General features: G+C 43.1%; 4 protein-coding genes across 11 annotated transcripts in view; 3 read left to right on the top strand and 1 right to left on the bottom strand.

Annotated features, from left to right (window-relative positions):
• The first annotated feature begins 1,040 nt into the window (after window positions 1-1,040).
• On the top strand, window positions 1,041-10,453 carry mpp4a (MAGUK p55 scaffold protein 4a). Its single transcript, XM_030786673.1, has 20 exons — window positions 1,041-1,095; window positions 1,773-1,894; window positions 2,119-2,196; window positions 2,362-2,445; window positions 2,799-2,930; window positions 5,581-5,662; window positions 5,903-5,988; window positions 6,089-6,160; window positions 6,683-6,879; window positions 7,130-7,188; window positions 7,454-7,471; window positions 7,683-7,727; window positions 7,926-7,946; window positions 8,345-8,386; window positions 8,621-8,788; window positions 8,894-8,974; window positions 9,066-9,159; window positions 9,652-9,760; window positions 10,014-10,148; window positions 10,265-10,453. Exons 1-20 carry the CDS (start codon window positions 1,041-1,043, stop codon window positions 10,451-10,453), a joined length of 1,869 nt encoding a protein of 622 aa, XP_030642533.1.
• Window positions 10,454-11,737: 1,284 nt separating this feature from the next.
• On the top strand, window positions 11,738-17,842 carry tmem237a (transmembrane protein 237a). The gene is made up of 13 exons (XM_030787090.1): window positions 11,738-11,755; window positions 13,131-13,153; window positions 13,735-13,748; window positions 14,297-14,368; window positions 14,655-14,789; window positions 15,025-15,118; window positions 15,281-15,438; window positions 15,803-15,926; window positions 16,190-16,381; window positions 16,781-16,854; window positions 17,100-17,187; window positions 17,440-17,561; window positions 17,775-17,842. Exons 1-13 carry the CDS (start codon window positions 11,738-11,740, stop codon window positions 17,840-17,842), a joined length of 1,182 nt encoding a protein of 393 aa, XP_030642950.1.
• Window positions 17,843-20,667: 2,825 nt separating this feature from the next.
• abi2a (abl-interactor 2a) lies at window positions 20,668-41,572 on the top strand. Of its 7 annotated transcripts, XM_030785955.1 has the most exons (11): window positions 20,668-20,784; window positions 29,439-29,606; window positions 31,397-31,573; window positions 33,063-33,160; window positions 34,504-34,647; window positions 34,821-34,823; window positions 36,791-36,912; window positions 39,208-39,369; window positions 40,135-40,218; window positions 40,705-40,884; window positions 41,397-41,572. In XM_030785955.1, exons 1-11 carry the CDS (start codon window positions 20,668-20,670, stop codon window positions 41,570-41,572), a joined length of 1,431 nt encoding a protein of 476 aa, XP_030641815.1. The 7 variants fall into 7 exon arrangements, with proteins under 7 accessions (XP_030641815.1, XP_030641814.1, XP_030641816.1 ...); XM_030785954.1 differs by lacking the exon at window positions 34,821-34,823 and having other exon boundaries at window positions 36,794-36,912; XM_030785956.1 differs by lacking the exon at window positions 40,135-40,218.
• Window positions 41,573-49,166: 7,594 nt separating this feature from the next.
• raph1a (Ras association (RalGDS/AF-6) and pleckstrin homology domains 1a) overlaps window positions 49,167-54,006 on the bottom strand; it is a 21,905-nt gene continuing 17,065 nt past the window's right edge. For both annotated transcript variants that reach the window (XM_030787054.1, XM_030787055.1), the window contains 4 exons: window positions 53,446-53,544; window positions 53,242-53,362; window positions 52,869-53,011; window positions 49,167-51,344 (listed from right to left, as the gene is read on the bottom strand). In XM_030787054.1, coding sequence (XP_030642914.1) covers window positions 49,167-51,344; window positions 52,869-53,011; window positions 53,242-53,362; window positions 53,446-53,544 — 2,541 coding nt within the window. The remainder of the gene's footprint in view (window positions 51,345-52,868; window positions 53,012-53,241; window positions 53,363-53,445; window positions 53,545-54,006) is intronic.

Genomic DNA, 54,006 nt, shown 5'->3' with positions numbered 1-54,006 from the left:
TGTGTGTGTGTGTCCTGTGGGGGTGTGTGTTCTCTAAAAGAAGAGAGTTAAGAAGCTTTGGGATGCAGGCCAGCAGGGGGAAGCGCTGGCAACGAGTGGCCGCCCGCGGGATTAAGTGGGATAAAGAGGGATTACGTTCTGATTTTTCTGGCCACACGTTATAGTAAAATCACGTAAATGTTGGGGAAGCGAAACGGTTTCGAATGTGTCGCCAAAAATTCAAAAATCACAGTAGGAAGCGAGATGACCTTTGGCTTTGAATTTCAAGACCAGAATCAATCTGTGAAGCAGAGAAGAGAGAAGTGAATCCCTGGTAAGTGTGTAAGATTAAACCATAGCTGTTTTGATTTCTGACTGCTCTCTGGTTTCTCACTGTGAGAGACCACTAACTTGAACTTCTTCACGAAAGTAAATTCGTTATCGTAAATTCAGAGGCAAGAACCTTCCTTTTGATAGTTCTGTCAGATCAACTACTCCACATTTTTGGTAGCTGCGATTGGCTTTACATGAAACAGTCCATACCTGTGTGAGGGACTGAGTAATACAACCTGGCATGTTCAGTTTAAGAGTCATTGATTCTGTGTGACACATTGACATAAACATTAATCAGCTCAGGCTATGATATGTTCGATCCTAACATTTGCTAGTCATTTGTTGTAGTAGTTATAATCCTAGAAAATATTTATCCATAATTGTAAATATATAAACATATATAAATGTAAATGCAATCTATACCCTCTGGTGATATTACAGAGAGACGACTCGTCGGCCAGTTATGTTAGCTTTAACGCAATGACAAGAGAGATTTCTGGTTAAGCATCACAAGAACAGTTTCTTACAGTTGAAATCTGACAGCATAGACACACTCACTCTATTAGCACTTCTACAACACTTTGCATTCAGCTATGAAGTACTAGGACCTGTGGTTTTCTGACAACAACCAAACAGGTGCTCGCCCTCGTCCTGGTGTGAAATGTAATGTTATAAATGTGATTTTATTTGTTTGTCAGAGCACTAAAGGACACGTAGGGTCACTCATAATGAGACATTCAGTGGAGGCTGGGTCTTCGTGTCACTCGGGACCTTATGAGAACGGTAAGACTGAGAGCCTAGCGCAGGCCGGTCAAACTCGGTCACTGAAATGTCACTGTTGGGCGCTTGAACCAATATGACATGAATTAATCTGGTTAATAGTGTTAGCTGATCGCTGATACTTCTTTTAAAAAAAAACAGAGCTGGGCTGAGTCTGCATCTTTAATGTAAATGCTATTGACATTATGAATTAAACATAGAAACATAAACTGTGAATCATAAATTGCTAAAGATTAGATTTACAGGGGCTTGTCCAAAACAGAGACTTGTTTAACAGAATATGATTTTTTTTTCTTGCATCTGGTATTCCGCGTTTGAAATGAAAACAAATTATTGGAGGGTTAGCTTGTCTTAGCATCACCAAACACGCTAAGCCCAACCACTGGTTCAATTTTATGGTGTCTCCATTACCTCGCTAGTTACATAATAAATAGAGATAACTGTCACTTCAGTAATTCACTCCAGTAATTATTCAATAATTCCGATAGTTACACATAAAAAAAATGATGAAACTTTTATGTGTATTTGAGCCAGCTGTACCTGCAAAATTGTTCATAATGCACTCATTTAGTTTTTTGTGCACTGGCGTGTGTGTGTGTGTGTGCGTGTGCGTGTGCGTATGTATATGTGCATGTGTGTGTGTGGTGTGTATGTATATGTACGTGCGTGTGTGTGTGTAGGTCTGTCAGAGATCCTGGATGATGTGGTAGAGGAGGTGAGGTTGGCTATAAACAGAGATGTGAGTGGAGCAGACCTGCTGTTCGGCCTGCTCAGCGCCCCCTGGCTTCATTCACTACTCAGAGTCAGTAACATTATCCTTATCATTCATCACTACTTTTACATGCATCTTTAAAACCTATTTCTTCACCGTCAGACTCCATACCATATCTGAACACATTAATCTATCTTCTGTGGTGCCCATAAATGTGGTTTGATCTCACATTTGAAAAGATGTGAGCGTGTGTGTGTGTGTGTGTATGAAAGAGAGAGTGTGTTTCAGGAGTTTTGTTTTGTATTTTTGTGCAGATATATGAGTGTCTGATCCGGTACAGAGTGAGGCCTCCCAGCCCTTACCTGCCCTATGCCTCAGGACTTTCCCAGGAGGTCAGACAACATTCAACAGACACCTTCATCCAGCTACATACAACCACCAATCAAATATTACAGCACTTATCCCTCATTATGTCATCTTGTCTTCAGATACTGTTTGTGATTTATTTCACTTACGGCTCATATTGAGAAAATAATGTATAGGATGTGTTTTTACAGGTTTTGGCCAATTTGAGAGGGGTGGTCACTCCATCCGCTGAGGCCAGGGAGCTCTTTGGACTGCTCAGCAAACCCCACATGCAGGTCAGTGAATAGGGAACAACATGATGCTAGTCTCACAGGAATAGCATGGCATTTGCCTTTCTGAGTATGGTGTTAATTAGAAAGAAATAACATTTTATTCATCACAGAGGAGAACAGTTGTGTTCCTTGTGGATTAATAGAGAGGCAATGGTACTGATGTGAGATATTACTGCCAAAACAAAAGCAAGATATTAATAACGGTTTATTACCCTGATACAGGGTATTAATATGTTGCTTTGCACAAGGACAAAAACTGCTGGTAGATTATATTAATCTTGTGTTATATTGGTTGTACTTTAGCGTGTGTAATACTGATGTATTGATTTTATTGTCTGTGCATTTTCCACTCATAGGCTCTGCTCTCCGCCCATGACTCTGTGGCCCAGAGGAATTATGGGCCAGTTCTGCCTCCGCTCCCTGACGAGTTGCCTGAGGATGAGGAGGCAGTTAGGATCGTTTGTCTGGTGAAGAACAAGCAGCCGCTGGTGAGGAAAAACCAGTGGTCCTCTGTGTCACCACACTGGTTCAGTTAATAAACAGGGATTGTTAAGACTGGTGGTATTAATTTTCTGATGGTACTGAACATCTTAAAAAGGCACTGCATAATCGCCTCAATGAAAGACAAACAATGTGTGTTAAATGAAAGAATTTATATGTAAGTGTACAACCAAGTTAGAAGGGGCTTGTTATGCAGTGGTAGCATTTTTAAGTTATGTATTGTTTGCTGTGTTTGCTGTATCGTCATGAATTTTGGACATACAGGTCTACAATTCATCCAGGTTAAGAAAATGTTGACTTGTCTTATTGTACAAACACATACACTGTGCTTTGCTAAGGGCGGTCTTTTCTCAGAGCTGTAATTCCTCCTTCCATCACTGGCTTTGCTTTTGAGACTAATTCAGTCTCATACCTCACCATGTTTCTTGTTCAAAAGTGTCCTGTTGGGGCAGTGTGTAGTGGCTGGAACAGCCTCAGACGTGTAACCATGGAGAAGCTGGCGTCCGCGAGACGGGTGGGTTTCAGTGAGGGCACGAATCTCGGGGGTCTTTCCGCCTCTACAGGTCTGCTGTCCTCTCTCCCACCTGGCCAGCCACGCCCAATACCCCGTTATCAGTCCACAGGAAGCTGTAATCTGTGTCGACAGAGTGCCCGGCTCTCAGGGGACAGGCTTAACCTTTCTGCCCCCTCGGTCTACAGCTCTGAGCCAGTGGGTAAGAGTCAGGCCATGGTGTCCTAAGCTATGCTCTACTGAGACCATATTTATAGTAATGGCTCTGAGGAGAAACTTACAACCAAAGAGTGTAAGGGCGATTAGATATATATTTTAAACTTACAACAAACGACTGAGCTCTTTGGGACCAAAGCATGTAAAGGCGATTAGATATCAATTTTAAACGATTAGCTGAATTGAAAAAGACTTCAAAATTTCTCGTCATCTACCTCTTAACATGTGTCATTTCCTCTTTTGTTGTCTCTGGAGATAACACACACGTGCACGCAGAGAATGGCCTAGATATGGATATGCTACATACTCCCTGCGACCCCACGTTTTGTCCGACCGCGGGGGAGCCCCGTGCGGGGTTCCCGCCAGCCCCGCGCGCTCACACGGCACCCTCCACCCCCCAGCTGCAGCGCCGCAGAACCGTAGACGCCGTCCACGTCGAACATCCAGCCGCGCAGCTGACCAAACAGCACAGTCTGGACGCGCTCAACTCCACGTTGCATACGGTGACCAGCTGCGTGGAATGCAGCAGCAGTGACGTGAGACAGTTGGGCCAGAGGATGGTGGCCGTGACGGAGAGGATGACAGACACCGTGGAGGACAACGCACAGGCCCTCAGTCTGTTGGTGGAGGTGGTGGATAAACTTCAAGGGCTCATCGTCGCCAGCAAGTCCCCCAACGCTGCTCACGCCCCGAGAACAGCCAAACCCACCTCAAATCGTCGCTACCTCTCCTCTTCGTCATCGTCTTCGTCCTCTTCCTCCTCCTTCTGCTCTCTCAGCGCCAACGTGGACGGGCTGACAAAGTCGGAAAAGTCACTGAAGTCTCCCTGGAAGTCTCCCTCAAGCCAAAGGGCTAACAATGTGAGGAGAGGAACGGATACCCATCTCTCCAATGGTTCCACCTTCTCCCAGCGCAAAGATGACTACGAAACTATAGGCTGCCTCTCAAGCACAAAGAAGAAGTTAAAGATAAAGAAATAAGCCTCTCTTTATCTCCTCCTCTCTCTCCCTCTCTTTCTCTCTCACTCGTTCCCTCTTGAAGTTTGACTCTCTTTGATCATATACCTGACAACAAAGCCAGCGCTCACTCTATGGGCCACATACGACTTCAAAGGCAATTATTTTATTATTTATATCATCCATTTTCTTTCATTTCATTTCATTTCATTCCTATTTCCTGTCCGTTGGAATGAAACCTCCCTCCATCGTTCTCAGCGTCTGCTGTGTTTGTTCATAATGACTGGAAGCTCTGCTTCGTCAGCCAGTCCTTTTCGCTTTTCATGTCCATTGCAACATAATTACTCTTGAAGGTCTCATTCTCTGCTTGTAGTCAGTCATTTTCCTTCACCTCTCTGTTTCCTTAAAGCTTTGTGAGGGTTTGTCGGTAATCTTGTACTGCCCTCCGTCCTTTTCATTTATTCTCTGTATGGCCTCGTCACTTCAACACCTACTCAGCAATCACACGGATCTCCAGCCTCAAAAACCTCCACCGTTCTTTATTCTAGATGTGTGTCATTTAAGCAGTAATCAGGATGTGTGTGTTTTTTAAATCTTACAATAAGAAGCTTTATTTTAATGTAATAAGAAGCTTTATTTTAATGTGGTTTTTTTGTTGTTGTTGTTTGTTTGTTTGTTAAGATACATCATTTTCGTATTTGCCATCAGCAGTGAAAACATCTGGCGTCCATGTCATCTTATAGAGATTATACTCCATTGCATCAGATCCTTGTCAGTTATCATTTCACCCCCTCTCCTGTCATCTTGGAGTCACTACTCACTCACGGAGTCTTACCGCAGTCTTGTTACAGCATGTTTGTGGTCAAAGTGCCTTTGTCAGTGTGCGTGACTGACAGAAATATGATGTTTCTCTTTTTGTTCTTCCTGTGCTGGTTCTCTTGGCTTCTAAACTAGGGAGCAACTATAAAGAGAGATGAGACGACAGGGGAAATCTTTATAGCCAGGGTGATCCACGGAGGACTGGCTGACCGCAGTGGTGAGTCTGATCTGGCATAGATGGTGTTCAGTTGATCCTGTCTTATACCTATGGCTATCAGTTTGTTACGCCTTTGTCTTTTGACCGAGACTGGACACTTAGTGCTAAAGTGTATGTCAACCCATGCATGTGTGTGTGTGTGTGTGCATGTCTGTGCCTGTGTCTGTGTGTGTGTATGTGTGTGTCCATGTGTGTGCCTGTGTGTGTGTGTGTGTGTGTGTGTGTGTGAATGTTTCTCAGGTCTACTACATGCAGGTGATAAACTGATGGAGGTAAATGGGAAATCTGTGGAAGGACTGATGCCAGAACAGGTCATTCAGATCCTGGTGAGTTTCACTCAATACTTCATTTCAGTCAGAACAGAACTTTGTATTCCCTATAATCATCACAGTTTCACTCATCATGCTCTCTGTTTATTAATCACAGGTTAACTGCCATGGAAATATTATTTTCAAAGTGATTCCCAACTCACCACAGCCAGTCAACAGCCAGGCTACAGTAAGCACATTATCTAACCTTTCCTTACTCATTAATCAGAGGCTTTGTGCTGATGTTGCCTGTCACTGATTTGTTAGTTGTGCCAGACAATGTATAGATTTTTTGTGAAGGCCCTCCTCATTTCTTAGGTTGATAAGTGAGTTTCGATTCGAACGAAATTTTGCTGTGCAGTGTCACCAGTCATTTGAACTTACTCTATTTTAGCCCTTCTCATTTCCATGTTTTGTGTCACCCCCTCCCTGTTCCTCTCTCCTTCTCTCTCTGCTCCGCTCCTCCCTGTTCCTCTCTCCTTCTCTCTCTGCTCCTGCCTTTACTCTACTCCTCTACATGCTACACCTATCACTCTGTGCTACTCCTCTCTCTGCACTACACACTCCTCTCATCTACCTCTCTGTCTCCTCTCCTCTCTCTGTCTCTTCTCCTCTCTCTATCTCTTCTCCTCTCTCTGTCTCTTCTCCTCTCTCTGTGCTAAATCATTCTCTGCTCTACCCCTCTCTGTTCCACCGTGGTGTCTGTCTGTAGCTGTTGGTGCGAGCGATGGCAGATTACAGTCCCTCACAGGACCCCTCCATCCCCTGCCCAGACGCAGGCATGGCCTTCAGTAAGGGTGACCTGCTGGAGATTGTGGATCAGACAGACAGTCATTGGTGGCAGGCCAGGAAACTGCCCAGTACTTCTGCCTGTGCTGGACTCATCCCCTCTACCAGCCTGTTCAAGAGGTGCCCCAGAACACGCTAAATACTTACAGATAATGATAATGTAATAGAAGTAAAAAGTTTTTTTTTTTCAGAGACTACGTGTAATGAGGACATTGTTAAAAACAGCACCTCCTTAATTAATTATATTTCTGTTTCTGCATTAAAGGTTTCATGTCAGTTAAATGTGTTAATATGAGTCATAATTCATGATTCAGCTAAAATAAGCTTTCGTTCCTTTTGTCTCTGACTGGAATGATTCTTGTTTGTGCAGCAAACAGAGAGAGTTCTGGTGGTCACAGCCATACCAGGTTCACACCTGCATTAGGCCATGTGAGTGTTTACACACACACAAATAGACACACACACACACACACATGCACATACAGAAGCTCTGCTAGCTTCATCCTCAGCTTCCTCCATGTCCCCTCAAGTACTAATCAACCACGTGACAACTGCATGTAAATTCAGTTTCACTAATCACAGCAAAATCTCGGAAATGGATTAGTCCCGTGATATGTATTTGAACTCACTGATGGTAAACCATCAAAGTATTAATATTACGCTTGTTTTCTTTCCCAACTCCCTCTCTGTGCAGTGAGTGCGTCTGATGTGGGTATGTATCTCGTATCATTATGGAGAGTGTTTAATGGATATGGACATGGATATGTGACATTATGTCCAAATCGTTCCGTCCTCTGTTGTAGTCACCATGTGTTGTTCCATTCTTACTGCTGTAATTCTTACACAGACTCACGCTGTCAAACACAGATAGAAGGCACTTGCTCTGTTCTCCACATTGACATAACTGTATGTATCTGTTCCAGGGGAGGATGTAACAGCGGTAGAAGAGGAGAAGTGTGCTGAAACAGGTAGTCACATCATGTTAATCCCACAGCATTAAGACAATGTGATTTTTTAATCATCTTCAATTTTTAAAAATTCCTTTTTAAATTCACCCGGTCGTTTTTTAGAGTGTGTGCAAAAAGAATGCACACTATTTGTTAACAGAATGGAAAAGCTATTTGTTCCTGACAATATGGATTTATATTTTGTGTGTCTGTTTGCAGATGACTGTGCTGTTGAATCTGGTAGGTAAGTCTTTTCTAAACATAAGTGTCTTTGCAGAAATAAGGGTTTAAAATGAAATGGATAAAGCTGACAAATTAAGTGAATGTTTGGCTTAATTGTGTACAAATGTACTTTGTTGTGTGGAACTGACTACCACAAATACAGTCTAATGTATCAAAAATTTGACTTCTTCTGCCATTATCAGATGATGCGGTATGTCAGTCTCCAGGTTAGGTCTATACAAATTCCTGACTCATGGAATTCCGTCTGAAAAACAGTTGAACTATTGAATGGTTCACCATATGTGCTCCTCACTTTTATGGGGTTATCTTGATTTTTTTCTACACAACATGGCCTGTATTTGAGTGTATTATGGTTAGCTAATGTTATAAGATTACCTGACTTTTTCCTTTTACAGAGGAGGATGAATATGCTGGAAATATGGAAGGCCCCTTTATAGGTATGGTCCCTGAACATCTTTATGGCAGTTTCTATTTTGCTAACTTTCCCATTTCAGTATCTAAATATAGTGCACCAAACTGCCTGATTGGCTTATTGATTGACTGATTGATTGATTGATTGACTGACTGACTGACTGTCTGACTGATTGACCGATTGATTGATTGATTGATTGATTGATTGATTGACTGATTGATTGATTGATTGATTGATTGATTGATTGATTGATTGACAGCGGGGTTTAGGAACAGTCTGCGTCTGTGGAGGAGGAAGTCACAGACTAAGCGTAAAGGTTCCTGTCATTCGTGTGGCTCCAGTAGCTGTTATAACTCCTCCCCATATGAAGAGGTCATCAACTACCGACGCAGGGCTCAGGACACGCCACGCCTCATAGCACTCATAGGTAACAGTCTCCCTATGCTATTACTCTGCTTATGCATTAGGTAGATCTGTAACAGTCAGTCGGACAGTGAACAGCAATGCACGCAGTGTCCTGCTTTTTTGGCAGGTCCCTCTGGAGTTGGGGTGAATGAGTTACGCAGAACACTGATCCAAATAAACCCAGACAAGTTCCAGAGCGCGGTGCCTCGTATGTATTCCAGTTCTACAATGCACTGAGTTTGAGACTTTGACTGGAAACAAAAAGTTGTTCATCACATGTTCTTTTTGGTTTGTCACAGACACAACTCGAGCACCAGAGAGCAATGAGCAGTACGGACGAGAATACCACTTTGTTTCCAGAGAACTGTTTCAGTACATGATGTGCAACCACAGGTACTGTTATATTACTCTGATTAATACATTTTCATTCACCCTTTGGTTAAAGCACTGGCTGTGCATTTCAGGTACTGTTATATTACTCTGATTAATGCATTTTCATTCACCCTTTGGTTAAAGCACTGGCTGTGCATTTCAGGTACTGTTAGTTTAGCTTGTAGATTATACAGTCTAAACCATGAGACTAGGTTTGGACCATGTTAATGTGGTTTGGACAAGGGGACTATGGGTTGGACATGGTAAGAATATTATACATGGATCATTGTAAAGTAAAGTAAAGTTTATGTCTTTTTTATCATGGCTTGCACTAATTATAGCGCATTTAACACTCTTTGCTTGTTCAGCCTGCCTATTCTCACATGCATTGTGTTGCTGAAACATCAGAAGGATTCAATGCATTTGAATGCTCATGCATCGTAACACTGATCCACTGAACCCTGGTGTGGTCATGATATGGTTATTATTTATTTCTCAATCGTTCTCACTCAGATTTGTGGAGTGCGGGAATTATAAGGGCCATCTTTATGGGACGAGCATTGACGCCATCAAAAACGTGCTGGACACTGGGAAAATCTGCATTATTGATATTGAGCCTCATGTAAGTGGGTGATTGGTGAGGACAGTAAATGTTTCTAGCACGGCTAACTGTAATTTCAATTTCAGTTTCGGATTCAATTTCAATTTCAAAATCAATTTCAATTTCAAGTCACATACAAAAAATCTATTTGAATGACTTAAATGAATTTATTGTGAAATATTCATTATTGGCCTGAGCCCAGTTAAAATAATTGGTCAGTCTTTTAATCCTAAAGCTTGACAACAAAGAAGTTCAAATACATTGTGTTCCTCAGAGTATTCGTTCAATCCGAACCAAGACGCTGAAACCTTACGTCATCTTTGTGAAGCCACCCGGCATTGAGCGCATGAGGCAGAGCAGGAGAGACGCCAAGATTCTGGCCGATAACTGCACCAAACGTCCATTCAGTGTGAGACATTTCATATTAACCCGCTGGTTTTCCTTACCGTACAGCTTGGTTCCCGTTTTAGTTTGGTGGCTTTGGTGGTAAGATGAAAAAGCTATTCTCCCTGCGTTGCGTTTCAGGACGAGGACTTTGAGGAGATCGAGGAGTCAGCGTGGTTACTGGAGATGCGTTACAGACAGTTCTTTGACTGCGTGATTGTGAACGACACACTGCAGGACGCCTGTGGGCAGCTCTCTCTCGCCATTCAGCGTGCCCAGGAGGAAGCACACTGGGTCCCTGCCAGCTGGCTGAGCCCCGACGAGCCCTGAAACATACACAGACACGGAGCCGTGCTGGAGATGGGAAAGAAAGGCCTGTCATAAGAGAAAAGAACAGAGAGAGGGATGAGAGGACAGTAATTATTATAGCCTGGAGAAAAGAGACCCTGTACTCTGCTCTTCATGGCATTAGAAAAAAGAAGAGAAAGAGAGAGAGAGAGAGTGAGAGAGAGAGAGAGAGAGAGAGAGAGAGAGAGAAGTCACTCTCTCTGATCATTATTATATGCGTGAAGTGAAATAATTTCTGGATGTCACTGCTGATTGACGCTTATTAATTAAGAGTTTGTGTTACTCCATTCTGTTTTGGGTTGACCATTTATGGCCTGTTATGGTATGTTTACATGTTGTTTAGTAATGATACAGTATTTTTATAAGTCAAGTCTTTCCCAAAGACTTGTACAATGTATTAATGTGATATATCTGAAAAGAATGTACACTGTTTGAACGTTGTCTGTAGTCTTTATTTAATTTTTCTAATGGGCTTCCATTTTTGGAATTTATCTAAACAAGGTGCTCTGTAAGTAAAAAAACACATGGATTGTTCGAAGAAAACATGATTCCAAGTGTTTATAACGTACTGTTTAAGTTTTTATAGTGTGCTGTTCAGTGGTTTAGCTAAGGCATGCATGTAAATGCAGGAATGTCAGTTGAGTATCTGATCATATTGTTGAATCCCATTAGTTTGTTACTAGCTTGAAAATATGAGATGAGTTTTATTTGCTTTCAGAGGTCAGTCTGATCACATGGTGTGAGCTACAGCATCTAGAAAAGTGATGCTACACTCTATGGTGTATAGATGGTGTTTATTTATGTTGCTGACTTAGACCATTACTACTTCTTTGTTTTCTGCCTTTACACTTGAATCAATCCTGTTTTCCTGTTTGGACTTTGTTTTTGGTCAGTGAATGTTGTATCTGTAGAGCGTGTGGATGTGACATGACTAATTCTTAAATTTTGAAATAAAAACAACTTTTGGAACATAAAATATCTGTATGCTTTTTTTTTTAAACAGTTATTCCTTATGTCAGCGACCATAATACAGTTTAAATACATCCTTTTTAGTTAAAATAATGTGCTGGCTAGCAGTGTCTGAACTGAGGCTATCTTTAAGTGTGTCCACAAACCTGTACACTGATCTATGCCTCGGTAATTCTCTCCTTCACAGATGCCTGAGTATGGATTTATCTCAGTTTATCCCTTTAGAGGAGAGCATTGCACCTCCCCTCCCCCAAACGGCAGCCTTACGTGTGCGTGCGTGTGTGTGAGCTCACTGCAATGGGCAGAAAACAAGCGGTAAGTCACCCTCTCTTCACCTCACTCACGTTACTTTTTCCTCCTTAAAATGAAGAATCTGTATTCAGCATTTGACTGCGTCAAAGTCTTAAAATGTAGACTTAATGTGCTTTTTTAAACATACTTTTAAACTGGTATTACTCAAAATAATGTGTGAATTGGTGAAAATGGTACACTTTGTGTGTTGTGGCTGACTACAACACTGAATGTATCACTAGTGAAAATATATGTGTTTCATGTGGAGCCTATTAGTGATAAGTTTAATGTAAACATATTTTGCCTTCAGTGAGTTCATGTGGATGCCATTTTAAAAGTGTTGTACATGTTGGCTTTTGAGAGTGTTAAACCCGGACCTGTGTACAGCTGTCTCAGACTCATGTAGGTTTAACGTCAGCTGTAGGGTGTTTAATATATGCTCGTTCGTTCTTCTGTTTACAAAAAAAAAAAAATCTAATCACACATGTTAGTGAGCGTGGTCCAGTTGCTGTGTTTAGATGTGCAATCTGGAGAGTGTAATCTGGATTGAGATTTGATGAGATTACCTGTTTAGCCTGTTCAGGGTGCGGACACAGGGTGCGGACGATATTTTGGTTCGGTATTTTGGCTGACTGATTCATTGGCGACTTCAGATCCTCAGTTCTACATATAGGTGTTACACGGCGTGTTTGTTGTCCTCAAGAACTCATGTTCTTGAGTTTGTAAAGCGTAGATAGTCCTGCGTACATTAGACACAAAGGGATGTCTTTTCTGAAGATGAAGCAGTGATGATATAAGCTCTTTACTGTGCCTGACAGAGCCATTCAGGATACAGTGTATTCTCATCAGCGCCATGAAAGGTTTTTATTTCTGCATAGTATTTTTGTGTATTTTTAGAGTTTGTCTCATGATAGAGTCGCTTCACTTGAACATAACTTTTTCGCAAGAAATCACGCCAAGTTACATACTTCATGAAAATCACAGTTGATAGCAAAAAACATATTGTTGTCTCCTGTGAATCAGAGGTTCAAGATGAGGAGTGGACAACATTATTTTTGCCACATTTCATAAATATTATTATTGGGATTGTTGTCAATTTGAGTCAGCATTGCACACACACACACACATATATATATAAAGCATGATGCCAAATTGGAACATTTGGCTGCTGGGTGACCAACATCAATGATACACTTTAGTGAAAGTGTCCAGATGTCCTAGTGTCCAGATGTCCCGGATGTCCAAGAGGTCCCAGGGCATTTGTGTGATGAATCTGTAACTTCCCCTGACTGCGTCTGATGGATGTTATATACCACGTAGTTTATAGCTTGGCCATTTCTGTTCTCAAAATATCATCTGGCAGCTGTTTTTTATCTCTATGTATTTTTTTGTCTTTCAGCGTGGAGTACCTCCTATGCCAAGGTCAGTTTCTCCAAGAAAAAACTGTAATATTGATTTGTCTATTTGGCTGTACACTCACTTCCTCTGCAGTAATTAGTTAGCGACACAACCAAATGTGTTACTCAAAGGATCAATTGCCAATGAGAGATGATAGCTGAAAGTTATGAAAGCACAGAAGTGACATGGGACATGCGTTACGTCAGACACTCAGAAGGAACTGGAGGCTCTGTACAGGACAGTCTAATGGGAATGACGTAGACTGCTTTGACACATAATTAGATTTACCTTCTCTTTCAACGACACTCACCGTGAGTACTACAAAAGCGACAACTTAAGCACTCAGGACACTCATGGACCTCATTCACCTTCTAATCTCATTGGAAAACCTTTTATGGAAGGCCATGCACAGCTTCTGCATCTATTACATTGCGCATAAATATTATAACTAGTTCACTAGTATTTCACCATAGCCGAGCTGTCTCAAACAAAAAATCTGAATTTTATGTGAGTGACTAGATAAAACTTTGATATATCTGTTTTTCTGCCTCTTACCTTGTCTCTTGTATGCTGTTCTCTTGTGGTTTTGGATGTGTGGAATCAAGTCAAGACACTGGAGGTCAGACTGTGTTTCTGAAAACAAGGTTTACAAAAATGACAGTTAGTGACTATTTTTTGAGTACAGTGGTTTTTACTGAGAAAGTTTAGATTAATTGGCTTTTAATGGCTTATCCTAAAACCTCTAAACCCTGCTTATTAACGGTTTTCACTTTGCTTGAGTATTACAAACATCTGATCTAATTAGGACCAGGTATTAGCTGAAGGTGCTAAATGTGACAAAAGTAAGAGTGAATGTCTCATTACATAAGTTACATGTCAACACTGATCTCACATTTAAGCTAAGAAATAAACAACAACAACAACAACAACAAAAATAATAATAGACATCACACTTTTATTAAATGCTGAGCACACGCTATTTTAAGTCTTTCATACATTAATGTACATATTTCACACGCTCATTCCATGTTGCTTTGCTGTAACATTTGCCATTTGGCTAAAATAGTGCAGAATTTGCAGTAGACAGCAAACTTTCTGTCCATTCTGGTGTCACAAGCAGCATTTTAGTTCAATGATTACTCCTGTTTTTGGATGATGTCTGTGTAGACGAGATGCCTTCCGCCAAATCCAAGAGGAGGAAAGTAAAAAAGGAGCTCAATGATGTGGAGGAGCCGGAGGGTAAGGACATTCATCCCAGTTATGACTGTTACTGAGGTTTACAAAACACCCTAACCCTCCAGACCTCCTGATACACTGAACTGTCACACCTCAGTATTACAAACTGGCAGTATACACGAGTCCCCGTCCATGACAGACTGTTTCCATATTTTCATATTTGGTTACAAGTCCTTAAATATTCATTTGTAACTAAATATACCAATAATTGAGTTTCACCCTCATGGTTCTCAGCTCCTTAAGACTCGACTGAGCATTCGCTTACTGGTTTATACGTTGCTATCTACAGCTGGGACAGAAGCCGTCATTGAGATGGAAGGTCTGACCAACCGCAGGTCGTCGGACAGCCAAGAACCCCTGACCCCAGAGCTTCCAGACGTTCCTCAACAGAAGAGGAAGAAGAAAAAGAAGGCACACACCCCAGGTAAATCAGATCGTTTCATAATAATCTATTTATTTATGGCTTTTTTGTGTCATCTCGCACACAAAAGATATTAAACCAATATTCGAATCAGTGTTTTCCTAGAGGGAAAACAATGGCAACTGTCCAATAAGTTAAGATGGTGCTTACAAAACAAGTACACTTATAGCTGTTGTTGTTTTTGTTGTTGTTTTTGTTGTTGTTTATATTGTTTCCACTGATGATCAATCTCCTATAGATCTGGAGGGGGAGCAGCCAGAGCATGTGAATGGAGATGTGCTGGAGCAACAGACGGATGGAGAAGAGGTCACAAAGAAGTCGAAAAGGAAGAGGTCAGAGCCATAACCTTGATCCTATTTCAGAGACAGCATTGACTAGGTCTGCACCACAGAGAGACAACACCATCACTCCCAGCTCATAGATGACGAAGGTGAAGGACGAAAGCCTTTGATTACATAAGCGTTTTAACAGACAGTGGATACCTCTTTCAGCAGGAAGTCAAAGATGACAGAGAGTCATAATCCCAATGAGCTGGGTGTGGAGGAGGATGACATCATTACAGATGTGCATGCTCCAGTCTCCCAGCGTTCACTCTTCTCTGCTCCACTGGGACACAGCCAGCCTCTCAGTAAAGTGTTTGTGGAGAGATCTCGTGAGTATTGCAACACTCTGACACGTTAAACATCAGCTTATTGTTTGGTTTGGATACTCTTGCTATGACAACATCTGCTGACTGTGTTATAACAGAAGTGATACAGCACCCAGTATAATAACCTTATTGTGATTGGTGTCCTAACTCAGACTGCTATACACAACAATAATAAATCTGTATTAGACATTAATGGTTAAGCACTGTCATGAGACCCTTTAATGTACCTGTAATAGCTGCTCATAAGTGTTTATGTTCTAGCACTGGGTAATCAGTGCTTGTTTTTAGACAGTGACTTGTTGTGAAATGCGTCTGTCTAAAAAGGGGAGTGTGTGTATTCAAGACAGAATGTGTTTTCTGAACACAGGGAGGTTCCAGGCGACAGAGCGGCTGGACCTGGGCCGCCAGGGGGAGCAGTTAGAGGAGTTCATGGAGGTCAGACCCATGTGGAGCACCAGAGATGTTGCCATGAGGGTGCACAGTGGCTTTAGGTGACTACCACTCAACTCAAGACCATACAAAACCTGCCGCCACCCCAGTTTTACTGCTAATTCATTTACTGACAAGTTTGTAAGACTTCATGCTATTTGTAGAGGAATTAAGTTCTTTAAATCTATATCTTATAAGGACGACTTGTAAACCTGGCATGGCCTTTAAAACATCTCTTTTACTGCATGATCTTAAATGAGATGCTGGAGTGTTATTAGTTCCTGTTTGTTGATGTTCTTTGCGTGTGTGTGGTTTGTTCATGTAGGGTCATCGGGCTCTTTTCTCATGGTTTCCTGGCTGGGTATGCCGTGTGGAATATTATTGTTGTGTATGTGTTGGCAGGAGAGCAGTTGACAACCCTGCCTAATCTCTTACAACAGTATCACAGACTGGCCTATCCTGCCCAATCACTGCTCTACCTACTGCTGGCCATCAGCACTGTGTCTGCCTTTGACAGGTCAGTGTCTGTGAGTGTAGCTTAGTCTCATATAACATTAACGTGGTCATGAAGTGGTTGAGATGGTTATGAAATGTGATGATAGTCAATAACTGTGTGAGGTGCACTTGATGCATGCATAAGAAGTGGGTGACATCATTGTGCTCAGCATTATCTTGTTCATAGTGGTTAATCAGATTGGGAAAAAAGACGCATTCTGTATCTGAATATTGGGACCATGAACAGTTAAAGATGAACACAAACATAAACATAAACAAACATTAATCCGATTTGGCAGCTTCTGTGGATCCAAACAATGCATTTAGATATTATTGTCTGCAATGTGGATTTGCACTTAGTTTAACGATTCAATTTATTTGAGAGATTGTCTTACCGTCCTGTGCCCTGCTCCTCTCTCAGGGTGAATCTAGCCAAGGCCACCATGGCTTTACAAGGATTCCTGACCCTCGACCCAGCAGCTCTGGCCTCCTTTTGTGAGTGAATGTCAGTCTTATCAACATAGCTTACACATTTTCACACCATCAGTAAGATGAAAGTACTTATATATGACTTATATTGTTACTCATATACAGGACTAGTCAATTATGTCTACCACAGTCCATGTAATATCTCAGCACTGTACCGTAAACTGAGACTATAAGATGTGAGAAAGGTGAAATAGATATGGTTTAAGTGTTGAGCAGCACCTGAGTGACCTCTTGACCCCTCGTCCTCTCAGTGTACTTCGCTGCACTGATCCTGTCTCTCAGTCAGCAGATGACAAGTGACCGGATCAACCTGTATCCCACTGCAAACGAGACGCTTTGGTGAGTTTACTGCAGCTCTATTAGAGAAACTACACGCATGTTAATAAAAAAAAACAAACAAAAAAAACAAGTGAAATGTCACTGAGAATGAAGGGGCTGATTGTAAATAATGCAACAGAGAGGATTTAACCAAGAATAAATCTGGCCCAGATCCTGTCATGTCTTAAATCCAACTGTGTTTTATTTGTATTGTCTGAGAGCCTGTGCTGGGCATTACTTCTTGTCTTTAAGCATCTGTGCTATATTTTATAGGCCACCAGGGTCAGAGCATCAGATCCTGCAGCCCTGGATAGTGGTGAACCTGGTAGTAGCTCTCCTGGTTGGACTTGCCTGGGTGTTTCTGTCCTCTCGGCCTGACATGGACTACACTGAGGGTGAGGGCATGGAAAAGGTTTTAAACCATACATCACTATGACTATGTTCTTCAGAGAGAGAGAGAGAGACATAGAGAGAGACATAGAGAAAGAGACAGACAAAGAGTGAGAATGAGAGAGAGAGAGAGAGAGAGAGAGAGAGATTCTATGACTGCTGATGGTCTATTTTTTAAATTCTCTTTCAAGTTTTTCATCGTTGTATTTGTGAAACAGATTTCCTAATGGCCATGGAGGTGGAGGAATACCCCAGACATGATGAGAAGACAGACATCCCAGCCTGAGAACATGAGCCCATTCTTTCTTTAGCCAGAACACGTTATAAAACTTATATCCATAAATTAAAACATATTTTAATAACATTTTAAATGATGAAAATGTACTGAGTTTTGTGTTTTTAAGAAAACTAAAAAAATAGAAAAATAATTTTGTATTGTATATTACAAGTAGTACATATAGATGTTGTTGATTAAAAACAAAGTTAACTTTTTTGAAACAAAAGTCATCTTTTACTCTCTCCTTATATTAACACTGCATTTATGCATGAAGATTTACAGTAAAGCCTTAAATTTCACTGTCATGAATGGAAAGATAGGATACATGAGCTCAGATTCGGTTTGCTTGGTAGATACAGCATGTTGTCATACTTAACATTATTTTATTGATCAAGACTAATTTCAACCCAAATGCAGTTTGAAGTCTTAGTCTGTGCTCTACTTCATCCTGAGATATGCTACACTTCACAGGGAAACTACCAAGGCAAAATTATCTGCTGACACCTTGTGGTACATTCTGATATTGCAACTAAAGAACTGCTTTATGGAGTTATAGTCATGGACAGTGAACACAGAGGATGAGTGACTCATTCACTCTCCATCCTCTACTATACCCACCAGTTCTACATCTGCATCTGTCTACAACTACATCTCTCCATGTTCACGTTAAAATTAAATGATCAAATTAAACTGCCAATGAATGGGGTGGGCTAAATAGATGTATTTGCTAAAATAACTGCAGAGTAGCAAGACCTTCCAACTTTAAGTTTCCCTATTTGAAAGAAAAACAAAAAACAAGCAGCCATGAAGCTGTTGGAAGCGTTGTCTTTATTCAGGGTCTGAACCAAGCTGTATACGTCCTCCAGCAGAGTCATGTAGGGGTATGTAATTTAAACTGGAGCCCTGTCCAAGCCCAGAACACTCAGGTCCAATCTCTGTCCAACTGCATTTGTTCCTGCCAAGTATTTAGTCTGACCTGAGGAAGAGCCTAAACCTAAGACCACAAGCCAGAAGATAAGCTCTAAATGCAGATGATAATTTAAAAAGAAAATCAAAATGTTTTGTTAAGATAGAGATCCCTCTAAGATAAACTCTCTCTCACACGCACACACACACACACTTGCAGAATAGCTAGTGCTGAAGTGAACACGATGGATTCCACATACACTGTATATGGAATTTCAAGCAGAATACCATGTAAATCAATACAGCAATAACAAAACACAGTCATTGCATGTTGTTTTTCTTGGTATTATTGAAAATAAGCTAGCGATGTTTTCCTAGATTTATATATCATAATTCATTTATTTTTCCTACATTCTCCAATTAACATTTGTTGTCTTAAGTACAATTCAATTCAAAAGCACAGACACATTGAATTTAAGACTGTAATTTTTGAGTTACCTCTTGCAAGTGAGCGTCATCAAAGTCATTGCCACTTTCCATAGCTTAGTAAACCACTTTGCTCACAGACATATATTACTTTGTGTGGTAGGGAAGTCAAGCACTGCAGTATGGCTACAGCGTCCCTCTCTGCAGTCTAACGGACTCTTCAGGTGAAGCTGCCTGTTCACGCCCCAGACCGACATCTTTAGACAACCGAGTCGATGAGATACTCATCTGTTTTACCTGCATCTCTGCTTCTGATACCAGCTGATGTCTTACTCTTGGACTTCAATGCCAACAGCACTGTTCGTAATGATACATAAACAAGCTGAACTCCTCTGGTAGTCAGTCAAAGTAATAGTCAGCTGGGCCAGCCTAGTTTTTTGATTCATGGACTTAAACATGGGATGTCAGTCTTTAAATGGATTCACAACACCTGCTTTGAGCATAATGTGTATCCCTCATGTAGTTAAGTATTTCCTTTAAGTGTTTCCTTTATTCAAGTGTTTGGCAAATAACCAACTGAGAGACAGGAACAAACTGAGTGCAGTGCAAATGAATACAAAAGGGATTCATTTTTAATTGTTTTACTTGTATTGAAAGATGGTTTCATGCTGTATGGTTTCATGCTGTATGTCTATGAAAGTAAACTATAGTTGTTGAAATACTTACAGTAGAGCTGCAAGTCTCCCTTTTTTTCAAAATACTTCTGCATACCTCCTGACTTATTTCAGGTAAGTCACATGCACATGCATTTTTTTTTTTAATTGCCACTATGTTTTCATTTTTTAAATTTATGGAGTAGGCGTAGTTCAGCATTAATGCTTTCGTTTCCACTCTCCTATTCTTTGCCAGTGAGTGTTGTTTAGACACAACCCTGAGTCTTGTACGCCTCTTCCAGCAGGGGTTTATTTACTTTCAAGCAGAAGTCATTAAATGTCTGAGTCATTCAGTGCCAGTGTCAGCATAGTATATACAGTATAATACATTTGAAACCTTGGTACTGAATAAATGTGTTTTTAGTTGTAATCCCTGTGTCTAAAACTGGCATGAAGTCGCTGATATTCTTTCTGTCCATGTTAAGGTATCTTTTCCCGGTACTGTAACTGGGAGTGGCGTCATCAAGGCTTAAAATCAACCCGTCAATTTAGAACCTGTTACAGACGCTGAAAATTCTTTGTTGCGCTCTCCTGGTGACACAACTGTTTATCTGGGCGTTCTGCTTTGAGAAGCTGTGTCACTCGACTGGATTTAAAGTCTCTCTACTGCATTTCTGTTATGCTTTAAAAAGCTTTTAACCACTCTGCTCTTACTCCAAATCTTGAAATTCCTCAATGTTGCTCAGCTCCCAATAGGTTCTGAATGGCGGACAGAAACTGGAAAACTGTGTTTCCTACCGCTTCCTGTGCAAGAGAGCGCTCGTGCATCAGTGTGTGAAAGATGTAAAGATGGCGGAGTTGCAGATGCTCTTGGAAGAAGAAATTCCTGCAGGACGGAGAGCACTGCTGGATAGTTTTACAAATCTTGAGAGAGTTGCTGAGTACTGCGAAAGTAACTACATTCAGGTAATACATTAAGTTCACGAAAAATGGATGTCCGCGCATACTGACTCGTTGGCAGCGTTCAATATCGCCTGGACTTGAAGAAGTGTGCGGGGGGAATAATGTTAGCTGGCGTTAGTGCTTTCGCCACTTTGGCCGAGCTAGTACATAAGAATTAGCGAGGTACTTGTTAGTATTCTGTTCCCCCCAAGGACTGCTGGACTTCTTACATAGTAGATATAGTAAGAGATAACATTGCTCATAGACCGTACCTAGCTAACTTATATAAGTTAATATTTGATAACCTCATTTGTTTGTAATTAAACAGGTCCAGCTCCCTAGCGTTTCAGAGCGTAACGTTAGTTCTGTTGTGAACGAGCGAGCTAAGCGGTGCGTTCAATAGTCTGCTTTTTGCTAAGCTAGCCTTACTGCTTTCTCTATACCGGTGTACTTAAGTGCATTACAACATAGTCTACATTTTATACATCGAGCATCTCAAAAACTTTTGTTTCTGTTTTTATTGGTACTCATTCTTCTTGTCAAACTACTTGACCCGGAAAATTGTTACTTCACTGTTTATGCAAGTGCTTCAAAGCGATATATTTGTGTAGGTGTCGTTGTTAAATATGTCTGAACTTACAATGAAGCACCGCTTGATGTGCAGCAAAGTGTTGGACTGGTTGTTTACCCCCTTAACGCTGACGCATAGAGTTTTCGGTATCGTACATACCCCCATGAAAGGTCTTTACTTTTGAATTGCACTGGCCGACATGAATCTGGCTCTCAGTTATTTCGAAGCTTGTTTGTCTCTACTTAGACAAATTATAACACCTATATTTGAACATAAGTCAACATTAACGGTCTACAACAGTTATTACGGACGCAGCAAAATCTATAATGTTTGACGGTTTGTTGTGTGTAGTCGCGCCAGTGGCACTGGTGTCTGATACAAGGATGACAGCAACATATATCTGCAAGATTTCAAGCACCGCCTTTAAGTCCTCTGGTCAATGCTCACTCGTGGTAGTTTTGTTCTCAGTAAGGTTGGAGTCGCCATTGGCAGGTATTATGTCTAACTCATTTGAATGACTTGACTAAAAATGTGTGTTGTTAATGTGCGTTTGTGCTTGCACTTGAAGTCAGCACGGTTATCTCAGAGTTTCAGACTAACCCTTAAAAACAACACACTTAAAAAGTCAAACAAACAGGAGGGTAGTGGCACAGACTACTTATAAAGAACTAAATGGCTCACCAGTTTAAAAAGACCACTCCTTAACGCTCCTTTATTCGTCTCTTTATTTGATGGACACAGATGAAATTATTACCTCAGCAGTCAGCCTGGCTGTGCTTCCCTCGCAGAGGCTTGCGTGCGTTACACAAAGCCAACTTTTGTGTTTGTGGACACCTGTTGTTCCTATTATCCCATTCTCTACCACCCACAGAAAGGATGCTGGCAGAGTGTGTGCATCTTCTGAATGATTATGCTCTCTTCCTCCTGGCATTTGAAGTTTTTGTGTGGGCGCAACTCGTGTTCAGACCATAATGCATAGTTATGTCCAGTGGGCTGTTAGATAAGTCGAAACAGAATGCTCCCTCTGAGATTACGGCCTCAGAAGTCTAATGCCGACGGTCCTCTGTCAAATTTCACTTTTTCTTTTTCGTTTAATGGTGACTTGTTCACGACACGACCCACTCAAAGCAGACTTTGGTTCTTTGAGCTGCACTGTCTTTTATCCCAGTTTATATATATATATATATATATATATATATATATATATATATATATATATATATATATAAATAAAAACTGTGTCTGTGTGTATGCGCTCAGGTCATCTGTCAACATATGTCTACATGTGTCCTCCAGTCTGTCGCACTGTTTATGTTCCAGTGAACATGGCCATGTTTTAAAATCGATGATAATCTATACGCTTTGTTTTGAATGTAAGAAAAGAAACATGACGCCATACTTCAAGGTCTGGAGGTTGTGAATGGTTAAATCTGTTAGCCTGTCATCATTTGTTGTCAGTTTTTGTTTGACTAGGTCCACACAGACTTTTAACAACAGACATTTTTCTTTTTGAATCATTGACCTTAAAGTTGCACTCCGTGTAGACGGTACCATTCCTGCCTTTAGTGTCCCTTGCTGTTTTACCCTGGTGAGAGCTTACTCTGAGGCAGTTGGATTGAGGACTTTCCTGGTCAAACTCAATAGCTGAAAGCTATTTGCGATTCTTTCTGTTCCCTGCAGCCTTTAAATATTTAGACGATTGGCTTTTAGAACAGAGGCTTGAATTAAAATGCATGTGATATTTTAAACTGAACATGCGAGTGGCCCCCTGAGTAAGATTTTCCATTTTACTTTTTTCCTTTTGTAAACGTTGGCAGTTTCTCAGGGATTCCGTTCTGTCTTCCTGAGGAAAGAGCATTTACCCCTGCCTCCTTTTTTTTTTTTTTTAAACAGTGGAATAACATTGATTTCTAATCAGTTAGTTGGCGTTTTGTTTCTCTCTTACTGAAATCTCTTCCTGTTGTAATTCACATATACCACTGCATTCTCCTTTTGTAACCAAATAAACATACAGGATGAATGGTGAACCACTGTCAGCCAAGCACGCTGTGTTTACTTAAAGATAGTGGGTCTATAGTCGGTGGTTGAATATAACGTCTGTCCCTGTTTGAAACATACTGACCCTACCTCAGGGACATGGTGTTTTTGCTGCCAGTATGTCCTTAATGTCTGTGTTATAGGACAGACACACCAGACAACCACACACACACACTTTTCAATAACCACATTCACAAACACAGGCCCCCTAGACCCTCGCTAAGCATCATTTAGCTTAACACACTCAGAGCTCAGCTGAGAGAGAAATAAAGTGAGAGAAACAGGCAAAAAAAAGAGAAGAGAGACATATGAAAGTCAGTGATTGGTGAGAACTGGGAATCTTTCTCCCCCAGACTAATGCTTCTAGTCTGCAATAAGTGCCATTCTCCACAACATTAAGAAACTAATTACTCTCAGGATTAACGTGAAACATAAGCATGGCATTAATTGTTGTTGTTTTTTTTTTTTTTAGAAATCTGAGAGAAGTTAAGTAACCCCTTTTTAAACAACACAAGTCTCCTCCCTGCTATATAGCTCTGTTCTTCTGTACTCAGTGTTCTGGTGTTCTTGTTCTGGTCCTGGATGTTGCAGTTGGTGTTTGGGCCTCACTGCTCCACAGACTGCCCCTGCAGTTCTGCTGTGCTCCTTCAAACAGTGGTGTGGGTATGAAGGGTTTGCGGATGTGCAGGACCAGGCCTGTTATAGGATGGGGTTGGTTTGGAGGAGGGGGGGGGGGGGGGATCTGGGATCTCCTGCATGGTCTCCTCACAGCTGGGATTGGTTAAGTCTTACAGAAGAATCCCTCAACTAATTGGGCCAATAAAATTGGAACCATGTTTTAATGCCGTGTAGAGCTTGAGGTTAGGGAAGCAGAATGGGGTGTGCTGAACATTTTTGGGGTGCTTGGGCAGGCGTGGTCCCTTCTATGGATTGTTTGTGTGGTTTGGGACCATGGAAACAACATGACGGAGCCTAACTATTTTTTACTCTTCATCTCTTCATTTGTCCCAGTGGATTAGTGTTGATTGCATGGGAAACGACAGAAGAGATTTCTGAGTTTGGAGAGATGGGCAGTTTTTAGGATTTCAGTGAAGAGAAAAAACAAAGGATGCCGAGGATCTTTCCGGAGAGATTTTTCTTCTGTTTGAATGGGAGATGTGATTTCAAAATTACTGCCTCTATAGTTATAGCCTAAGAAGTAACACGACGGCTTTATCGTCACTTTCCACTAGCTGTGTTTTTTTTTTTTCAGTCAGCTCATACTAGTGGAATACAGTGTAAATGAATACTTTTGAGTCTTATCTTACATTTGTTATTTGAGCCCTGGGCTGAATAACCTTGGTTTAGTAAGTGTCCTGTTTGTTTGTTTCCTCTGACTGGTTTCCTGTGAGGTGGTAAGGGTCGTGTACCTACGCTGGCGTGTACTTTTAACTGAAGCTCACCTATTTTCTGTACCCTGCTGCTATTTTGGAAACAGATGCTGTTCCCCATTGGCTCTCCATTTCTTAACCATCAGTCAGGAGCCACTTTCAGCGTTTCTAGAGATTAAATTTTTGAACGCTCTCACTGCCGTCCGAAACCAAGAGACGGTCTTTAAACGAACGAGTAGCTTGATCGACAAGGAGTGTTTCCTTCATTTGTACAGAAGCTCTCAGTAATGAAACCAGGGTCACTGAAGAGTCCATTCAGAATGTATATCAGTAAAGAGAAATTCTGTTTCACATAGCTTAAAACCCTCTCCAGTGCATTTCATGTTGACTATCTAAAGGATGAATATGTCTTACAGATGCACCCCCCCCCCTCCCCCCTCCCCCCAAATGGTGGTTGAGGTGACAGTGATTAGAGAGTTCTCATGATGGATGCAGTAATTATGGTAATTGTGCAGTATGACTGTTTGAAAAGCAGGATGGAGAGATGGCTGCAGACCTGCCAAGCTAAAATGGGATTCTTCTGGCAAACAGAGCGCTCTGTACGGAGAGAGAGGGAGAGAGAGGGAGAGAGAGGGATAAACGACCTCAGACCTCAGAAAAACTCCTGGAGATCCTCAACTGTCTCGGACTCTCGGACCGTGCGATTTTACACAGATTGCTTCTGTGTGTTATCTGTGCGTTGACATGGAGTGTGCGATTGAATTGTTGTTACCCACAGACCCATTCAGCAATGTGCCGCTGCCCTGAGCCCCAGCTCATGTTGTTAATGTTAGAGAAAAGAAGTCCTTTTAAGGGAAGGATGGCAGTTTGTTTGGGCGCTGGTGGCCTCTCTCAGTGGACACACAGGCAAGACTTGCCGGGCAGTGAAGAAGAAGAAGAGGTCTTTGTACTCGTGTTCGCTTCAGATGAATGATTTTTTATGCCCTGAGTGTGTCACAAAGAAAAGAATGGCACTTCTGCAGTTCTGAAAACACCGTTTAACAAAGGCTTAACAAAAACAACAGTGCCTTTAATGTACGCTTGTCAAAAAGACATAAAGACATAAAAAATACGACTGTTTTCCAATGCAGAAGGGCGAAATCCTGTGTCAGTACATATTTCCTTTGTCACGAAGCACTTTCACTGTAGCGGTGCTAATGATTTGATGGCCTCTTTTTTTTTTTGTGGTTCGTTTGAACTCATTTTGTGTTGGAGTCATGGAGGTTGTACACGACAGTTTTGTGAACTGATTTTGTCATATGCCGTAATCCCGTATGAGTCTGGCCCAACAACAGGGCCACTCACAGATCAATAACAAAGGAGCAGCTGCCTGAAACTAAGCATGACGGTGAAGAGAGGGATTCAGGAAAAACATATCGACTGGTGTGGTTAATTCAGCCTTTTCCCCCTCCTCCAAACCAAGCAGAATTGTGGGCATGTAGGATAACAAGCTGCTGACTTCAAGGAAACCCATGAGTCACCCTTGAAGGCATCCAAACACAATAGCACAGCATTTAGGAGAGTCATGCCCACTTAAATACAGGTCGCACAACCTATATTTCTGAATAACAGTGCGTCTCCACTTTGGTATTTATGACCTCTCCTTTACTTGCCCTCAAGTGCCTCTCTTCAGGTATGACTGTCTCTCTCTCTAGACATTTACTTTGGAGGCGTCTGCTCCCTGTTGGAGTTCAGCTTTATCGTGCTTATCTGGGCTTGTCCTCGCTCTGTACACAGATAGGTCTGAAACTGTTAAGACTTTTATGAGCAACTGAATAGCTGATAGTGAATGGCATACCCAGGTCATGTTCTCTTCCAGATTATCCTCAGGTATCACCTCTGACTCCCAGTTTAGGTTCTCCGTACCAGTGGTGGACCACTTATCGTTCTGCCCGATAATCAGATCTGAATTCAGTCTCTCGATTAGTGAAGTTGTTGCTTGGACTGATACGGTTGCCAATAAAAAAAAAAGTCCCTCTTCACGTGACGCGTGTGCTCCTCTGATGCAAGCACCATTCTCTGAAAGGTAGAGTTTTGTTCTGCAGCTCACTGTCCCGCCCACAGCATCATCAGGTTGGTTGGAACTTGGATAATGTTGAATAAATAGCCAGTCTACACTCCTCTCCATGATTATGGGAGAGATGGTGGAAATACAAGCTCGGAGAAGCATTTTCTGTGTTCTGAGAGCTGAAAGCTACAGAAAGAAGAGCATGCTACAGTCGCAGATTGAATTAAAAATGACTCCGACATCGGATTTGCTGCCACTCTCACCGGCTGCACTGCCATGGCCCATAGAAGACTGCTCTCAGGGCTTTGTGTGGCTGAATTGGGACCACTGAGGGTTTACTGGAGGACAGGGACTTGAAGGAGAGAAGGGCTTCATTTCATTTGTACATCACTTACTTATTTGTACAGGAAGAAGAAAACACTTGACCGGCGTTGTTTGTAAACTCAGTAAGATTTCCTAGTGTATGCAGTGTAATTCAGGTCGCACTTATGCAGTGGAATTAATTGAAATACTATATATTTTGGGATAGGTTTTATTAACGTTTTTTTTTTTAATATATTTTCACTCAGTTTGTTTAAAGGTTAGTGCCTGGTCGGATTCCATGCACATCTTATATTTGTTTGCCCATATTTCTGTTATTACTATTTTAATTTGTTTTATTTAGGGAAGCTGTTTGTTTAACTATTTATCTTGATCTGTTTAAAATTTCCGTTGGGTTTGCTCAAATGTTTCTACCCTCTGGGAGCCCCATGCACTTTATTGTTTAAATGTAATATTCGAATGTTGTGTTTTTTTCTAAGTATTCCATTTCATGTGTTTGTTTTGTTTTCTTGTTTGTGTTAGTGTAATTTAGACAAAAAAAAAAAAATTATATTATTTACTGCATGCGAACATCAGCCCCAAATATGAGTTATCTTTCTCCTTCATTAATAATAATCGGCGGTAGTATCAGCCCTAAAAAAAAAAAACTTCACTTCGGGCCGGCAGCAACCCCCCCCCCCCCCCCCCCCCATACCTACATACATGAGGAGGAATCAGTGCATCTTTGTGGGGTCTTGTAGATGCTCTGTACCATACTCCTTTTTACAGGCGAGAGAAAACGGACCCTCCAACTAGGTCACGATTAGAAGAGCAGCAGGCGAGTGGCAGGAGCAGGCAGGCGGAACAGAGGCCTGAGACAGGGGGGGGAAGGGGTGGGAGTGATTGTAGTAGTGGTGGGGGTGATTGTAGTAGTGGTGGGGGTGATTGTAGTGGTGGTGGGGGTGATTGTAGTGGTGGTGGGGGTGATTGTAGTAGTGGTGGGGGTGATGGTGATGGGGGTGTGGTACAGTGCAGCAGTACCTCGTATGTATTTGTAATGCTCTCAAGCCTTCTCTCATAGGACGTGCCCAGAGAGAGCGGTTCTATTGTATTTCTCAAGTATACCCTCATGATTGATAAGAATCAGTCTGTCCCCCGTCCCTCTGAACAGAGCAAAGGAGTTTTTAATATGCAAAGTGCCAGGATGTTACATAAACCCTCAACAGCTCTTTCTGTGTGTGTGTGTGTGTGTGTGTGTGTCGGAGTGGGAGAAAGTGAGTAAATTATCCTCCTCCGCATTGTTCCAGCACGGTAATCTCATCAGTGCCTGTCCTCCATTCTCTGACAGCAGACCCGTCTATGGGTAATCAGTGTTCAGTGACTTATGCTTCGTCTCTCTCAGGCCAGCATTCCCGGCTTTCTCTCTCTGTACTCTCCCCGATAGACCGTGCTGATCTGTGCATTTATATCAGCCTGCACCTGTTAGGTGAAGACCTGGTCTGACGTGACCTGGCCCCATGCCTCTAGCCCCACTGACGACCGGGTCACGACCTTGTCTTAAACAATGGTTTTGTCTCTCCCTGTGGTCGTCCCACGTCAGCTGTGTTGTCATGGTTGTTGGCCAGTCAGCAGTAAGGGTAGTGCATTGGGCGGGAACATTAGTGTCACTATGTCATACTGTGCCCTGAGGGAAGCTGCATATTTCTGACCTACATGCCTCCCTTTCTTTCTGTCTCTACATCTATATATATGTGTGTGTGTGTGTGTGTGTGTGTGTGTGTGTGTGTGCAGTTCACTCTCCACTGTCTCTGTTTTAAAATGTTTTAAAAATGAGTATCTAGCCCTCAAATTCCTGAAGAGTAGAGACAGCCGAAGTAAGCAAAATGTTTGCAGATAGAGTACAATGCAGTATCTTTTTGCTTTGAAGCCACAGAGGCATCAGAGAAGGGGGAATTCCTTTAGCCATTGTAGTGTTTGTTTTTGTTAATTATTTTTTGTGGTGTAAAGACAGATTTGGGTCTGTCCCCTCCTTGTACCAAAGTAGGACAAAGATGCTGATTGTATTTAACAGACATGTGCGCTCGTACACACACACACACACACACACACACACACACACACACACACAGAGCTTAGCTTGGGGCTCACAACCCCCGAGTGTTGGGGTCATGTGATGTGCTGCCACAAATGTTGCTCAAAGAGAAATGCTGAGTTCCTGACATTACACACACAGCAACACAAAGACACGCTCTAATATATGTCCTTAAGCCAGGAAATTCAGATATACTGTCAAATTATCTCCTGTAATTGTGATACAATTTTTGTGTTTTTTTTTCTTTGTTCTTCACCATAGTCTCCTGACAAGCACAGAGCACTAGAGGAAACCAAAAACTACACTACTCAGTCCTTGGCCAGCGTTGCCTATCTGATCAACACTTTAGCCAATAATGTTCTCCAGATGCTGGACATCCAGGCCTCCCAGCTACGCCGCATGGAGTCCTCCGTCAACCACATCTCCCAGGTATCTCTCCCTCCCCGCCCCCCCCCCCTTTCACACCTCATCTAATATACCTGCTCCGCTAAGTACTGCCCTTAAAGGTTTCGGCTGTTTTAATCTTAATTAGATAGACACAGCTGACTTGGTTCGTTGATCTCAGATATCTAATTTGACTACAGGAAACTTTGTTTGAGAGTCGGCCCAAGCCTAATTTGATTAATATCTGTCCTATGGAATAACACTATTTGCATCTATGCTTCATGCAGAGTCAACCACTCAGATAAGTTTAAAAATGGCAGCTCTCAGTGCATTCATGGCAGATTTTGATACATACTTTTAATGCAAATGATACATTTTTTTGATCCTGTGAAATGACCTTGTAATGGAACACCAGCTAGACTTCATCTTTTTGAACTGAAACGGGTCTTATCCTAAATGCTGCAAAACTTATCTATTGTATCTGTCCCCCTCCCCCTTCTCCAACCAGCTATCTGTATTTGGCCCCAAAAACATGTCTCTCCCCTCACTGGAGGTTTTTTATTTATTTATTTATTTTTTTTTATTACTGTTATAAACCACAAAAAGGATTTTAACTGTATCCACATGTTTGTACTCTATCTGACTCCAAGGCATCTTATTGTCCCTTGTCCCTCATTCCTGAATTCCTCTTCTGAGCTGTTTGGCTTGTATTCCTGATTGGATGAGCAGCAACTTTCTCAAATGAAATTTGGACGGACCATTTCTAACTGCTTTGCACTAGTTCCCAATGTCTTTATGGAGAGATTTTGAAGCAGATCTTTTTGGGCTTAACACACTCTATAGCACCATGCAGTTCTGATTGCCTCTCAGCGTATTTCAAAGCAGTGCATTTTTAAAGCGTCAGCTGCTGGTCTGCTTAACGCTCCCTGAATGAAACATGTAAAGTCTGCACAACTGCATTTCCACACCACTTGACATTCGTTTGTCATCCGCGCACAGCTGTAAACGCACGTTCACACGACACATGACGAGCATGAACATGCAGTGTTTCAGTGTTTGTAGCTGAGTGCAGTACCATGTCTCTTGCAGCTCTTTAAAATAACAGCATCCACTGTCCAAATGACTCTCTTTTTCATTCTCTACGCCTCTCTCTGCTGCCTTTCACTATCTGTTCTCAACTTCTCTCTGTTCTCGCCACGGACTGTCACACGCTGTCAGACCTGATCACCTTTACTGAAATCATTCAGCCCTTTTTAGGAGGAGGCAGCAGCATCTAATTCTCCCTCTGTGATTTTTAGAGAAAAACCTTCAGCAGTGCAGAGTCAAAAGAGATCACAGGCAGACACAGCAGCCTTGATTTGTTAATCACTCTGTTTTGTTTGCTGGGTTTCTGACATCAGCCTCTCACTAAATGGTGTTCAGCTTGTCAGGAGTGCTAACGCTGCGCACGCGCGCGCGCACACACACACACACACACACACACAGACAGGGGATTCAAGCTTCATTTTTCCCCTTTTATGAAATGGTAACAAGGCTATGTTAAAATAACATCATTACCCCAAATGTGTACACACATTCTCTCTCTCTCTCTCTCTCTTTCTCCCTCTCTCTCTCCCCCTCTCTCTTTCTTTTCTTTCTTACTTTCTTTCTCTCTCTCTTTCCTTCTGTCTTTCCACAGTGCTTAGCCCTCTTTCTTTTGTTTTCCATCAGCGTTTTGCCTGTATCATGTTGGCAGTCTCACAGGAAAATCCTGGTTGTCCATCCATTGTTAATGGAGTACTCCATGCCTATTCTGTGTTTCTCTCTCTCTCCCTCTCCTTCTCTTCCTCCTCCAGACGGTGGACATCCACAAGGAAAAAGTGGCAAGGAGGGAGATTGGCATTCTGACCACCAATAAGAACACATCCCGCACTCACAAAATCATCGCCCCAGCCAATCCTGAGAGGCCAGTACGATACATACGCAAGCCTATTGACTACAACATACTGGACGATATTGGTCATGGAGTCAAGGTACTGAAATCAAAGCAAGGAAACACAGGCACAATCATTGTAGTCAGCAAGGGGAACAAGTTGCATGTATACATGTTTGTTTTTTTTGTTTGTTTGTTGGGTTTTTTTTGTAATTGCTACTAATGAACATTTTTGCTGATACTAACTTGTATTGTCACATAACTTTGTTCTTGTCTTTCAAAGCCGTCACTAACCTCTCTGTGCTTCTCCCTTGCCTTTTCTCTGGGCTTCATTCATGATTTAAGTGGTTGCTTAGGTTCAAGGTAAGGGCTTTTTAATGTCTTGGAGATGGTAAACAGAATGGGAAAGGAGGACGGTGTAATTTCTTACTGACAAACTGTTTGATGGTTTGATGAAAAAACTCTGTTCACTGAGTGCTTTTGTATGAAGTGCTCTCCTAAACAATATAAAATCACTGATAAACTGAGTGAATGGTGAGCTGATTGTCCTAGTCCAGTAATACTAACTTCAACAAAGATGGCATTATGAACAAATGCCTAAGAAATCATCGTAATTCTTCCCCATTCTGAAAAGCGTAGTTTAATTCACGTGCGTGGTGTGTGTGTGTGTGTGTATATGTGTGCGTGCGTGTGGTGTGTGTGTGTGTGTGTATGTGTTGTCCAGTCACCCTCCTGTAGCAGTTCAGCGTGTGTGTAGTTGTCAGGTGGTGAGTGGTACGAGGCATTTCCTTTTTGAGAGTGCCTGACAGTGTGAGGTGACTGTTCCACTGCCAACACTGCTGGCCCAGGCCCTCCACACTGTGTTTAGAAAAGAGAGGAGAAAAGAGGAGGAGAGAGAGGGACTGCATGAAGTCTTCCCAAACAAGTCCACCCCTTTTTGGCGTATGGGGCCATTGTACCACCTTGACCTTTTGTCAGTACTTCACAGATTCTCAGTTGGATTCAACAATGTTTGGATCTCTTTATTTCTCTGGATCTGTCGTCAAACGCTCTGTCTTACCTTCCGTAGTTACGTAAGATGCATTGAGAACCACACAGATTTACTGCCTCACTAACTTCTGAGACATTTTGAAAATGTGTTGCCAAACCACCATCGTGTGTAATGGGTTTGATACTGCCTGACACTGCAACACAAATTCTCTCCTGTTCTTCTCAGAGACCTAGTCCCAGAGTTATATTGGCCAAATGAAAAAATATGAGGATTAGCTAACACTAGACTGATAGTTACACTTAGTCTACAGGTTTACCCCCAGCCTGGCCAATGCCATGCTACCCAAATTAAAAAGGTCTTGGATTAATACAGCCACGTTATTGAATTGGAATGAAAATGTTAACAGAAAAAAAAGTAGGTAAGCACTGGTTCATTTAAATAAGCTGTCTAGAAATGTTGTGTTGAATATTCAGTGACAGGGAAACACAGGGTGATTAACTGGACCTGTATGGCAAAACGAACACTTTGACCTTTAAGGTATCTGTATCTGTCGCTGTGTCGGTTTAATTAGACTGCTTTTCTCTCTCCGTCCTCTCAGGTCAGCGCACAGAACATGAAGATGGTGGGCCTGTCTCGCAGCAACCCCCCCACTCAGAAACCACCCAGCCCCCCCCTGCCAGGGAAGGGAACCATCGGGTATGTAAAGGGACTTTGGCATGATGTAGTCAAGCAGACAGTTTCTCTTCTGGACCAGTTATTTCGTTTTTGTGGGCTAGTACTGCCCGGGCAAGTATTACAGTGAGGACTGGACTACATTGAGTTCTCAATGGAAAACATGCCTTTGAAATCCACATCAGTCTAGTTTTAATCTCAGGATGGGTCTTCATCTCTGGCCTTTTTCACTTGTGTTTATTTCTAAAAGGGTGAAAAATACATGCTGTTAGATATGTTTTCTTCTTTAAAAAAAATCATAAAGCTTAGTGTTTCACCCTCTTTTCACTCTTATTTTTGTCCCACTAGTTTTCAAATGGAAGCCAGACGCACAGAGACAGCAGCCTTTGCTCTGGTTTCATTAATGCTGTGCTTTAGTGGATGTTCACTGGTCAGTTCTGCTGCTCTCTCACGGGGCGGTGCCTGTCACAGAACATTCAACACTCATTCTCAGTAGTGTTTATCTGCAACACATCGTGTCATTAGTAATGTTCAGCTTTCACTGAAAAGATCCAATAATTCAGCGTAACAGTCCAGACACAGGGATTTTTCTGTGGGTGTTTTGTATTTTTATGTCTGAGTGCATCAGAGTTTTTTTTTCATGAACTGGTTTAGAGAACTTTGTTATTTATTTAACTCATTTTCAAACTGAATGAAAGTTGTCCTATGCATAGAGAGAGAGAGGGAGAGAGGAGGGTAAACGAGAGATTAATTTATTAAGTGTTTGGGACCATAGCTAATCCACAGAGTCATTTGTATGAGTGGTTTTAGACGTTTCTCCTGTTTGTTGTTCTCCGTGGTTGATGAGAGGAATTTCATGGTGAGAGCTGTCCTTTTTACGGTATATTTTCCCAAATCCCCCCTTTCCATGATCACTCCAACCCAGTTCTTTACAACTGTGTGCCGTTGATCTGTCACCACATACAAACACACCCATTTGTTTTAATGCAAAACCGAGCTATTGGTTTAATGCCTGTGTGTCCCAGTCTGAAATTCATAATCCATAATGGTATTATGTAATTCAGTTTTGGCATGCAGAGAACAATGGCTGGCAGATTGCGCTCTGTACTGTAATCACACAGTCTATGCACTCTAATTAGCCTTTGAATCACTCTGATGAAAGGATATTCAAGACATCAAAAGCATTACTATTGTATGTTATGTACTAGTCAACTAAAGTGCATTGATGTGTTTCATGTTACTGCGAATCTCCACCCTTCTCTGTTTTGGGTTTTTTTTTTGTTTCCCCCCCCCCACATACACACAAGATGTTAATTTGCTTTCACATGCCTGCTGCCCCCACCCCCTACCCCTTCCTCCCCTTATAGACGGCACTCCCCCTACAGGACGTTAGAGCCCGTCCGTCCGCCCGTGGTTCCTAACGACTATGTGCCCAGCCCAACACGTAATATGATGCCAGTCCAGAGTCCTGTGCGTACAGCATCGGTTAACCAGAGGAGCCGCACCTACAGGTACCCCCAGCCGCCCGCAACCGCCTGCTGAGTGTACCGCCATAGGAAAAGCATATCAGTGTCTCTCTCCGCACACTGCTGAGTGTGTCTGAGAGTGTGTGTGTGTGTGTGTGTGTGTGTGTGTCACTCATTTTTAACACTAATAGGAGTTTTGAAAGCTTTCAAATGTAAAGCAGGTTGAGGTAAACTGGGAATATGTGACACTACAGGTAATTATAGGACATACATTTGTCCTCGTTCAGCGCCAAATTTGACTCAGGAATTTGGATTTGTATTAAAATGTAAACTGTTCAGTCCCAGCATGGCACAGGGTGTGAGCACCTGTTGGAGTGAGATGTTTCTCTGGTTGAAAATGGCAGCTGTTCTAGAGAGATGCCCTAACAGATAAGCACTGAGGAGAACTGCCAAGACTCTGAGACAACACTGCTGAGCTACTGTGGAAAATTTGAGCCTTTTGAACAATACAGCTCTCCTCAGGAAGCCTCCTCTTTCTGCTTGTTTTTTTTTTTTTTTTTGTGATCTGGTGGTTCGGTTGTTTCAAAACAAAGTCTTGAACCAGCAGTGTGTTTTTGTTTTTTTTTTTTTTTTTTTTTCCCCACCTCTCTCTCTCTGAAAGGTCCGTCTCCACCGTGGCGTGTGAGTTTATGTAACCGCGGTGGCTGTGTTCTCCCCTGCGTTCTGACTGTGGAGGATACAGCCGTCTGCAGGCTCCAGCAGGAAGCCGCAGCAGAGGGGAGCAGAGGATCCACTGGGGTCTGTTAGGGTTTTCACAGAAAGAGATGCCTGTGTCTCGTTCTCAGAAGAACACATTCGGTTCTCTCTCTTTGAACACATACGCAATTCCACCCACACCTCAGTCAGTTTGGATGAAGAATCAGCGACTGCTGCCATTTTTTTTTCCATCACTCTCTCTCGCTCTCTCTCTCTCTCTCTCTCGCACTCTCACTCTCTCACTCACTCTCTCGCTCTCTCCCATCTGCCTCAGTGTTGGAAATGCCACTGAACATCTTGCGTGAAAATGTCTCACACATGAAGAAGCTGCAGAGCTGAGAGAAGAGAGAATAAACCTGAGATGCTCTTGGGAATGTTCAAAACACTCCGCTGAAAGACTTAACCAGTCTACACTGTTTTGCATTATCCCGCGTGGATTCGAACTTGACGCCGATGATGTTTTGTAGTGTGTATTGTAAAGGTTATATGTCTCTACAGATAGCTCAGGTCAGTAGATTGGAGGGCTCATATGAATCTGGAGTGGGGCAAAGGCAGGCTGCATGTCTCTCCCTTTAAGTCCTGATGAGGTTGATCCTTCTGTCCCTCCTATACTCCTTCACCTCATCCCTCTGTTCTGACATTTAGCCTTTTCTGCACTGCACTGTTTGTTTGTTTGTTTGTTTTTGTTTTGTTTTTTTTCTGCTTCAACTGCTTCCATTTTGCAGATTGGTTTTGCAGCTCTTGTTTAGCTCTGTCTATCTATTCTCCTCTTGAAACCCATCTTCTTTTCACACCAGCCCATAGATTCTTGTGCTTCCTCTCTCTCTCTCTCTCTCTCTCTCAGTCTCTCAGTCTCTCTCTCTCTCTCTCTCTCTCTCTCTCTCTCTGTCTGTCTTCATTTCTCTGTCTTCATTCCTCTGATTTCTGAGCCCATCACTGGGGTTTTTATTTGTTCGGTAACCAAGAGAAATTCAGCTATTCATAGACACTTAGGTCTTGAGGGAAACACAAAACTGCAGATGGCTGTCTTCAATTACCTGACTCTGAGATCAGAGTTGGAAATACACACTCGGTGCAGACTGAAACCTGTGTGTGTGCGTGTGTGTGTGCTGTTAGTTTGTATTGGCTATAGTGTTCAAATAAGAGCGTCACTATGAGCTTAGACTTCCTCACAAATAGACGTTTTCTGGAGGATTACTGCTCTGTCACTGCCTCTCACATCAGTCTGGGCCTGACGCGTTTTATCTCTGTCCACTTTAACTCTTCAAAGACTTATCTCCATCATCTGCGTTCCCATCAGCCCACTGGAGGATGTGCCAAATGGTGTAATGTGTTCATATATTTGTATGTGTGTTAGAGTGGTATGTGCACGCTCACACACACACACACACACACGTGCGTGTGTTACAGGCTCTGTCATGTTTGTTTGCAGCAGTGGGAGCAGTGGAGGCAGTCATCCCAGCAGTCGGAGCAGCAGTCGGGAAAACAGCGGGAGTGGCAGCGTCGGGGTGCCCATCGCCGTACCGACGCCCTCCCCGCCCAGCGCATTTCCAGGTAACGCCTCGTACGCTTTAATCTACTGTAAACCTGTCTGGTTGTGTGGTTTCACATCTCTAACTGCTGACAGAAGTAACTTACACAGTGTGTGATATCTTATAGTGTATCAGAGAAATAAGCCAGCTAGTTCTCTAATAGCTGACTAAACAGATGCAGGTTACCTCACACCTCCCCTCGCCTCCCCTCTCTGGTTTTCGAACTTCAGCTTAGGGATAGTATTGTGTGTTTTTTTTGTTTTTTTTTTTAATGTTGATATGTATTAAATGTTTTTTCAAAGAAAGGAAAAGAAAATAAACAAGTGCATATGATTGTCTACTCATTAGCTGAATAGATGAGACAGGCCTGTATGCTATAAACTAATATTGTCATGTGTCTTCAATATAAGTTACGGGCGTCCAAATGTTTCGTCCAGTAATTCAATTCGATCAGGCTTGCTTTTTGGAGTACTACTGTAGAATGTTCCAGAAAACGAGTGTCCATGAGAAAAGAATTGAGCACAGATGACAGCTGGGTTTTTTAGGCCTGCCAACAGTCTGTCTGTGATATTTTGAAATATTGGCTGTAATGCATAACTCATACCCTGGTCTGAAAATATGGTTTGTTTGAAGAAGCATTTCAGTATGTATGTGATGCCAGACATATTGTGAAGGGCCCTTTGGGCCTTAAAAGTCATAGATTGTGTTCTTATTATGAGACATATGTCCTTAGTATTAGTTCACCTACAGTATATCGCTACTGACACGTATCCCTAATGATACATCTGATGTAGCTGGAGAAATTGCGGTGCCTGAATTGAATTGAATCTTGTTCAGAAATGACCTGGTGAAAGAGCTCTGATGATGCATTGAGTTATGAGTCTTGAAGATTTCAGTTTTTATTTAGGTCATTTGTGGATTCGTGTTATATAATGAAAGAAAAAAAGAAAAAGGCTAAGATCTGAGCTGACTGAAGCAGCACAGACATTTGGTGATGTGGTCCCTCTGAACGCCTTGACCAAAAACACATCGACAGAAACTCTGTCTTCTGGTTCCCTTCCTTCTCTTTTTATCCTTCACTCTTCTCCTCTGTGTTTCCTCTGTCAAGCCTCGTCTGCTGGGGCCGCTGGCCCTCCCCCTGCTTCACTTAACCCCGCCTCTTCTACCTCTACCTCCACCCACACCCAAGACATTCCCCCTGCACTCCCTGACCCTGCCCCTAACCCCACCCCTGCTACTGAGGCCCCACCTCCCTCTCAGCCCCTACCTTCCGCTGCAGCTGCTGCCAGCTCCGCCTCCACTACCAGTGTCACCCCTGTACCAGGTGAGTGCCCCCTCGACCCAGGCTCCGCCCATTTTCGTCTCCCCACCCCATCACCAGTATCATCCCATTGATGCCCAGTTATAGACCACTACGGTGTGGTTCGCGACTCTAAATCATCAGTCTGTCTCTCCATATCCCATCTTCAGCCTTCTGTTTGGCGTGGGAACCCGTCCCCTTCCTGGCATATTCCATTGGGAACAACCCTTTTGCTCTCGTTCCTGGAGCTCTGACAGTGACCATGGAGGGAGGGAAACGGAGTGCTCACTGACACTGAGCTGTATGCTCCAGGAGCAGAGAGCATCTGTTTTAATAAGCCTCAGTGTATAATTCACACTCTCATCAGAACACCTGTCATCACGATACCATTCTTCTTTTCAAATTACACAGTAACGCGGTGGAGACTAGCCGTCGTAAGAGTGAAATTTCTCTGTTCCTATCTGACCACAAGTTTCAGTAAATAAAGTGTTAACTAAGACTGACCACTTGTTGAATGTCTTGGTGAATGTCTGAGGTAAAGCAGAGGTGTGAGTCACGTCTGGTCAGATTTTGGTAGAGGTGTTACGTGGATTGTGACCATCTCTTAGAGGGTGCTGTGATGGACACAGCATTCCAGAGGTGAATCAGAGCTTATTACACTGACCGAACTCTGCTGCTGCTGCTCTGTGTGTGTGTGTGTGTGTCTATCCCACACAGCTCACTCACAGTCTTCTGTCCTCTCCAGCTCAGTCTGAAAGTGTGTGTCTGTCCAGCATCAAATTTGATATTTAATATCAGTTAGATTACAGCATGTATTCACAACACAGATTGTTTGGGGTAGAATTATGCTGGCCTTTTCTTTGAGATTGTCATGAATTAACACTGCCCATAAATGAGAGGGAATTATCTGCTGTCATAAACATGTTCACTGTGTGGTTTTGGGGGTTAATGTGTCATTTACCCTCTCTGCATGGGTAGCTGGTGGCAATCGCTGACATGTCTTTGTCTCTGGCCCAGGTACCACACCTCAGTTCTTCAGTATGAACAGACCAGTGCCCAGACAGGTGGCGCCACCCGTAGGGGGGTCTCTGCCATACCGCCGCCCTCCATCCGTCACCAGCCAACCCAGCATGCCCCAGAGCCAGCAGAACGGAGGACCCTATTACACCCAGAGCCAAGGTACTGTCTCACTCAGCAAACGCCGCTCACCTACCTCGGACACAGAGCTGGAAAAAAAAAAAAAGACCACACGACACACACATTCAACAGCACAGCCCCGGGAACGATGGCCGCCAACAAGCCGCCATCATCCGGGTCCTGCGCTTCACCACATAAGAGTCTCAGCACACGATTCGATGTGTTTTTAAAGGTGAGGGGAGTTCAGTCAGTCATTAAAAAGAGACGGAGAAATGACAGAGAGGTTCGAGGTAAAGGAGGAGCGGTGATGGGGAACTGAACGGCGGTTTCTGTTCAGCCCCAAGGTTTTTGGTGCTTTTCTCTGTTAATAACCACACCTGCTCTTGGCTTTGCTCCATCCACACTCTCTAACATTTCTCTCATGGACAAGCTATTCATATCTGTTCACCATGTAAGAACAGAGATGTGTGTGGGTGTGTAGACATAGTCTGTAGTCATAGTCACGGGGGCCGTGTGTGTGTGTGTGAGAGAGAGAGAGAGAGAGTGTGTGAATGATGGAATGAGAATGGCTGGCTCTGTCACTAGTGAAGCCCATTCTAAGCTTTTGTTAGTGCTGTTTATGGAGGCGAGCACCTGTTTTGTCTGCACACTAAACTAACTGGCTTCTCTTTCTTTCTCCAACTCTTTTTTTCCCCCTTCTGTTCACCTTTTTTTTTTCTTTGTTTCTCACAAATGTTTGTCTATCTATTGTTCCACATTCCACCCACACGTGTATTGTCCTGTCCACTGTGTGTATGGTGTGTGCAGCCTCTCTGGCCCCCCCTCCCCCCTCACTACAGATCACTCCCCAACTGCCTCTGACCGGGTTTGTGGCTCGTGTACAGGAGACCAGTAAGTGGCTTTGACTTTCCCATAATTTCTGTCCAGTCTTAACTGCATACAAGACTCTCCCATCTGCTCCTACTCCACCTCTAATGAAGAGAAAAAAAAACCTTACTCCAAAACTCTGTGGTTCTCACATGAGATCCATGCGAAACCATAAATCATTTTATTTTAAGTGTAACTGATTTATATGCTAATAACATACATTCAATTGGAAAGTCATTCTCAAGCTGGAACTGAGACCTTATTAGTGCTGGAGGTAGCAGGCAGTTATAGAGTCGTGTTTTGTTTTCCCCCTGCCAGTATGTGAATGTCTGTTCTGTGTTAGTCTGTCCACTGCCACAGTGCATCCATTCAGTCCTCCAGCAGAAACAGACCTACAGCCCTGTGTGTCCTGCATGAGCCCGGACTGTGCGTGTGCCCTGCCTGCTTAATGGGCTGTGCTCTCGGTACAGCTCCGTGTTCATGATCATGATTTTTCCTTCTCTCTTCCAGTCTCAGATGCACCTCCTCCACCACCTCCTGCCGAAGAGCCAGTGTTCGAGGAGGCGCAGCCCCCACCTCCTCCTCCAGAGGACTATGAGGAGGAGGAGGAGGAGTCGGCTGTTGTAGAGTACAGTGACCCTTATGCCGAGGAGGACCCTCCGTGGGCTCCGCGCACCTACTTAGAGAAAGGTGTGATTTTAAAGAAAAGGAAGGAGTTACTCAGCAGTTAAATGCACACACATCACGTCTATAAAACACATGACACTGTTTGAACATATGAAACAGCTAAAGACGATAAATAAGACACTGTTTATATATATTTAACAGCTCAACTCTATAAATAATAAAATGATCGTGGGAACATAACCCCTGTAGAGAAGAGAAGCTGCTGCTGTGCTTGTGATCAGAGAAATCCGTCAGAATTTGAGTGAGAGAAGCCAGCGGAGTGTTTTACATGTATCATAAATTCTGTACTCTGTTCGATCGCCCTTACTCTCGTGTGAACAAAAGCACCCGTGTCATCTTATGTGTTTAAAATCTCATTATAATAAAACATTATTAGTGTAAATAGTTAGTGAAAAGTAGCCAGGGTGAATGAGAAGCAGGGTGTGATTATTATTATTATTTTTTTAAATGCAGCCTCGATTCTTTCTCATTCTTTTCCGTTCTCGTTTTCCTCCCTCGTTCTCCGTGTGCTTTAGTGGTTGCCATCTACGACTACACGCAGGACAAGGAGGACGAGCTGACGTTTCAGGAGGGCGCCATCATCTACGTGATTAAGAAGAATGACGACGGCTGGTACGAGGGCGTGATGAACGGAACCACGGGGCTCTTCCCCGGAAACTACGTCGAATCAATCATGCACTACACTGAGTGAGGCCCCGCGCCCCCCCCCCCCCCCCCCCCCCCGTCCACCAGCGCTAAACGGGTTAACGTGCACGGCTGCGCGCGCACAAACGGTCACGTGCTCAGCCAAGCGTTTGGCAAGAGACGGATTTTAGTATAAGGAACTCAAGCTGAAGAGCGGATATTAGGACCTTAGGACCTGCTGAGCCTTCAGTTCTGTGTCAGTGTGAGGACACACCATACACCACTAACAGATACCATTGTACCGATGAAGGAAACCCAAATCACCCTGCCACCCACCCACTGTCTTCTGTTTAAGTAAGAGACGGAGATGGAGTGAACACCTGTGTGTGTGTGCGTGTGTGCGTGTGTGTGTGCGGCAATTGCGTGTTATAGGCTGAGAGGGACTGTGAGCCTTTTTGTTAGTGTGTGTGTGTGTGTATGTGTATGTGTGTGTGTGTGTGTGTGTGTGTGTTTTCTCTCTTCGTGACTTCATTTTTGAGTTCGGGCAGAGGAGGTGAGACGGGACGATGAAGCCTGCTTTGGGGTTGGCCGATGTCCAGGCGTAAACTGAAAGGGAGCGTACACCGTAGTCCTGCTTGACTGAGCACTGCACGACACAAGTGGGAGATTACATGGCTCAAATGTTGGTCTCTCATGGGCACAGCCAGTGTTTAAACACTACAGGCATCTGTGAACAGTGTGTGAAACATGTCATTCCCCTTATGAGAGTTTTTAACTTTTTCTCTTGCTATGACTTATTCAGGTAGTCTTTGGCGGGCCGGTGCTGAGTTCTGATTGGTTCATTCCAAATAGTACAACAGGCCAAAGTACGAGGAGAGGCAAACTCAGATCAAACCCCCTAATCCCGCCCCCTTTTTTTCTTTTTTTTTTTGTTTGAGCTGAGAATGCAGCCCACTGTCCTCTTAAGCTTGACATTTTATTTTTAAGCTTCTTTGCACAGTTTTCATTCTGAGCCTGTTGACTTTCCATAAACACTAAATATATATATAAATATATAAATCTATTCTGTAAAGCAGGTATCTCTTTCTCTATAACACTCGTTGGTTGTCAAGTCTTGGGTGAGAAATGAACAACCCCAAAATATATGCAGTACTTAATAGTGTTGTAAACTCATCAGTTTTCTTAAGTTGTGTACTTTTTGTTTGTTTGATTTCTTTCGAATATTGTGTAGAGGTTCTTAATGAGTGCATTGGTTATTTGTTTTTGTTTTTTTTTCTTTTTTCTTTTGGTTTTTTGTTTTGGATATGCTGTATGTAGAGCTCCATAGACTGCATGCTTAATAAAAAAAAACAATGATTTGTTTATATTTGACATTTTCTTCTGTTGACCTTTTTTCATTTTGACATTTTACAGATGATTCTTAACTTGTCGTCAGTGGTTAATGCTTTATGATGCCTTTGCTGCAGGAGTTGTCTAGTCAGGTGCTGGTCGTGTATTGGAGTACATTTCTGTGCCATATTGTAATGATGAAAAGTGTGTGTGTGTGTGTGTGTGTGTGTGTTGACAGTTGTGACCATCACTCATACTATATCATACTACAGAGACCTAAGAAATGGTTTTCCCACTGAAAAGGCATTCTACAGGGAAGAGACCGGCCAGCATGAGGCTCAGACAGGTCAGCCCAAGAGGAGTTTAAAGGCCATTAGAGGATGAGTGAGGACTGGTCGAGCAGAGAGAGGGGGCAGTATTTACAGACCACAACACAACAGCAATACTGCATCAGCATAGTCACCTCCCTTTACCAGGCTTTGCAATAACACTCAAGAGCCATGAACACAATGCTAATTTTGTATTTGTTCAGTACTGAAAGCACAGTTTTTATAAAGAACATGGCCAAGGGGCGTGCTTCCAAAAAAAGACACCACAACTGTTTCCCAGTGCATACAGCATTTGCAGTTTGAATGGGTACATTTCTATGTTGTAAAGCTATCAAATAAAAATGTAGATTTGTGTTATTCCTCTAGTTTTGAAAACAGGCACAAATCCAATTCAAGAATGCATTATTGTACACAGGCTATGAATATATATTGGCTAAATAAAATTGTATATGTATATTCCCTACCGTGAGATGATCTTGAGCTGTGAAAGTGAAGTGTTCAGTTGTATGTGTGTGTGTGTGCTTTTATTCTTCTTTTCTTGCTAATGGCTCTTTTCTTGTAACTCGCATCATATCCTGTTGGTAGCATCCAGCATGTCATCTCAAAGATTGACACCAGGGGGCAGTAAGCCTTAAAAAATAGTTGGGAACAATCCTATAACACATGGCCACGTATTGAAGGATGAAGATCAGAGCAAATGGCACACAGGAAGAACACAGAATGCATCTATATATTAATATTAATAAAACAATTGAATCTGCATTGCTGTGGTTGGAACTTCTTTCATTGGCAGTGTCTGGTTTGATGGATGACATGAACAGATGAGCAGTGCTTGAGAGAAACTCCATGTTCTCTCAGTCTTGTGAGAGCTGGCAGACTCCTGCATCCAGATGGCCTGTAACTGTAAGTAAGACAGCTGGCCTTTGGAAAAGCACACTGTGCAGGCTGGAGTATTGAATACGGCTGCCAGGGAGAAAGAAACAACTTTTGGCTCCTCTCTGAAATCTTTTAACAAGACACAGGAGATGTGTTTCTCAAATGTGCCATCACCAGACTTTTCACAAGCGCAAACAACACATGACAATAGTTTATTTGTTTACAAAATCATTTCTGGTTTTTCTCTTCAATAATCTTTTTTTCTCTCTCTCTCTTTCGTTCACAAATTACACACGATGAAAACTATTTTGTTGATGTAGTAATTGTTTGAATAATTGTGTCACTTTGATTATTACTATTAGAGCAAGTAAACTGTATGGTTTTGATTATTATTAAACAAAAACAAACTTTATTTTCCCATCAAATCAGAAGTGAGGCTCTATATTTACAGCCTGATGAATTTGATTGAATCCAGTTTAGAGTGAAGAAACCTTGAATAAATCTTTACTTTCTGAAAAAGACAAAAGAAGCTATATTCTTTGTATTATTGTTTTTATTATTTTCTTCCACTATGTTCTTAAATTGCTTTTTTTTTTGGCCAACTTAAACGTTTTTTTTTAAGGAAGAGAAAGAGATGACTGTGGCCTCAGTTAAAACTGCTATTTTCTTCAGTTTAGTATATCTGTATGTCAGATTGTCTACATCAGTGTTATACTGTAAACATTAGGTTCATTAATGTGAGAAGTATGACTCACAAATGAAATGACATAGTATTTTCCTCCTTAAGAGACGTCATCATTTCTCATACCATTGCTCAGTCTCCTTCCATCTAGTGGTTATGTTGACTACATTAACGATACTAAAGATTCCTGCACCAAAGGCAGCAGGACCGTACCACCGTTTATGTAGAAATGTCCCCCCCCCCCCCCCCCAAACAACAATTGTTAAATTCAATAAGTGACGTCAATATCAGGGTCTCCCAGGCGTCATAACTGTTAAAGGAGCAGTCAGTTTGAGTTTCTCAGAACTCAACCCCCACCCTGTATATACAGTTTTAATAGATTTCAGCTTTCTCATGCTTTAAATTTCCCCACACTCCGCCAGATTTGCATTCGCATTTTGGTTTCTCTCATGACAAGTGCACCAGCAGCAGGGCTGAGGGAGACCAGCTGGGATTGCAGAGATCAGGATTTCTCAGTTAGTTTGATAACTTCAGTCGCAAGTTAAGAGCATCCAATAAGAATGTCTCCTTGATGTTTAACTGTGAGCGCTTGTAGCATCAAGTTATCCAGCTGACTGCTAACGGCTGATCTTTTAGGGTAAATAAATTCTATAACAGATCTAAAGGTAATCACTCCTCATTATCTTTGGGATATCATACCAGCAATTTTGCTTCTTGTTTTTTTGTTTGTTTTTTTTGGCCTACTTCCAAATGAAATAGATCAAGATCTGGTACACACGCCTGTGGTGTCCCATGCTATCCTGAGGCAAAAGAATTTTTAATGTATTTAATCTGTGGCTTTACATGCCAGGCCATGTTCCTGACTGATAGCCTATGAAAAATAATGAACGCATAGTAAACATAATGATCTCTGGAAGAAAGACTGGGAGTTCTCGTTAGACTCGATAAAAATATAAATCTACACGAAATGCTTAAATCAGCCAAAGAAATGCCATTAGTCGTTCTGCTGCTGTTTTTACAACAGGCGTGTGTCTCAGGTGAGTACTTACATTACCTAGATGAGACGAGGATTTACCGAAATGGTTTTGGGAAATGTTGACTCATCTCGTTACTCAGAACTAACTCTATGACCATTTTTCAGTGATTGATTTCGATTACTAAAACTATGGACTACACTCAGTCTCTGACTGGAGTGAAAATGTACATCTAAAACAGTTACAACCTGAATTCTGTGTACCATGTATTTAGCTGTGGTTGGATGTTGCCCTCTGACTCTGTAGGACAGGTTTTATCCAGGTATAACCTGCGCTACATGGCAGACGTGGCTCTGAGCGTGTCTACTGCCGAGGTCAACAAACGATCGCCCTTTTCCAGACTCTACGGACCAACCAGCAGCGCCGTTCAACAGGTAAACTTTTCTATTAGTCATGACATGCTAACTGCTACTGAAACATGCATACTAAATCTGGGCAAAACCTTTCGAATGATCATGAAAAATAGTCTTGTACAGTAGAGAACATGTTCCTTAATGGTTTGTTACAGCTAATTTAAGTCTTCTGGAAGATGTGTAAAACATGTATAAAATGTCTTGCATGTGTTCTTGGCTGTTGAGTTTCCTCAAAATTTCGCAGCATTAAATAACACAGTGCAGCACAGCCTGTTAATACATGTAGGGACTACGACCTTGTACTATAATTTAGTACAATACATCTCATGCTTACAATGTTGATGAAAGGGCTCTACGAACAGTGAGACAGCAGTGTTTCTTAAATCACCAGCAAATTTAAACATTAACTTAACTGAATTTTAAAACGAAAGTACTTCCATTTATTCGACTCTTGCTTTGGTACCATGCTTTAAATTACAACATTTCTGGAATGTTTTTTTTCTCCCTTCTACAGATAGCGCAGGTGGGACTCAACACCTTTGACTTCAGGCTTCATTTTGGGATCAAAGAGACAGTGTGCCTGAGGCACTATGGGTGGAACCTGGAGCAATGCCACTTCAAACGAGGATCTTCAGTAAGAAAGCATGAGAGACACCATATACATAACCCTACACGAGACACACAATTCTCTACTTTATCAGGTCTATATACACACATGCCAGGCTGTTTGACTCATTTTATAACAATGTAATAACCCCAAACTGACTTGAATGTAAGACTGGCTGTTGTGTTGTGATGACCTGCGAGGTGTGTGTTTTTCACGCGCTCTGTGTCTGCCTCCAGCGGACAGGTTTGTGTTCCAGCGAGGTACGGGTCTCTGGTCACTTTAGCTCTCTGCTGTCTCTCAGCTGCACCGCAGACGACTCCAGCTCGGAGTCCAGCAGTGAGGAGATCTTACCACTGAAACCTGTAAACGCACGACTTTCTCTGACCCCGAGGTTCATCGTCTGCCGTGGTCCTCTCGGCTGCTCTCGCCTACTGTACTGACTTCAGCCGAGATCTTACGCTTCCTACAATCTTGGATCTTTCTCCAGTTCTTCAATATGTCGGCGTTAACAAAAATGACTGGCATACTGTGGCCCGTTCTTCCAAGCTATGTTAGTGCATGTGATCCAGTAACTGAGTGCTACGACAGTTAAAGTCTAGTCACTGTGAATGTAATGATGTTCTATAGCCCTTGGTGTGGACTGCTACACAAGAGGGAAAAAAAAACATTAATTTCACTCTGAGGTTAATTATGTTTCTGAAGGTTACTGAAAGTATTTTTGTTTTGAGTAAACCACAAGTGTCATAATTAGTACTGTCTAATCTGCAATATGTGGTTTAAAGTGTTTGATGAGAGAGGTCATTAAATGCCAAAGAAAAGTGATTGCCCGAGGCAGAGGTTTGCCACAGGGGAAAAACAACAGCACTATGATCTGATTGGACAGGAATTACACAGGTATATTGTTCTGTTTAAATGTAAGAGACATTTATTTCCCCATTTATTTTCTCAAAAATGTTCCTGACTTTAATGGGCACCTTAAGCCCTACATACCAGCCAACTTCTAATGATTCTAGTGATTTTTGTGTTTGTTTGGTTTTTCTTACTGGGACATTGTGGACAGTTGATAAAGTTTAATTCTCTTAGCCTTTAAACTGTAAACACATCTTGTCAGTTTGTCAAGTCCACAGACGGCGATCAAACTGAGAAATTCTGGATTGCACAGCAACTGAAGTTCCTCTAGCAACTTCTTGCTTTCAACCAAAACATTCAAATAAAGGGGAAACACTTGAGCAACTTCACAACTTGAAGCCAGGGTGGTCGTGAAATTGATCTAAACAGATAACTTAGCCCACTTTGGTAATGTTAGCAAAATAAATTATGGAGAGTTTTTTTTTCTTTCTGCAAAGTATTAGAGACGATGGCTTGGTTTGTAAACAGTTAGAGCTTCAGGTAAATGATTCCCCCTCGTTTATGTATGAGAGAAGAGCTAAAAGTCACCACTAATGCCAGGAACAGTAACTGTATGTACAGACAGATACAAATGAAAGCAACATAAACACAGCGAATGTGTCTCATCCTAGACACAGCCTAATTACACACACACACATACACACACCTACACACGCGCGCACACACACCCTCTCTGACAACGGATCAATTTTCAAAGACTAATGTCTGAACATTTGAGTGAACAGAGGGATCCCTATATCAATGCAAGAGAACAGATTATCTTTAGAATGCCAATCCTTTTCAAGACGAACAGTCTTTTTCTGGAGGGTCTCCGCTCGTTCAGGAGTCATCTGAAGAGATGTGAGGGGTAACTTCATTAGAATGTGTCCAACGCTGACGTACACTTTTTGAAATGAAGGATCCCGAGAGACTGAGAAAGGTCAAAGGTCACATGCCGTCGCTCATCGCTGAACGTGGGTAAACTCAATCGTTGAGAAAACACCTCTCTCACATATAAACACACACATACATGTACACACACACACACACACACCCACAGTCCACCTGCCCACCCACACGACCCCTCCCCCTCCCCACACAACATCTTCATCAGCCGTGATTTCTATTTTACGTTTAATGCTTTCAGTCAAGGGTTTTAGAAATTAAACTTTAAAATAAGAATATATTTCAGGTATTAAATAATTTCATATAAAAAAGGTAAAAGTGCCCTCCCCACCCCACCCCACGCCTTCCCAAAAGTCCAGATACACTTTATACACATTATCCCCTTTCCACACAGGTGAGTCCATGCAGTACCTATATATTGCAGAAAACCTCTATCAAGTCATGATGGGTATTACTGCTTACACATAATGCAAAGCGGCACAGAACACGCGGAGAAGCTCATATTGGTTTGACTTGCTTTTTCGATATTGTAGTAATAATCTGGGATTAAGATGAGGGATAATATTCTTATGCAGTCATGTGCGGCCTATGAGGATTAACACAGTTTCAGACAGTGACCCGCCCGATCCACAGGTCGCTCCCAGTGGTCAGTCCTCACTACCACTCTCTAGTCAGTTTGGTATTTTCGTCCCGTTTGGGTGGAGCTGGCGGAGGCCCCCGCCGTAACGTTGCATAGCCTGAGATGTTGGTGTTGGTGTAGCCAGTCCGTTTCTGCTGGCTCATTAGCAATTCGGGGGGTGGGGGCGGCAATGCCATGTCGTCCATGGTGGCCACGGGCTCCAGCTTAGCCGAGATACGGGACGAAGTGAGCGAGCCGTGCCTGGTCATGGACTTCCTCTTGAGAGTTCTGTTAAGGTCCTCCAGGAAGTTGGGCTGGATGGCGAGCGAGCCTTTGGGTGAGGTGGGAGGGATCTGAGAGCCGAATGGGGCCAGGGGAATCTGCTGGGGGGGAGGGGAGAGAGCCAGAGGCTCGGTGGGGCCGCTGCTCCGGCGCTGCATAGTAGGAGGAGGCGTCTTCTTCAGCGAACTCTGTTTCCACGACGACGTGGAGGAGGATAACTGGGGCTGAGGGTTGACCACGGCCACTTTCGGAGTGGTGGGGTGTAGCTCCGACGGCAACGGCGGTGGAGGCAGTAGCTCAGAGTCGGGCGGAGGGGGAGGGAAGAAATCGGTCTCAGGAGGCGGAGAGGGGAAGTCCGTGCTGGACTGCCTGTACTGGCCCTGTTTGCCCTGAAGAGCCAGGGGCAGGTTGGCTATGTTGATCTTGCCAGGCTTCGAGTGAGCGCGAGGCCCAGACAACGAGTCCTTGGACGGCGAACCCGTCGTGGAGGAGGGAGAAGAGAAGGAGTTGCTGGACGTCTGGCCGGGCTGAGCGAACATGCTCACCAGGTCCTCCACTTTCTTGGATTCTTGATATTCCACGGATGAGCTGGTCTTCACGCTGGAGTTGCGCTGAGGCGTCGGGGGCGGTCGTTTTCCCGCAGAGCCCACGGAGGATGTAGAGGACGTGGAGGGCGACTTCTTGATCGGCGAGCCTGTTTTGGCCGGCTGCAGGGGGGCAGGTGGAGGACTTGGAGCAGGTGGCGGAGGAGGGGGTGGTGGAAAATCCAGGCTGCTCTCTGGTGGAGGAGGCGGGAATTCAGGAGACTGAGGTTGAGCTGATCCGCCAGGCTGCCATCTGGGTTTGGTTTTAACCACAGGAGGGGACAAGGGGCTTTTGGAACCATCCAAAGTAACTGGAAACTGGCTGACTATTTGTTTAACCAAAGACGGAGTGGAGGACCCAGACAAGGTTGCAGCTTTGGAGGATACGCTGTGCTGTTTGGGCAGAGTTGGAGGTGGCTGGTTGGGACTGTGAGCAGAGGAGAGACTCTGTTGCTTTTTCATTGTACCAGAAGAGTGAGGTGGGGTTGGGGACAGCGGAGGGGCTAAAGGGGAGACGGGAGACATGGAGAGCCCAGGACCAGAGGGTTTAGGCGCAGTCTGGGGAGGGAAGCCACCAGAGAAGGTTTTGGGTGGTGCGGGGGGAGGTCCCGGTGCCTGCTGAGGAGGTGGGGGTGAGAAACATTGTGGAGGCTGTGGAGGTGGTGGGGGAGGGAGTGCTTCTTCTTGACCATCGGGCGAGAAGTCGTAGGTCATGTTGGGAAACTTCTGGGCTAAGAACTGCTGTAGGCCGTTGGTGCTAAGAGGCGGGTATTTGGGCTGCTCAGGGGGAGGCAGTGGGAGCATGACACCGTTGCTTTGTGGGTGAGGTGGGGGTGGTAGCTCGTCTTCTTGTGTGGGTGGAGGTGGGATATACTGAGGTAGACCAGGGCTGGGGGGTCCCATTTTTAGCACCGCCATGGCAGACCCCGGCGTGGGTATCGGAGGAGGAGGAGGGGGTGGAGGCGGAGGAGGCGCAGTGTCAGCTGACATCATGTTGCTGAGGAGCGGCTTAGCGCACTGCGGAGGGGGTGCTGGAGGCATCTGTTGCTGCTGCTGCTGTTGTTGTTGTGCCACCAGGGGGGGCTGTTTGTAGTGGTTGGGGGGCTGGGTGATATTCTGCAGACGGGCAATGGTGCTGTATTTGAACAGCGTGGGATTAGACGGGTAGGTGGGGTTAGGGAGAGGGGGAGGTGGCGGAGGAGGAGGAGGTGGTGATGGAGGAGAAGAAGAGGAGGACTGTGGGGAAACAGCGGTGTAACTGCTGTGACCTGTGGGAAGGGGCATGTGTGGCAGTTGGAGGGGGTAGGATGCCCGAGTAGGTTGTGGAGGCGGGGCCGAATCCGTTCTGACCTGCACGAGGAACATAGTGAGAGAGACAGGGAATGAGCAGATGCTGAGAGTTCCAACAAACATGGCATTTTCACACATCAGAAACACACACTCTGTGCTGTATAATAAACATTAATGTTTTTAAGAAGCTCTATGAATGTTAACAGTTACATGGAATGAACAATTCAGGAAAATGCATGTGAGGGCTATGGACGAGATGGGGGGAAAAAAGCAGTAGGCCACAGGAAAGAGTTGAATGTGTCTGACATTGTGTATCTGAGAAGAAAGTAAGTCTATATCCTCAGTGAGTCTGTAAAAAGAACCCAGACCCTATTGAACAGTGCACAGCAGTTTTCCCTGTTGAGATCAGCAGTTAAAATACTTAGCTTATCTAAAAGCCTTCAACATATTTACAAACCCTTTTTACATTCATTCAATTTCACCATTCTGTGCTCCCGGAGCTGCCAAAAAAAAAAAAAGAAACTGCAAATACTTACTGCTCAGGAGATTGTCTGATCAAATAGAGTACCACTATAACCACTGTGAAACTCCAAACCCCACCAAAATACACAACCACGGTCAGCATTATGAAAACAGAGTTCTTATTCACACCAAGACAGTAGCACACTCACAAACAAAACATGTCAAACGAAAGCACCAGTGATCAAACACACTTAGTTAAAAACACTCAATGTTAAAAACACTAATATCAGTGTGTCAATTTTCCAGTAGTCACCAACCATCACACCAAGGAGTGAATCCCTCTACACACACACCCACAGACACACACACAAAACCTGGTAGTGGAGTGATTAGTACTGTTTAGGTCAGTGAGGGGTTTTAAGACTCCACCGTTAAAGCAAAAGCATTTGCGACCCCCTAACCTCAGTCCCCACCAGCACACAAGGGCATGGCTTTTCGACACTTGACCTTCGACCCCTGGGGACACGTGTAGAGAGGGAGAAAGAGATGGGAACAGTAAACAAAATCTGTTATCCTCCCTGCAATCTTCATTTCAAATTCGCTTCATAAATACGTAGCCTACCATCAGCTTTCCTGTCAACCACAGTCGTCTTTCATTCCCTGTTCTTCAACAGAAACTACACTACTGATTCATTATGCTGTATGAACACTACCAACTGAGCATATAATGTGTCCATGTAGATGCAAAGTAAGAGCAGTTTCATACAATTACTCATATTCAGATATCCGACTTACCACAGAGTTCATATTCATAACACATTTGTTTCCTTTCTGTAAGGTCTAAGGAAGATTCTAAAGCACTACCCTGTCATTCATGAAGCATATTAACCCAGACCACGCTCTGATTTTCCCCATGTTCTTTAGTCTAAGAGCAGTTCCACAGTGGGCGTGGGAATGGGCTGATCTCAGAGAAACACAGCCTGCTGTCATTAGAAAAAGGTGACCTGTCAGGTAGAGTAAGGTAACTGGGGAGAAACAGAGATGGAAGAGAGAGAGAGACAAAGGGATGAAGAATTAAAAAAAAAAAAAACAGATGCTGGATGAAAGAACGGTCCAGGGCACCTTGGTGGTCTCTTCTATTTGTGTTCCTCTCTTCCAGGCCTCAGAGAAAATGGAGCTGACGGCACTCTGAGAACGAACGTGGCCGGAGGAAGTGGTCTCTGAGACGCCGCTGTCTGATTGGCTGGAGTGGTTGGACTGTGACTCTGTGATAATGACCAGAGAACCGTTACTCTTTTCCCTTCTCTGACTCATTCAGCAAACAGGTAAACATAACAGAGCAAAGGGAATCGTTGTATATACGTAAAGGTAAACACAGGTGATTCTGTGTTAGGATAATCTCAGCAGTCAGAGCATACAGGAAACATTCTTTTACTTGTGTATGCAAGCGTCTGTGTGACAGACAGGGCTACGTGTGCCAGAGTGTGGGACTGACCTGGGAGACTGGAGGAGCTGGAGCCAGACTTCATACTGGAGCTGGACAGAGAGGACCAGTCTTGGGCAGCTTCTGTGCGCTTCATGGCCTCCTGGTAGTTTATATACAGCTGCTTCCCGTACTTAAGAGGAGGAAAGAGTCGTTCAGCTATGTGCTCATGAGTAAGTTTTCAGCATGCTGCCAAACGAGGAGGGAGGCCGTTACCTTGGCAATGCGAATTCCGTTGATCCACTGATGCAGGGTCCTGATATCCTCACAGCACAGATACTTGATGTACTGAGATTTCTTCTGAATCTGGGGGTGCTGTTCAGAGAAAAACAGATAAACAATAAAACTTGTACTCATAAATTGGACTTATGTATTAAACTGGACACCAGCAGCACATGGGATGTAACTGAACAGCATATGGAATGTAATTTATAAATGCATTTAAGCTGCAGTTTGCCTTTATTCCTCTAGATGTCAGTATATCCTTCTAATGTGAAAGGGGTTCCCATGAGGTCCTATCAGATAATCTGTTCCCCATTAAGGCTGCATCTTTTATATAAACACTAGGCAACTGATATGATCTTAAAATTTAAAAAAAGAGTTGGGCGTTTTGGGCTCCCTGTTCTGTTCCCTATCAGCTCATATCCTGCATCGTATTTTTAACTTCTCCTGCTGCATTTTATTATACGTCTGTCTGTGCCCGTGTGAGCGATTAAGATTTTTATTTTTAACTTCTCTCATGAGTCCAGAGACCATAAATTTTAAAGCTCACAGCAG

This window comes from Chanos chanos, chromosome 10, assembly GCF_902362185.1.
Source record: "Chanos chanos chromosome 10, fChaCha1.1, whole genome shotgun sequence".
NCBI lineage: Eukaryota > Metazoa > Chordata > Actinopteri > Gonorynchiformes > Chanidae > Chanos > Chanos chanos.
Note: the sequence above shows the minus strand (reverse complement) of the source record. Positions and strands in the feature narration are given on the sequence as shown.

Excerpts from the sequence above, each read along its gene's own strand:
- tmem237a (XM_030787090.1), top strand. Across the intron at positions 14,790-15,024 it reads AAAGAAGGCACACACCCCAG|ATCTGGAGGGGGAGCAGCCA; the intron begins GTAAATCAGATC and ends AATCTCCTATAG. Across the intron at positions 15,119-15,280 it reads AAGAAGTCGAAAAGGAAGAG|GAAGTCAAAGATGACAGAGA; the intron begins GTCAGAGCCATA and ends CTCTTTCAGCAG.
- mpp4a (XM_030786673.1), top strand. The coding sequence starts at position 1,041 with ATGAGACATTCAGTGGAGGCTGGGTCTTCGTGTCACTCGGGACCTTAT. Across the intron at positions 2,446-2,798 it reads TCAGCAAACCCCACATGCAG|GCTCTGCTCTCCGCCCATGA; the intron begins GTCAGTGAATAG and ends TTCCACTCATAG. Across the intron at positions 6,880-7,129 it reads TCTACCAGCCTGTTCAAGAG|CAAACAGAGAGAGTTCTGGT; the intron begins GTGCCCCAGAAC and ends TTGTTTGTGCAG.
- abi2a (XM_030785955.1), top strand. The coding sequence starts at position 20,668 with ATGGCGGAGTTGCAGATGCTCTTGGAAGAAGAAATTCCTGCAGGACGG. Across the intron at positions 31,574-33,062 it reads ATATTGGTCATGGAGTCAAG|GTCAGCGCACAGAACATGAA; the intron begins GTACTGAAATCA and ends CCGTCCTCTCAG. Across the intron at positions 40,219-40,704 it reads GGCTCGTGTACAGGAGACCA|TCTCAGATGCACCTCCTCCA; the intron begins GTAAGTGGCTTT and ends TCTCTCTTCCAG.